This window comes from Mirounga leonina, unplaced genomic scaffold, assembly GCF_011800145.1.
Source record: "Mirounga leonina isolate KUSES-001 unplaced genomic scaffold, KU_Mleo_1.0 Mir_173, whole genome shotgun sequence".
NCBI lineage: Eukaryota > Metazoa > Chordata > Mammalia > Carnivora > Phocidae > Mirounga > Mirounga leonina.
In genome coordinates this window covers 80,055,028-80,126,493 of record NW_023270447.1, presented here as the reverse complement: position 1 = coordinate 80,126,493, position 71,466 = coordinate 80,055,028, and the positions used below count along the sequence as shown (strand labels likewise).

Sequence of the window (71,466 nt, the reverse complement as noted above, 5' to 3'; positions counted from 1 at the left end):
CGCCCCCCCCCCCCCAGAGTTGTACAGTGCACTGGGGGCCTTGTCTGGAGGGAGGCTGGGCAGCAGAAGCCACAGCTAGGGTTATGTATAGGACAGGTCAGGTTCACATGCTGTCTCTCTGAGGGATCTGGGGTTTCCAACCCCTTTCTCCATTCTCTGTGTCCTTAGTCCATGGGCTGAGCTGAAGTCCTATGGGACAGAGAGTGGAAGGATCAGCCCTCTTGACCTCATTTACAAGGGTGGGTAAGGGTGCCAGGCATAGCCCTTCCTATAAGACTCCAAGCGAGTTCCTAGACAGGGGGCTTCGGGTCCTAACAGGAGGAAGAGGGAACTGGATGCTGATCAGCTGAAAGTCTACAAATGTCCTCACAAATATGAACAGCACAATCATTGTCTTATGAACCATCAAGGTAGACATTGTCATGTCTCAAGTCCAGAATCTTCTCCTCCCAGCTGCAACCCTAGTCCGGGCCAGCATTGTCTGTCCCCTGCTTTGTTGCTACAGCTACCTTATCCTCCTCCGGGCTTCCGGCCTTGCTTACTGCAGTCTGTTCTCCACACAGCTGTCAGAATATTCCTTCCACTCTTTATTTCACCGTAAGCTTGAAGTCAGGTTATATCATACCTCTGTTCACGCTGTCTAGCAGCTTCCTAGCTAACTCAGGGTCAAAGCCAAAATTGTCACCATGGCCGACCAGGGCTTGATCTGTCCCCGCACAGGCTCTCTGATCTTCCTTCCTACCATTCTTCCCTGCACGCCCTCTGTTCCAGCCACACCAGCCTCCAGGCCATCCCTCCAACTGTGCAAGCATTCTCTTGCCTCAAGGCCTTTGATCTGGCCTTCCTTCTGCCTAGAACTGCCCCCCCCATAGCTGCAGAACTTCACCCCTCAAGTCCTTCAGTCCTTGCTCAAAGGTCTTCTCAGCAGAGAGGGTGTCCTCGACCATCCTGTGACCTTCCTCTCCCTCACCCTGCTTTCTCTCTCGTCCTAGCATCTCTCACCACCAGATACGTTATATACTGCTCATTTGTTTGTGGTCCGCGTGTCATCTCAGAGTAAACTCTGTGAGGGCCGCTGTGTCACTGTGGGCTCGGCCCAGACCAGAGCAGCACTCGATGAATAGATGTTACATGGAAGAATCCTGACCCCAGGAAGGGCCACTGCTTCCCTCGAACCCTGGAAAGCTGGGACCCTGAAGCCCCCTAGAGTGTGAAAATGACCCTCTTTTCCCTACCCCCGGAATGTTGATCTTGAATTCCCTCATGTCCACACTGGGGTAATTTCCAGAATATAAAACTAAAAGCTGAAGGCCTTGACCTTTTATTTTATTTTTATTTTTTTAAAGATTTTGTTTATTTATTTGACAGAGAGAGACACAGCGAGAGAGGGAACACAAGCAGGGGGAGTGGGAGAGGGAGAAGCAGGCTTCCCGCGGAGCAGGGAGCCCAATGTGGGGCTCGATCCCAGGACCCTGGGATCATGACCTGAGCCGAAAGCAGACGCTTAACGACTGAGCCACCCAGGCACCCCTGTTTTTTAGATTTTATTTATTTATTTGTCAGAGAGAGAGAGAGCACAAGCAGGGGGAGCGGCAGGCAGAGGGAGAAGCAGGCTTCTCGCTGAGCAGGGAGGCCGATGCAGGACTTGATCCCAGGACCCTGGGATCATGACCTGAGCCGAAGGCAAATGCTTAACCCCGACTAAGCCACCCAGGTGCCCCTCCTGCCAGTTTTAAGAAAGAACAAGGTATAAGCCTGGAATTGCTGGTACCAGTGCCATAGCTAGGGAAGAGCCTTCCTATATAAAGTTTTTTTTTTTTCTTTCTCTATAAAGTTTCACAACAAAGAGACAGAGAGAGACTGGTCCTGATTGAGCCCCTGGATCCAGCCAAACCTGAAGTCAGTGGACTTTTCCGATACATGTTGCCCAAGCCAGCTTGAGCTGGATTTTCTGTTACTTACCATCAAGAGATCGTTACCTTTTTATTCACTCTTCCCTCCCAACTCACTGTTTATTCATTCCCTCTGACTCCTCTTCTGCTAGTAGGAGCCGTATCTCTAGGTCAGACATCAGCCCCTGAAATGGGATACAAAAGCACTTCCTGCTCAAAGCCAAAACAACAGGATGAAGAAGGGGAAAGGTCAGTCCATTTTCCCCATGTTTCCAAACATTTGGATGCTTGTCAACACAAAAACAGAACTTCTAGCTTTTGATCTGGTAATTTTGGAGCTCTGTCAATGCCAAAGGGCTTGATTCTCATGCTCTCCTTAGAACTGTAAGACTTAGTAGAATTTGTGCAGAACTTGGAGAAAAGGACCCTAAATACATTTGCTGAAATATTTGAACAACTTCCTCTTAATCTACTTAAGTGACGTCATTTTTTTTAGAGCATTTTGAGCTATTCTTCCTTTTTAATGTTAGAAGAATAGAGGTAGACACATGTGGACTATATCTCTTTAATGTTAAAAGAACAGAGGTAGACACATATCTAGACTTTTTTTTTTTTAAGATTTTATTTATTTATCTGAGACAGAGAGAATGAGAGAGACAGAGAGCACATGAGAGGGAGGAGGGTCAGAGGGAGAAGCAGGCTCCCTGCCGAGCAGGGAGCCCGATGGGGGACTCAATCCCGGGACTCCAGGATCATGACCTGAGCCGAAGGCAGTCGCTTAACCAACTGAGCCACCCAGGCGCCCCATATCTAGACTTTTAAAAAATATTTCACGTTCATCATTTTTTTTCTTATGGAAGTGAGAAATGTCTTAGAAAAATAAGACATTACGATACGTCAATTTAACCATGAGCTGACTCTCCAGAGATGGCCACAATTGACAATTTGCAGGAGATTCTAGCACATACTAAAACATAAAGTTCTTAGACCCCAATGGACTATACCATATATATTGTTTGTGACTTTTTTTTTTTATATATCATGGATAATTCACCCTTTTAAAGGGTTGCATTATATTTCATTGTGCACAGGGCTGTGCATGTTGTCTGAGTTGCCAGCATGTGATAGTTCTGATTTTATAGAAATTCCATAATTTATTTTTCCATTCTCTTTTTGATGTGCATTTGGGTTATCTCTAATGTTTGCTCTAATAAATCGTGCTATATTTGCATCTTTCTGTGTTTGCTTGTTTGTGGAAGTGTGTAGAATTTATCTCTAAATGTCGCATTGCTGGGTCAAAGGGTATAAACACTAAAGTGTTGTTTTGTTTTTTTAAGATTTTATTTATTTATTTGAGAGAGAGGTAGTGAGAGAGCATGAGCAAGGGGTGGGGGAGGGAGAAGTAGGCTCCCCACTGAACAGGGAGCCGTTGGGGCTCCATCCCAGGATCTAGGGATCATGACTGGAGCTGAAGGCAGCCGCTTAACCCACTGAGCCACCCAGGTGCCCCAAGATTAAAGTTTTAATACCTAGGGCCTAACTTGTATCCTCTGCAGAGGTTGTACCAGCTTTTCCCAATAATGCTCGAGGGTGCTTTGGTTGGTAAATTTTTTTCTTTTACTCACTAATAAAAACCATCAGGAGGTGTCTTAATCTGTCTGAGCTACTAGAATAAACTACTATAGACTGGGTGGTGCATAAACAACAGAAATCTATCTCTCACGGTCCTGGAGAATGGGGTCTAAAATTAAGGTGGTGGTAGAGTGGGCGTCTGGTGAGAATCTACTTCCCAGTTCACATACTCCTGTCTTTTTGCCCCCCTCCTGTATTGGGAGGGACAAGTGAGCTCTCTGAGATGTTTGATAAGGGCACTAATTCCATCTTGGGGAGCTCTGCCCTCATGGCCTCCCAAAGATCCCACCTCCAAGTACCATCCCACTGGGCTCTAGATTGCAATCTATTAATTTGGTGAGGACACAAACCTTCAGTCAAAGCAGTTGGATTGTGCGGCTTTCTTCCTCGATGACCTAGTCAGGATTACGGAATGCACTGCAGGGAGCCATTTGCTCTCATTTCACCGCAATTGTATCAGGCGGAAACCAAACTCAAACTGATTTGGCAAAAAGTTGACTTTATGAGGTAAATGGCTTCAGGCCAGGCTGGATCCAGGGCTCAGATGTTGCCATTGGAACCCATTTTCTGTTTCCCACGGGGTTGGTTTACTTCTGTTCTAGGTCATGCCTCCAGCAGCTCCAGGCTCTCTCCTTTTTTTTCCTTTCTTTTCTTTTTAAGATTTTATTTTTTTTTTTAAGATTTTTATTTATTTATTTGAGACAGAGAGAATGAGAGAGAGAGAGCACATGAGAGGGGGGAGGGTCAGAGGGAGAAGCAGGCTCCCCGCCGAGCAAGGAGCCCGATGCGGGACTCGATCCAGGGACTCCAGGATCATGACCTGAGCCGAAGGCAGTTGCTCAACCAACTGAGCCACCCAGGCGCCCTTAAGATTTTATTTTTAAGTAAAGTCTACACCCAGTGTGGGGTTCGAACTCACAAACCCAGGGTCAAGAATCGCACGCTTCCTCCACCGACTGAGCCAGCCAGGCACCCCCAGGCTCTCTCCGTTTAGGGGCAGGGTAGTTGCAGGAGCTCCGGCTCTCCTATCCGCTAAGGTTCAAGTTCTGCACACAAAAGCACAGGGAGTGCTGAATGGTTGCTGGGGAGACAAAACTCCCACGGTCACAGTGCCTCCAGCGCTGTGCCTCCAGCGCTGTCCTGGGGTAAATCCATTCTCCATACTGCAGCCAGAAAGGGGCCCTCCAAAAGGAACAAATCTGAGCCTTGTTTAAAACTCTTCGGTTGTTCTTCTTTGCCTTCAGGGTAAATTCCACCCTCCTTAACAAGGCCTCCAGGACCTGGCCTCTCCCACCCCCCACACTCCTAGCATTCCTTAGTAAAGCCAGGCTGCATTGCCTAGTTGTCCAAATATGCCTTGTTCTCTCTCCTACTTCTTGGCTTTTCCCTAATAGTCGTGGTGATTTCTAAAGAACCCACCAAGTGCCAGGCAATGTGCTGAGCATTACATGTGTATTATATACCCAACGTGAGCCCTCCCGATAACTCTGTGAAGGGAGGCGGGGTGTACGGGATACTACGAACACAGCAGTCCATCTGCTGGAGTTCAGATGTAGGCTCGTGTATTAATCATATTTTCGTTTTCTGTATTTTATGATGCTTTCACACCTTAGGGCCTTGCAAATCCTGGAGAGACTGCCCCTCCCACGGCTAGCTAATTCTTAAGAGATAGTAAACAGCTTGCCTTCCAGCATGCCTTTCCAACACAAACCAGTCAGTTCAAAGCTCACACCCCCAACACCTCCTTTATCCAACCCTCCCGCAGCAAGTCAATAGTCCCCCTGCCCCCACCATGCATGCGCGCGTGCACACACACACACACATACACAGAGGCCAGGTAACCAGACAGCCAGGGGTCACTCCATAGGCTGGAGCCTGCTGACATTATTCATACTAGCCAACCCGAAATTCATTCCTTCCCCCGAAAACCACAATCAAGGCTTATGCTGGTGCTTTTTTTCCGTCTAACTTGTCCTAGGGCTTTTCCCACATGGCCCTGCATAGCATAGGGTGCCCCTGCATCTTGGGAATTTTAAGTAATAAATCCTTCATTTGAAGGCAGTTGTCTCCATGTCTGATATCTTACCATACCTGAGTAAAATCAAATCATGGAAGGGCCGCCTGGCTGGCTCAGTCGGTAGAACATGTGACTCTTGATCTTGGGGTCGTGAGTTCGAGCCCCATGTTGTGGGGGGAGGTTACTTTAGAATAAAATTAAAACAAATTTTTTTGAATCAAATCATGGATACATTTCATAATAGTTTAACCTTTAACTAGCTGTGTGACCTTGAGCTCAATCTCTCTCTCTGTCTTGAGTTCTCTCTCTCTAAAATGGGGAAAATCTACAAAGATGTAGAGAGGGCTGCCTGGGTGGCTCAAGTTGTTAAGCATATGACTCTTCATTTCAGCTCAGGTCTTGGTCTCAGGGTCCTGAGTTCAAGCCTTGTACTGGGCTCCATGCTGGGCGTGTGGAGCCTACTTAAAAAAAAAAAAAAAGGTAGGGGCACCTGGGTGGCTCTGTCGGTTAAGCATCTGCCTTGGGCTCAGGTCATGATCACAGGGTCCTGGGGTCGAGCCCCGCATCGGGCTCTCTGCTCAGTGGGGAGTCTGCTTCTCCTTCTGCCCCTCCCCCTGCTTGGGCGCGCTCTCTCTCACTCTCTCTCTCTCTCTTGCTTGCTCTCTCTCTCAAATAAATAAAATCTTAAAAACAAACGCAGGGAAAAATTGTGAAATACTTTGAAATGGGAACCAAACCAAACCAAACCAAACTATCAGTGGGTGTCTGATGATGAACTCACCCATCACAGTTATTGCTACCTTTCATAGTCTTTGAGTTATTTTGCAACTCTGTTAAGTCAGAGGAAACGGATAGTAATGCAATAATTATTGTATAATTATTGCTAATAGAAATGCAAATATTGTATCTGATGAAATGTAGCTGATTTTGTCCTGAGGATATTGACCAGTTTTGTCAGGTTCCTATCTGTTTGTAAATTTCAACATCCTCCTCCCAACTATCACTGGTAGCACGTCCAACTTTCCAAAGTTCTATTCCCACCCCATAGTATCTGAGTGGTTCCCTCCTTACTTAATGAGTTCAATAAAGTCTTTGATGATGTTCACTTTATCTGTCCTAGAGTGAGGATTTTTCCATTTTGGAAAATGATCCTATAATGTTCCATCAAGACACCCTAGGGATCCACCTGCCAGCTGGGTGGACCTCGCTTACAGAAGAGTGCCTCGTGGCTGGTCTAAGTGCAGACACATCTCTTCGTGGCACCTGGAAATAGATCTGAACTAGCGAGAGAACCTTGACTTTCCTAACTCTCTGTTTCTCTCTTCTCTCTCTCCACTAAGTTTTGTGTTTTGTTTCTTGTTTTGGCTCATGTGCAGCCAATGAATTATTCCCCTTTAGTGGCAGCAGTAATGGGGAATTTGATTTTTATGGTCAGAACATTTAGCAATCTCTCTAAGTGGATTAATGGATTGTAAGAGATCTATTCTCTGCTGAGAGAGGCAGAGAATCCAGCTCGTTAGTCTTTTTGTTTGTCTGTTTGAGCTCAAATCAATTAAGACTTTTATGTCTGCCAGGAAGGAAAAGAGCTCTTTGATATCCGGACCAGTGAGTTTTATGTGTTTTTCAGTTTAGTCTTGACCCTTGGCTACAGTTGGAGGGCTGAAGTTGGAGGCTTCGTATGTTTGTGTATCTGTAATACAGAAAGGCCCTTATCTCTTTTGTAAGTATGTAAAGTTTTCCTATCTTTAGAGGATATTAGTAAATCAGATTATGAAGTCTCCTAAAGTAAAGGAGCTCTTTTCTGAATCTCATAGAGATTTTTAAAAAGTGATTATAGTTCTGAAATATGCATAAAATGAGGAAATTGAATTTCTAACACTTCAATATGTGATAAGTAAAATCTATTATTCTTATAGAAACTCACAAATCTTTTCAGGATTCAAGTCCATGGATGATGTAGGGAGGCTGAAGGGGCTCCATTTTAGAAAGGTTTTGTCTCTGCTGTTTTTCTGCTAGGCCCCATTGACTCACATTTTGCCTCTAAATAAGCCAAAGAAGCTTTGTTCCCTCTGCAAGTGGGAAGTAAGAAAGTTCATCGTTCTCTGAGTTTTGTCCTAGGCCCCAAACACCTGATAACATCTAAAATGAGCCAGATCCCAAATATGTTCCAGGACATAAACTTCGAACAAACCTCGGCTGACGCTGGCCTCAATACCCCCTACCTTCAGTCATTTCTGGAATAACACCTGTTGTTCACCTCTCACTTGCCTTTGATTGGACCCTACCATGGATTCCTGGAGGACACGTACCTAGACCCATTTCTTATATAAACTCCCAGCCCCAAGCAACGACGAGACTCATTTTCCTTTCCTTTCTGAGTCTCCCAGACGCTCTACTATTCTCTACCTGTCACTTACACTAGTCAGTAAACTTCCCACTTTCTCTGGCTTGCCTTTGATTTCTCCCTTCAGGAAGCCAAAGACCCTCTTGGCTGGTCCTGGGACCCTCCCCTGGGTTCTTGGACTCAGCCTGCCTGCATCACATATGCAAGATAAACCTTTGGCAAAAAGGTTAGGGGGCACCTGGGTGGCTCAGTCGTTAAGCGTCTGCCTTCGGCTCAGATCATGATCCCAGGGTCCTGAGATCCAGCCCCGCATCGGGCTCCCTGCTTCGCGGGAAGCCTGCTTCTCCCTCTCCCACTCCCCCTGCTTGTGTTCCCTCTCTCACCGTGTCTCTCTCTGTCAAATAAATAAATAAAATCTTAAAAATAAATAAATAAATAGATAAATAAATAAAATCTTTAAAAAAAAGGTTAGCTTAACAATTTTGCTTTAATAAAAACTATATCTGATTTATCAGTGTGAGTGTAATAGCGTACATTTTTCTACTTGGGTTTGTTTATCCTGAATTTATTCAGGCTTATTGATCAAATAAGCTAACTTATTCATGCATAACATTTACAAAATGAAGAAATGTAAATTTGTATTCAACTAAACTGAATCACTCCGACACACTTTAACAGTGATCATATCTTACAGTCTGTCACCTACTAGATAATTTCCAAGGTCTTCAGATGACGGAAAACCTTGAACTGATAGTTATTGAGTTAATGAATTGAGTTATTTAATGGATAATCATTGATAGCCAAATAATTTCTTTTTTTTTTTAAGATTTTATTTATTTATTTGAGACAGAGCGAATGAGAGACAGAGAACATGAGAGGGAGGAGGGTCAGAGGGAGAAGCAGACTCCCTGCCGAGCAGGGAGCCCGATGCGGGACTCGATCCAGGGACTCCAGGATCATGACCTGAGCCGAAGGCAGTCGCTTAACCAACTGAGCCACCCAGGCGCCCAAAAGCCAAATAATTTCTAAGGTACCATAGTGAAACATTGTTTACTAGGCATAACTTTAAATTTATATACTCTTCTTATATGTTTGTTATATAAAGGCTATCTTGTGTAATTTTTTAAAATATTATTTATTTTATTTGAGGGAAAGAGAAAGAGAGAATGAGATAGGCAGAGGGAGAGGGAGAAGCAGGCTTCCCACAGAGCAGGGAGCCCAATGTGGGGCTCGATCCCAGGACCCTGGGATCACGACCTGAGCCAAAGGCAGACGCTTAATGACTGAGCCACCCAGGCGCCCCTGTTTATGTGAATTTTAACTATCAATCTTTACCGTATTGGAATTTGAAACTGGGAAAAATAAAATACTAGGGGTGCTTGGCTAGCTCAGTTGGAAGAGCATGCAACTCTTGATCCTGGGGTCATGAGTTCAAGCCCCATGTGGGATGTAGAGATTACTTAAATAAAGTTTAAAGAAAATAATTAGAAAAATACTTACTGATTCATTGGAAGATAAAACTGATGCACTCATTGCACATTAACATAACATCTTAGTATTAATATGAAAATGGTGGGGCACCTGGGTGGCTCAGTTGTTAAGCGTCTGCCTTTGGCTCAGGTATGATCCCAGGGTCCTGGGATCAAGCCCCGCATCGGGCTCCTTGCTCAGCGGGGAGCCTGCTTCTCCCTTTCCCACTCCGCCTACTTGTGTTCCCTCTCGCTGTGTCTCTCTCTGTCAAATAAATAAATAAGATCTTAAAAAAAAAAAAAAAAAAGGTTTTGGCCTCATGGACCCCCTGAAAGAGAAATGCTATGCTCAAGTAAAGTTTCAGTATGGTCCAGAATATAAAAGAGGATTTTTTTTTTTTTTTAAACATTTTATTTATTTGCCAGAGAGATAGCCAGAGCAGGAACACAAGCAGGGGGAGTTGGAGAGGGAGAAGCAGGCCTCCCGCCGAGCAGGGAGCCTGTTGTAGGGCTCAATCCTAGGACCCTGGGATCATGACCCCAGCCGAAGGTAGACGCCCAACGACTGAGCCACCCAGGCGCCCCCAAAAGAGGATTTATGTAAACATAAATTTTATTTGCTTTGGTTTCTGATACCTGAGTCTGAAAAGAAGCTATGAAATATGTTAAAATCAAGGGCCCCTGGGTGGCTCAGTTGGTGGAGCGTCCAACGCTTGATTTCTGCTCAGGTCATGATCTCAGGGTGGTGAGGTCCAGCCCCAGGTTGGGCTCCGTGCTCAGCAGGGAGTCTGCTTGAGATTCTCTCTCTCCCTCTGTCCCTCCCTGCTCTGCTTGTGCACATGCGCATGCGTGCGCTCTCTCTCCTCTCAAATAAATAAATGTTAAAATCGTAGCAGAGTTCATTCGATTGTGATGGGCTTGCTTCCTTGGTTTACCGATTCACGTTTTCACCTGCCCTATGCAAGGTTATTCTTTACTTTCTGCACAATTGCCTAGTTTGCAAAGACTCCATGTCTTAATAATTTTCTATGATTTACTTTGATTTTATTATATTGTTGATTATTTAACGGGGAGAAAAAAGAACAAAGATTCCTCATTCATGAAAGAGTTAATGTTCTTTGCCATCCTGTTTCCGTCTATGTTTATTTGCAAATGCTTTATTACCACAATTACATGTACTCAGGATCCTAGCTTAACTCAGTGTCGTTTCTGATAATGTTTCTAAATTTTTGCCTCCCAGACTGGATCCTAAATATAGAAAAAAGTAAAAGAAAAATTTCAAGATATCCACTACACCTAAAACTATCTTTTTTATATTTCCCATTGGATCCCTGGAAAACCACAGAGATTTGTTCTTTCCGTTCCCAAAAAGCATTCTAAAAATAATTAGATTTGCTTGAAGAGTTGCATGGGGAGAGGTGTCAAATCGGGAAAGATGCTCAGCTTTCTGTATATTAAATCTGTATAGGTAAAGTGTTATTTATATAACTATTTTTAGGGGTGCCTGGGTGGCTCAGTCAGTTGAGCATCTGACTCTTGAACTCAGGGTCATGAGTTCAAGCCCCACCTTGGGCTCTACACTGGCCACGGAGCCTACCAAAAAAAAAAGAAAGTGTATAAAGATTTTTAAATTGTATGCCTTATGGGAAGTCCCCGGGACAACATCCTTGCTCTCCATAGTAGGAAATCACTCTTATTTTTTTTTTTTAAGATTTTATTTATTTATTTGACAGAGAGAGACACAGTGAGAGAGGGACCACAAGCAGGGGGGAGGGGGAGAGGGAGAAGCAGGCTTCCCGCTGAGCAGGGAGCCCAATGTGGCGCTCCATCCCAGGACCCTGGGATCATGACCTGAGCTGAAGGCAGACACTTAACCGACTGAGCCACCCAGGCATCGGACATCTATAAGATTTCTAGGCCCTACTCTGGACTTACTGAATCTCTTTAGTTGATGTTCTTGGTATAAAAAAAAAATTATGTCTCAGGATTATTGTATGTTATCTCTCAAGATGTTTTCCTCTATACCAATTACATTAATCAATTTTTGTGAATCAGATGTAACATTAGTGGAATTCTTTGAAAATAGACTTAATCATTACCTTCAGAGTATTTTGCCTAAATTTAATTCTTTTGGGGAGCGGTTTGATTATCTTTGTTTAGCTTGCCAGAAACAACTCAGTTTCCTTGTCCGTTTCATGGTTCTTATTATGAACCCTCATCAGACCTTTCACATTGAGAAATTATCAGCAGTAAGTTAACCAGAGCCATTTTAAGTCATTGCCATCTACAGTGTCTCTGAGGCTTGCCCAAAGACCCTGCTATAAGCCACAGGGTTTGTGTTTCTATCAAAGAACCCAGTCTTAGAGCTTCGTGGAAAAGGACTATACCAAATTCTTCAAACTATTGGCACTCAAACCTGAGTTGACTCAGCTTAGACAACTTTTAGACAGTACCAGTGGAGTGAGTCAGGATTTCCAGGACTCTATAGTTGAGTAGATGGCTTCATGAGACTCTTAACTCAAGAGCCAGCTGAAGAAGAATTAATTTACATAGGACTGAATGAACTGACAAGGGAAATTTTATGGTAGTTATTTGTTTGGAAAATTGTTGATCTTGTAATGTTCTGTTTTCCAGATTCATAAGGAAGCCCTTTGTCTCTCTACTCAAGCCATGTTATCCATAACAACTTAGTTGATTTTGCTTATGTAAACTGAACTAAACCACTTAAAATATCTGATTTTCACTGACCTTACAGAATCCAGAAACTCTTAATGTGTTGTTACTTTTCATAATAGTTATTTGCATAGCTTCAATAAGAACGTGTCCCACTTCTTACCAAGATAAATGGATTGTACATCAAGGCATCAGGTGTCGTGTTTGAGAATGATCCTCATCAAATCAGGTATGACAAGACATTTTAAGGAATGAAATTTGGCTCTACTTATGGAGCTGATACCTACAAAACCAGGTCAGGAAAACTGACCTGGTACCTGGTTTACAGGTGCTAAGGTATGATATTTGGAATATTTGGGGGACCCCAAAAAGAGAAGAACTCACCCAAATTTATCTATGACAGGACAAAGAAATCTGGGTTGGGTTTTTAACCTAGGAATTACAAATAATAGAGCCTTTTTAAATCCCAGTTGGAGATTCCTTATGAAAATTTCCAGACAAAAGTTAATTGTGTAATTATTTAAAACCGTATGGCTTTAAATTTTGCAAATTTAGGGGGTCCATATGACAAATTAATACACTCACTGCACCTATGTAAATAATCAGACCAAATTTCATGAGACCAGCTTTATTTGGCTATCAAGAATAATTTTTCTTTGAGATTATTATGATCATAAGGGGTTGGTGGAGACCATAAGGACAAGTTGGAAGGACCTTGAGATTCAATGGGCATCCTGACTGGCTTCACCTAACCTCTGTCTTTCATTATCACTGAGCTACTTTACAGCTCAAAGCTGTAGAAAATTGACAGTAATGTAATGCAGATGATGCTTATCTATTGAAATGCAAATTGCATCTGGTGGAGTGCAGTTGTCCTGGGGATACTGACCAACCTCGCCAGTTTTGTATTTGTTTATAGATTAATTTTATTGCTCCTTATCTCCCTATAATGGTGGAATACTTTGATTACTAGTTACTAGTCATAATGTCTAACTGGTCCCCTCATTATTTCATAGGTTCCATAAAATCTTTGATACAGGTTCATTTCATATCCTTAGGAGAGTCAAAATTTGAACTTTTTTTTTTAAGTTTTTACTTATTTATTTGACAGAGAGATAGACAGAAGAGCACAAGCAAAGGGAATGGCAGAGGGAGAGGGAGAAGCAGGCTCTGCACTGAGCAGGGAGCCTGATGCGGCACTCGATACCAGGACCCTGGGATCGTGACCTGAGCTGAAGGCAGACGCTTAACCATCTGAGCCACCCAGGTACCCAAAATTTTAACTTTTTTGAAAATTACCCTTTGAGTTAATGTATGTAGGATGCATAGAACAGTGCCTGGCATCCAGTAGAGGCTCAATAAATGTCAGCTTTTTTTAAGTAAAGGATTCAGATTATCCCTACCTCACAGATGAGGAGAATCAGGTGCAGAGAAGGTAAGCAAACTTGCTTCAATGACACAGCTTGACAGAGGTGGAACAGAACTAGAAGTCAAACCTGTCTGCCTTCAAGCCCCTGTTTTTTGTCCCTACCCCCTCCGTCCCCCTGCCCTACCCACAGTCCTCTTTGGCTGTGCTCTGCTGACTCCCACTCATTATTCAGGTTTCAGAGTTGGAGTCTTTCTGGATCCCTCTGGGCTAGCAGCTCTACCTCCAACCTTGTGTCTTCCCCTCTCAAGCCCATGTTGTAAATATGTTGCAACCATCCATTTCTTCGCCCGAAGGATGAGCCCATATGACCAGGGACCGAGACTGTTGCCATCACCATCCAGCCCAGAGCGGGCATGCAGCCAGTGCCCACATGTGAGTGCTAGAAGTGAGCCGTCATGTGGGCATGGCTTTTTCTCCCCCTGACACGGAGAGCTGGGATGCTTTCTGGAAGTGCCTGGAACCCCTCAGCATCTCCGCTCTGCCAACCCAACACTCCCGAGGCTCCTGTCGGTTGGAGGGAGTATCAAACCTCCTAAAGAGGATGCCTGGAGCCACTAGCCTCTCAGGACTTGAGTTTCTGGTTTGTTTGTTTGTTTGTTTTAATGTTGTTGTTGTTTCTCCTTCCAAATCAAATTCCAGAAATCCAGATTTAAAAATAACCAAGAAATGCAACCTTCTCCACCAAGCTTGGCAAAAACAAATCCTCGACAAAGACCAATGTGCAGTCTCACTTCACACTTACTCATTTTCAGACGCCAGCTCAGCTCTGTGTTGGGTGGGGAGGAGGAGGGGAGGCAGGACTCCTTGGGGCTGGAGGGCAAGGGCACAGGAACCAGGCACCAGCTGGGCTGGGCGGCGGGGCGAGCTGGCGGGGCAGGCACACGCCCTTGCCGGAAGACAGCTGCCTGGGCCCACTGTGAAGTCCCGTTTTCCTTGGAGTTCCAGCTTGCTGGTCCCCAGCCCTGGATCGGGCAGAAGATCAAAGCAACCCTGGGAAACGGTCTCCATTAGGGATCCAGAAGTCATTCTCCTTCCCTGGGGAGACATCAGCTTCTGCTCCAGCCTGCCTTTCCCCATCATTACTTAGGGAACTGGCTGGTGGTAATAGGGAGTAGCATTTATACTCCTGCTAACAACAACCTCAAGCTCCCTCCTCTTTTCTACATGGTCTATTTTCTGACCTGTCATCTTTCTCAATGCCTATTTTGTGGGCAAGAAAAATGTGTGATGGAAGAGAGGAAATTCGGGACCAGGGAAGGCCTGGAAAACTGTCAAATTTCATATTTCCTCCTCCTTTGAATCAGCATTTATGTCCCTCAATGGGGTTTTCCTGCATATGCTTGTATAACTCCCTTTTAAAACAATTTTTGCTGTTTTTTCCTTTCCCTGCCCCTGAGTAAGTTATTCCAACAACTACTTTCCACCTCAAAAGAAAGTAGTGGACAGGAAAAAAGAGGTCGTGTGGTCTGTTGGCTACCACTCCAAGTGGAGCCAGGAGACTTTGGTTCTATTCTGAGCCTTTTTGGGAACAGGATGAAGGAGGAGGACGCGAGCCTTGCCCTCCTACAGGACTTCCCGGGACCCGGTGTCAACAGGAGGAAGTTGCTTACTCCGGATCAGAAGGGGGCTGGAACCAGCATTTATGAAACCTGCAAAGTGCCAGGCTCACTTAGTCCTCGCAAGTGGGTGAGAGAGGTTTTGTGACTTCCATATTGTAGCTGAGCAAGCTGAGGCTCAGAGAGATGCCGTGAGTTGCCCCAGGGGAGCACAGCTTGTCAGCAGGGAACGCAGCTTGGCTCTGATTCTTTGGTTTGAGCTGTTTCACTACAGCGTGCAATCCGCTAACCAGGCTTTAGTCATTGATTTACTCAATTTATTGAGCACCTATTATGTGCCACTCCCCATTCTAGTTGGGAGCAAAGATCCATTTTTTTATGGAGCTTCTATTCTTGTTGCGGGTGGGGCGGAGGAAGGAGGTAGACAGGAAATAAACACAATAAATAAGTAAATTATGTAACACGCGATGTCTTCCAGGCTGAAGACAAAAGAAAAAATAGAGCAGGTTAAGGGTATTGGGAAGGCTGGAGACACAGTTGTACATTTACACAGGGTAATCAAGAGAGGCCTCCTGGAGGAGGTGACATTTGTATGAAGACTTAAAAGAGAAATGAGAGTTGGGGGTGGTGTTTGAGGGAAATTATTACCGTTGGAAGGAACAGTCAAGGCAGTGCCAAGACCCTGAGCTGGGAGTGTGCCTAGTGCGTTTGACCGACAGCAAGAAGGTGAGGGTGAGCAGAGGGAGCAAGGAGTCCTTACACAGAAAAGGGCCACTCTGCTGGGTTGTGAATAGACCGCAGAGGGGTGGGGAAGGAGCAGGGAGAGCGGGGAAGGGCTGTTGCAGTCCCAGGAGAGAGACCGGGTCGGGAGCCGTGGAGTGGTGGTTGGATTCTGGATTTATTCCGAAAGCAGAGTCAGCGGGATTTCCTGACAGATTAGATGTGCGGTGTGAGAGGGAGAGGCGTCCGGGCACTTTCCAAGGTTTCTGCTGGCAGGAGGGAGGTTTTGAGTGGGGCAGATGTAGGCAGGGAAGGAAGATCAGGACTTTGGTTTTGGACATAATGAGTTTGAGATGTGTAACTTCTCTCCATATGGGGCCAAATCAATATCATCCAAAAGCAAGACCCAAGAGACCATTTATGAGGGGCCTCCAAACTAACCAGCCAATTTCAGAGTTTCCCCAACATCATCTTCCTCTTTTTTCTCCAGAAGATTTTATTTATTTATCTGAGAGAGAGAGGGAGAACGAGCCGGGGGGAAGGGCAGAGGGGGAGGGACAGAGAATCTCAAGCGGACTCTGGGATAACCCGAGCCTGACTTGGGGCTTGAGCCCTGGACCCCAAGATCATGACCTAAGCTGAAGTCAAGAGTTGGACACTTAACCGACTGAGCCACCTAGGAGCCCCGACATCACCTTCCTCTTAACCATCTGTTTTTACCTCGGGGGTCCATGAACTTGGATGGGAAAAAAATTACATCTTTTTTCCCCCACTAACCTCTTACTAGAATTTTGCATTTCCTTCAATTATGAATCTAGGCAACAAACCCCAGAAGCCTTAGCAAGACCAGCGATTGTTACCAGTAATAATCACAGATATTTTCATTTTACATAATTGGTGCCACAGATTATCCTCCAATGTCTTTTCATCACTTCTTTGAACTTAATGGTAATTATTAGATGCCACTACATTTTATGATTTCATGCATTAGCAAGCACATATATTACTCTACCATAAATTTGAATTTTTTGATAATGGTATTTTGTCATACTTAGTTTCCCTGGTAATCCTATGCATTTTATTGTTTGTATCTAAAATTATTATTTTGAGGGGTCCCTGGGGGGCTCAGTCAGTTAAGCGTCTGCCTTCGGCTCAGGTCATGATCCCAGGTCCTGGGATCGAGCCCCGCATCGGGCTCCCTGCTCTGCGGGAAGCCTGCTTCTCCCTCTCCCACTCCCCCTGCTTGTGTTCCCTCTCTCGCTGTGTCTCTCTCTGTCAAATAAATAAATAAAATATTTTAAAAAATATAAAATCATTATTTTGAGGGGCGCCTAGGTGGCTCAGTCAGTTGAGTGTCAGATCCTTGGTTTTGGCTCTTTTTTTTTTTTTTTAAGATTTTATTTATTTATTTGACAGAGAGAGAGACACAGCGAGAGAGGGAACGCAGGGGGAGTGGGAGAGGGAGAAGCAGGCTTCCCGCGGAGCAGGGAGCCCGATGCGGGGCTTGATCCCAGGACCTGGAATCATGATCTGAGCCGAAGGCAGACGCTTAACGACTGAGCCACCCAGGCGCCCCTGGTTTTGGCTCTTGAGATCAAGCCTCTGTGTGAGATCAAGCTGAGCTCAGAGTCTTCTTGAGATTCTCTCTCTCCCTCTATTCCTCCCTCTGCTCTCTCTCGCTCTAAAATAAATAAAATCTTTTAAAATAATGATAAAATAAAAATAAAAAATAAAATCATTATTCTGAGAAAAGCTTCAGCAGCTTCCCCAGATGGCCAAAGGGGTCCATGGCACAAAAGAGTTAAGACCCCGATCTAAGTTAAAGACTCCTTGACAAGATGGGAGCAAAAATCAGTAAGCCGGGTGCCTGGGTGGCTCAGTTGGTTAAGCGACTGCCTTCGGCTCAGTTCATGATCCTGGAGTCTCAGGATGGAGTCCCGCATCGGGCTCCCTGCTCGGCAGGGAGTCTGCTTCTCCCTCTGACCCTCCCCGCCTCATGCTCTCTCTCTCATTCTCTCTCTCAAATAAATAAAATCTTAAAAAAAAAAAATCAATAAGCCACTAACATTTCTTGAGCTTTGGTGGGAACCGTGCCAGGAACTTTATAGAATTACCTCATGTAATCCTTCCAGTTGCAAGGTGGATATTCTTATTATTCCCCCTTTACAGTTGAGGAAATTGGGGCTCAGAGACATTAACATCACCCAGCCACTCAGTGAAACACTGGGCATTCAAACTCAGGGCTATTTCTAAAGCCTGTGTTTATGTTGCTAAAACAAACTGGATCCTATGCGGAGCCCTACCTGGCCCTCTGAATCAGCACAGGGTCCTAGCGCAATTTGGGGGGGGTGGTATCAGTTAAGAATTGAAGACTGGAGGGGTGCCTGGGGGGTGTGGTCGGTTGTGTCGGACTCTTGATTTTGGCTCGGGTCATGATCTTGGGGTCATGAGATGGAGCCCTGCCTTGGGCTCCATGCTCAGCATGGAGTCTGCTTGAGATTCTCCCTTTCCCTCTTCTCTCTCTCTTTCTCTCTCAAATTAAAAAAAAGAAAGGAAGAAAGAAAGAATTCGGGACACCTGTGTGCCTCAGTTTGTTAAGCGTCTTCCTTCGGCTCAGGTCATGATCCCAGACTCCTGGGGTTGAGTCCTGCCCTGGGCTCCCTGCTCAGCTGGGAGCCTGCTTCTACCTCTGCCTGCCACTCCCCCTGCTTGTGTACTCTCTCTCTCTCTCTCACTCTCACTCTCTCTCTGGCAAATTAATAAATAAAATCTAAAAAAAATTTTTTTGAAGACTGGGGCTAGTCTGCCTGGGCTCAAATCCAGCCTGTGCGGATTGTTTATCTGTGACTTTGGCTAAATTACTCAACCTGTCTGTGCTTTCTTTCCCGTGTCTATAACATAGGCATGAGGGTGATAAGAACACCACCAGCAGAAATGTGTTGTGTGGGAGTAAGGGGGTGACACCTAGAACAGTGCCCAGCATGTAGAAGGTGCTTGCTTTATAAGGATTTATTTTTATTAAGAGCTTTGGCTCTAGAGAGGAACAGATTGGGTTTGAATGTCAGCAGAACTTCTTACAAGCTGTGTGACCTTGGGCAACTCACTTAACCTCTCTGAGCTTCGCTTTCCTCATCTGTGAGTGCGGACCTTATGCCTTGTCTCTGAGGTTGCATTCATCCACTCCAGCAAAGATCTCACATCTGGTACAGCCCCTGCGGTTGGTGCTGTTAGTTGGTGGAGTTTACCCTAGTCCACTGTCATCTTCCAAGACCACAATGGCGAGTTCACCCTCCATTGGTGAGAAGCACCTTTGGTCTTTTAGCATCTTTCTCCAGGGCATGGGTAGCCTCCAGGAATACCATCTGATTCCAGTCTTTGAAACTGTCAAACACCTGATCTATTGCACCCATCAGTTCATTCTCTTCCTCTCCTGCCCCATTCCAGTTCACCACCAGTGAGAATTTGAACAATGGTGCCATCGTTGCATGCGGGAGGCTGCTGGAACTCCACAAACCACCGATGATAGCAACAGGCCAGTGATCCGGCTCTAAAATCCCAATTTAGTTTGCTTCCTAAAACCACTTTCTGTAGCAACTGATACAGGTTGGGCTCTCCGTGAAACAGATGTGGAGTGTGAAATCTGTACGTAAGAAGTTTTAGCGGGGGTGGGATGGGTATGCTCTCAGGAACAAACCGGTGAGCGAGGGAAGCAGAATCGGGCAGAGGGAGAAGCTGAACAGCGACCAAGTTGCTCCCAAGCCTCAGATAGAACCCTGGGGAGCTCTGGAGCTGAGATGGGTTTTCAGAGTTGTCTTGCCTGCAGCGAGGGTGCTAGGCATTGACTCTCCCTCCTGGACCAGTCATTAGATACAAGGTGCCTTTAGGGAGGGGGCCTGATCTTGGGCAAGGCACCACTCTGTGGCTAAGCTGGGGGAGTGGGTGGCTCAGTTCTGAAATATGGGATCCGAGAGAACACCACAGCATCCTCTACGGAGACTGCCTTTTTCATATCCGAGTACAAGGATTCCATGCACATTTTAAATATTAGATAGTCTGAATATCTTTTTTCTTTCTTTTTTTTTTTTTTTAAAGATTTTATTTATTTATTTGACAGAGAAAGACACAGCGAGAGAGGGAACACAAACGGGGAGTGGGAGCGGGAGAAGCAGACTCCCTGCCGAGCAGGGAGCCCGATGCGGGACTCGATCCCGGGACTCCAGGATCATGACCTGAGCCGAAGGCAGTCGCTTAACCAACTGAGCCACCCAGGTGACCTGAATATCTTTTTTCAATATGTCATCTGTCTGTTAAGTCTCAGTGTCATTTGTTGAGCAGAATTCCTTCATTATGATGTAACCAGATTAATAGATTTCTCTCCTTAATGATTTGTCCTCATTCCCAAGATCACAAAAAGATTCCCCGACATTATGGTTTTTTTTTTTTTTCATTAAGTATATTTTTACCTTTCAAATTTAGGTCTTCAGTCCTCCCAGAGCCCACTTTGAATGTGGGTATTATGGGGGGTATCTCTTTCTTTTTCCTCTGTAATGAACCAGCTTTCCCTATGTGTCTTTGTCTCTCTGCTCTCTGGTTTCTGCTCTCATCACTCTCTTAAGATGCCACGTCTGCAGAGAATCATGAACCTCTCAATACTCTTACTTCAGGGCTTTTAAAAAAAATCTCCATTCATCTTGCCCTCTATACAGCACTGGGTGCTTTGGACCATTTCCACTTCTTGCAGCTCTGTGAGCACGACCTTTCTAGACTCATTATTCTTGTTTGCCTTTTCCTCCTTCATCCTTTCCTCCTCTTTCATCCCTAGGGCTTTGTGGGTTGACTTTCTCTTGCAGCTCCTAACAATTGGTGTAATTTAAGGCTCGATCCTTGTCTTTATTTTTATCCTATGTAATTCTATCTTCTTTGAGAAATCCCTTCATTTTCAAGGTTTCAATACTTCCAGGTGTGTGACTTCCTGACGGGCAGGTCCAGCCCTGACCTCTCTCGTGAATGCCAAATTTCAAATGGAATGGGCATTTTTAGTATGTGTAGATTTAAATCAATCTTCACCATGCAAGTAATGTTATATGATTCACCTATATTTTATACATTTCCAGATCCTCCAACAATCTGGCACGGTATCTTCTAAAAAGTAGGTGTTCAACATGTATTTATTCAAAGGATGAGAGGATCTCTTATGTTTAGCCATAATAAAAGTCAGAGTCAAATATTTTTATTCATGGTTCAAAAGATCAGAGTCACATAAATTTCAGAGGGAAGTTCAGCCATGAGTCAGCTTAGCTTCTTCTTTTTTTTAAAGATTTATTTATTTATTTTCCAGAAAGAGAGAGAGAGCATGAGCAGGGGGAGTGGCAGGCAGAGGCAGAGGAAGAAGCAGGCTCCCTGCTGAGCAGGGAACCCGATGTAGGACTCGATCCCAGGACCCTGGGATAATGACCTGAGCTGAAGGCAGACGCTTAACCGACGGAACCACCCAGGCGCCCCAGCTTATCTTCCTCCTTTGGGAAGAGAGTGGTCCTCTCCTGGTTGGTCACCTCCTCCAGTCTTGCAGGGTCGCTCTCTCTGAGATAGAGTAGGGCGTGAGGAGAAGAGTTGGCGGCAGCCAGAGCCATAGTCACTGTGTGGTAGTGGAAAGATCGTAGTTCTGGAGTCAGAGTGACCGGCTTTGAAATGCCACGCCCTCCACTTACAAGGGCCTGCTTTCCTTATCTATCAGAGTGGGTAAGAAGGCTCAGGCCAGATGGCTATTACAGACTAAAACAACACATGGAGAGTGCTTTGCACCCAAAGGATGCTAAAGAGAATTCTGAGGTCCCTTTCCTTCTCTCTCCTTGCATCCCTCTCCTGCATTCAGCTTCCAGATGAAGACAGAAGCATCTGAGCTCTCAGGATAAATGGTCTCTATGTGAGCCTCCTGCAGAGCCAAAGGGGAAAGTCGGACTGCAACTCTCAGTAATCTACACAACCTTCCCCAGGGTAAAGTAGGTTGAGGGAACTTCAACTGTCCCCCATTTACAGATTAAGAATTCGAAGGATCAGGTACCATCCCAAGAGCATCCAAGGAGCACTTTACAGTTTATGACAGCTCAGAATTCAGACTCTCAGGAAGTGAGCTCGCTCTTAACAATGGAGGAGATCATGTCAAAGCGTCCATCCACCCTGATCCTTTCCAGTGACGTACGTGGGCAGCATGTTCAAGCCGGTGCAGGGATGAGATGTAGAGTCACCACAAGCATCCCCAGTTTGTCTCTGGAATCCTTCCAGACCACCTCCTTGTTTTTCCACCCTGCGACTCCTCGTTCATAAGTTTCTTAGTCCTCAACTCTCTTTGTTTTGGCTTCATACTATGAGGTTCCTATCCTCCACCCACCTCTGTGCTGGATGGTCCTCTGGGCTTGACTCATGCTCCTGGCTCTCAACAACCACACTGATCCAAGCCATTGCTTGGTCTTTGTGCTTCGACCTCCCACATTGCTCCCACGGGTAAGAAGCAGCCCATCAGTCAGATCTGCTGGAGGTGCCCCACCCCTCAGCAGGACCACAGGGGTCATCGTCAGTTTCAAGATGGCAGAATCAGGGCATTTCTGCCCCCCTCATTAAAAAGCACCCCAAAACAAAGTGCAGATATGAAAACAAAAGTATTGTTCATTAAACCAGGAGAAAACAGCAGACCCCCATCACACAGGGATCAGGAATGTGGGAAGACAAAGGGCCAAGCACCCCATGTAGACATCAGAGCCTCCTCAGAGAAACACCAGATTAGACTCTGTAAACAGAAGGTGTGTCTTATGCATTTCTTTATCCTCAAGGCTTAGCATAGGACTAATCAAGCATTCAACTAATACTCATTCAACACTTGTTGAATGAATTACATCATTTTATATATATATATATCTCATATAACAGTTATCTGCAGATGAAGGCATATTTTACTGCAAGGGGAACCGTTAGAAATGTTTCCTATGCTGCTAAGTGAAGCTGCCATTATTTCTCTCAGAGAGAGGGCCCTTCCAAACCCATATGCTGAGGAAGAGAACTCTAAGCAATACCCTTGCCTTGATATTTAGTATTTTATTGCTTCAAATATTTTTAAAAACTCACCAAATCAGCTCTTTCATTAGCTCGGTCTTCGTCTTTCATTATTTCAACGTGAACTTGGTTCCTATGGCAGTCAGGACCTGATAATTACACGCAGCCCTTTGCAATTATTAGTAAGGAACCAGGTAACGGCACTGACATTTAATATTTAATTGTTTTTGATCAGCATTAATTAGTCACAGATGCACACCAGATTCCCATTGAATTAAATTCTCTCGGGAACATATTGCAGGCTCAGGGATTCTAACCACATCAAAAAGTGAATGTTCAACTTTAAAAGTTGGGCCCTAGAGACCCAGGCATCCATGGAGAGGAAATTCCAGATGTCTCGCATTCTCCCTCTTTCGTCAGAAGTCAACCTCCTACTTGCAGCCCCATGGAATCTAAAACCTCAGGGTTCTGCAGGGGACCTTGCAGGCTGCAGTCTCTCCCTTACTCCACCAGTTTAGCCCTCTTCCCGGAATCATTCCCATCTGCCTACGCACACGAGTAATTTCTCTGACCCTAAAAACCTGCTATGGACTCCACTGCTTCTCAAGCTACTGCCCCTTCTCTTTGTTCCTCTTTAGAGAAACACTCCTTGAATGCGCCTTCTGGTCTTTCTCAGACCCACTGTCTTCAGTCTTTGGCCCTGACCCCTCCAAGGAAAATGTCCTTGTCAATGTAACCGAAAGAACCACCTTGGTGAGAAATCCAACGTCCGGGTCTTCATCTCCCTTCGACCAAGTCGGTCATATTCTCTTTCTTGAAACAGTTTTTCATCATTTGGCTTCCAGGAAACCAGTTGTGTCAGGTTTCCTCCCACCCACGGTCATTCCTTCTGATTCTCGGGTGCTGATTCACCCTCCGCTCCCCAGCCGAGAGTGCCGTAGGCTCAGCATTTGCTCTTCCTTTTTCCTCTGTCCATACTCATCGCTTAGGTGACCCTAGAGAAGCACCATCTATACATTGAACTCCCCATTTTTATCTCCAGCTCTGACCTCTCCTCTGCTAATTCTTAATCTGTAAATGCGTGTCCACTTGAATGTTGACTTAGCCTGGGTGCCTTAGACATCAGAGCCTGAGGCCAAGCTCACACTTGGGCATGCTCTACTGGAGGAGTGCAATCCCGGTGGGGGGTGGGGGGACAAGGCAGGGAAGGAGGAAAAGCAAACACCAGGGGGTGCATTATCTAGTTAGCCATGTGCTAGGGCTCGGTCACACGGGAACATCTCCAGAGAGAGGCCGTGTGTGTGTGTGTGTGTGTGTGTGTGTGTCAGGAGGGACCACAGCACCTCAGTGCTGCCTCTCAGGAAGGAGAAGGTTTATTTCTGGCCTGCAGAAGGAAAGAGAATTTGTCTGTTGGCTCCTTCTTATCTCTTATCTCTCAATGATCAAAGTCGAGCCCTGCCCTTCAGGGTTGTGGTCCCTAGCCTTTTTGGACTCCTTAGGATGCCAGTGCTTCCCAGCTCTGGTTTAGAACTTAATCTGGGCTCAGACGAGTTTGAGGAGCCAAAGCCTCAGTGTCTGGACATGTGGGCCTTGTGCAGGGAGCTGGTGAGGGTCCTGGTGCAGTAGGCCAGAGGGAGCTCCCACTAGGAGAGACTGAGGCAGCCAATCTTAGCAGGAGGCCATTCGCTGGGGGTGGCTGGGCCCTTCTTGGAGTTCACGGTCAAGAGCGGGTGGGGAGGATGGGGGTTGGGGAAATGTGGGGCAGCATATTTCCCAGGCAGTCCCAAACTTAAGAACCGAATTCTTGCCTCTGTTCCCCCACACAAATTCCTTTCTCCTATTTTCTTCTTCTTCTTCTTCTTCTTTTAACTCTTTTATTTATCTGTCAGGGAGAGAGAGAGATAGTGCGAAAGCACGAGCAGGGAGGAGGGGTAGAGAGAGAGAGGGAGAAGCAGGCTCCCCGCTGAGCAAGGAGTCCGACATGGGACTAGATCCCAGGACCCCGGGATCATGACCTGAGCTGAAGGCAGACGCTTAACCGACTGAGCCACCCAGGTGTCCCTCTTCTGTTTTCTTGTCTCAGCTTCAACTCCTACCTTTCCGTTTGCTCACACCCCAAATCTTAGAACTGTCCTTAAGTCCTCTTTTTTCCTCAAACCCACATCCCAACCAATCAGCAAATCCTATCAGCTCCAAAACATAGCTGGCAGCCAACCTCCTCTCACTGCCTCCTTTCCCATAATTCTCAGATGATTGTAAGGGTCTTTCTGTCGGCTCTTGGCTTCTGCCCTTGCCCCCACATTTTGTTCTCAGCACAAGGGTCAGAGCGATGCTTTTCAAACACAAGTGAGATGGTCACGCCTCCCCTCAGGCCTCTAATGTCTTCCTGTCTCACGCAGAGTAAAATCAGGCTTTGCTATAGCCTGCAAGGTTCTGTACCATCTGTTTCTCCCATCCCTCTGATTTGATCTCCTGTTTGCACACTCTGTTCCTGCCACATGGTGCCTATGTAGGGTCAAGCAGACTCCTACCCCAGGGCCTTTGTACTTGCTCTTCTCTGTGCCTACAAGACTCTCTCCCCAATATCTATGTGGTTTGCTTCCTTGTTCCTTCAGAGCCCTTAACCCTGTGTTCCACTGCTTCTCAGCTGGAGACGGCTCCATGGAGAATGGGGCTGAAGGATGGGAAAAACAGGAAAACAGGAGGGAAGAAATGATCCCTTCAGGAGCTTGTTGGAAAGCCCAAAGCAATTGCAGAGATAGTTTGGCCAACAAGGAGACCTTCTGTGTGGGAGAAAGTCCCATGAAAAGAAAGAATTGAAGGGGGAGTGGAACCTTTTCAAATGGCTTTGAATGCTAACTAAAGGAGAGAGTTGTTTATTCTATGGACAAAGGCCTCCAACTGGGAATCAAAGTCAGTTCACTTAAGTTTCCATTGAAAAATGTCTTCCAACCGGGAACTCTGAGTCAGAGTTTGCTCTGGTGGTCTAAACATATCCATGAAGGAAGCAAGAGAAACCAGCATTGAGAAGGGAGCAACAAAGCTGAGAAAAATATATGTTCCTGGGAAGAATTTTCCAGGCCCTTTCAGGAAGTTGATAGGAGAAGGTAGTCTTCCCCAGAGCCACTGTTCGAGAGCTTACACATCCCATGATGTGGCAACTGGGGCTTGGAAGTGGGATTTCAAAACCAACCCAACAGAAGAACAGGGAAAGCTTGGTGTTCTCTTCCGGCCTACCAGGCTCCACCACTAGGATCTCTTGACCCCAGTGTTGTTAAGGTCAAGGAGGTCAGCGACTGTGGGCGCCACTGCCCTCTGCTGGAGGGACTGCAGTCCTCCCCAAGGCCTGTATTTGGATCCAGGTCAATGGTTAACCTTCTTTGGATCGTGGCTCCCTTTGAGAAGAATATGAAGCAAGCTATGGACCCAAAGAAAAAAGATATGCACTCATACACAAAGATTTGCATAGAGTTTCAAGGATTTGTGGAAAGATCCTCTGAAACCCATCCATCAAACTTCCAGATAAGGGTATAACTTTACTTTTCCTTATTTATGTATTTATTTATTTAGATTTCTTTTAAACTGAAGTCTAGTTGAGGCTCACTGTGACATTAGTTTCAGGTGTACAACATAGTGATTTGACAAGTCTATACATCATGCTGTCTATGCTCCCGGTAAGGGTAGCCGCCGTCTGTTGCCACACAATGCTTTTACAACAAACACAGCAACCCTATGCTTGCTTTTTTTATCCCGGTGATTTACTCGTTGCGCAACTGGAAGTCTGCATCTCCTACTCTCCTTTATCCATTTTGCCCATCCCTCCACCAGTTTGTTTTCTGCGTTTATGGGTCTGTTTCTGCTTTTTTCTTTGTTCGTTCATTCGTTTTGGTTTTTCTCGATTCCACCCATAAATGAAATCATATGGTATTTGTCTTTCTCTGACTTATTTAACTTAGTGTAACACCCTCTAGTTCTATCTACGTTGTTGCAAATGACAAGATCGCATTCTTTTTTATGGCTCAGTTAATATTCCATTGTATATAGACACCACATCTTCTTTATCCATTCATCTATGGATGGACACTTGGGCTGCTTCCATGTCTTGGCTATTGTAACTAATGCTGCAATAAACCTGGGGGGTGTATATATATTTTCCAATTAGTGTTTTCATTATCTTTGGGTAAATACCCAGTAGTGAAATTACTGGATCATATGGTAATTCTCTCTTTAATTTTTTGTTTTTCATACTGTTTTCCCTAGTGGCTACACTAACTTACTCCCATAAAGGTGTAATTTGCAAAGCAGGCAGACCTAAGTGCCAGTTCAGGGCTGAGACACCCACCTATTTGGCTGTGAGACAGAAGAGAAATAAAAATGAGGTTACCCAACCTATTTTCTGCCAAGAATGCCTTTTCCCTTCTTTGGATCCCATATTCAGAAATAGTTTCCCTACCAAACGAATTGCATTGACTAAGAAATCCCAAATTTTTTGTTAACCAAAAAATTTTGTTAACCCAGGCTGAGTTAATACAATCCAGGCAAAAATCAAACATTAAGTTGGCCAGGGGAGCTGACCTGTGGACAAATACATGGCTTTGGTTGACCTTTGAAATATGAACACTCAAGCTATAATGATTACATGTGCACCAACTCTTACTCTCAAGCTCATATATTTAAATCCAAAGTAGTTCAGTGATGGTATTTGTCTGAAACTCACACTCTCTCACAAATCCGTTTGCATGCCCCTTCAATGTAGCTTCCACTGCAGGTAAATGCACCTTCCAGTGCATCTTTCCCAGCATTCCCTTAGACTCAAACTCTCTCGGAGGTCAATTCAAACACATAACTGACCCCTGAGCTACACTCAAGTCGGCTCTGGTTTTACTCCTGAGCTGTGTCCCACCCTGGCCTCTGGCCTCCAAGGCAGGGCCAGGTGAGAACATAGAATATCAACTGAGCAGCACTTAGTACCTGGCGCGGCCACTGCTAGAGATGTAAAAATGAAGAAAAACAACAACAACAACAACCCGTCGTTCCTGCTCCTCATTCATTCTTTCAAGAAGTATTAGTTAAATGCCTTCAATATTCTCAGACACTGTGTGAAGCATTAGGGATATAATGACAGTCAGACACGTGAAGTCCCTGCTTTCGTGGAACTTGAGGTCTGACGGGAGAAACAGGGCAGGGGAGGGGTGGGGAGGAGAGGAGAGGAGTAAATAAACCGAGAACGTGATTGCGATTTTTGATATGCACTAGGAAGGAAAACAAAGAGGGTGGTGGGCTATAGAGAACAGGGGCAGAGCGAGGATCTGTCGTGGGTTTAGAAGTCAGGGTCGGGCGCCTGGGTGGCTCAGTTGGTTAAGCGACTGCCTTCGGCTCAGGTCATGATCCTGGAGTCCCGGGATCGAGTCCCGCATCGGGCTCCCTGCTCGGCGGGGAGCCTGCTTCTCCCTCTGACCCTCCCCCCTCTCATGTGCTCTCTCATTCTCTCTCTCAAATAAATAAAAATAAAATCTTTAAAAAAAAACAAAAAAAAGAAGTCAGGGTCCCGGCAGGAAACACGGGGTACACTCAAAGGGGGACATGGACAGTTGAACACGTTGGACTTAGTAACAGCGGGAGCCATTGCTAGCATCATGTGCACAGTAGAAGGGGAAGAAGCAAGCAGGAGAATCTGGAGAGCTGATGTGGGGCCCCATTTGATGGGAGCTGCTACATGCATGTTCACAACCACCAATCCGTGGTAGTGTAAACTGAGATCCAGCTCAGGATTTCCGCTCTGGCGTGTTCCCTGTTAGCTGGCTTTCCCAGGGTTGCTGGAACAAAGTACCCCAGCCTGGGTGGCTTAAAGCAACAGAGTGTTATTCTCAGTGCTGGAGGCTGCTAGAAGTCCAAAATCAAGGTGTCTGCAGGGTTGGTTTCTTCTTGGAGGCTCAGAGGGAGAATGTGTTCCATGCTTCTCTCCTAGTTTCTGGTGCTCGCCAGGAGTCCTTGGCATCCCTTGGCTTGTCACCACGTATCTCTGGCCTCTGCCTTCATTATCCCCCAGCCACCTTCCCCTGCATCTGCCTGCCTCCGTATTTCTTCTCCTCTTATAAGGACACCGGTCATTTTGGATTTAGGGTTCCCCTTATTCCAGTATGATCTAATCTTAACTAATACCATCTGCCATGACCCTCTTTCCAAATAAGGTCACATGCTGAGGTTCCATTTGAATCCCCTACTCCTGCTGTATAATGGATTCAGAACATATGATTGAGTAGTATAAACACTCGAAGAAGCGAGGATTATCTTAATGAGATGCCATGACACATCGATCAGATTGGCAACAATTTTAGAGTGTAATTAAAAATCAACTGTTGGGGAGGATGTGGAGTAACAAAAATGTATGAACACTGCTGGTGAGGATGTAAACTGGTACAATCACTTTAGGATAAAGTTGTCAGTATCTAGTGAAGCTGAAGGTGAGCATGTCCTATTGCCATTTTTGGTTACATATGCTATAAAAATGCATGCCAACGTGCATCAGGATACGTGTAAAAGAATGAGAAGCCTTGTTGGTAATAATCCCCAAATGGAAACAACTCAAATATCCATGGACAGTAGAATAAGTAAACACATTATGGGTAGAATATAATGGAGTACTGTATAGCAATGAAACCAGGATGAATTATACATACAACGCGAGTGACTCTTAAAGCATAATAATGAACAAAAGAAGCCAAATACCATAAATAGAAACTGTACGATTCCATTTATATAAAGTTCAAAACTAGGCAAATTTTTTTTTTATTCTTATGTTAATCCCCATACATTACATCATTAGTTTTAGATGAAGTGTTCCATGATTCATTGTTTGTGCATAACACCCAGTGCTCCATGCAGAATGTGCCCTCCTCAATACCCACCACCAGGCTAACCCATCCTCCCACCCCCCTCCCCTCTAGAACTCTCAGTTTGTTTTTCAGAGTCCATCGTCTCTCATGGTTCATCTACCCCTCCGATTCCCCAAAACTAGGCAAAATTAAACCATATTATTTAAGGATGTGTGATCAGGTAACAATGCTTAAAGAAAAGCAAGGAAATGAGTAACATGAAGCTCAGGATAGTGGTTATACTTGCAGGGAGGGAAAGGATGTGATTGGGCAAAGGACTCACTCAGGTGTGGGCTTCTGAGACGCTAGTAATGCTCATTTCATAACAATTTATTTGTTATGCTGTACTTAGACTTTTAGCACTTTTCTGTAGGCTTGTTACATTTCACATATACACATGTAAAATATGGGGGGAGGAGCACCTGGGCTTTAGAACCAGACAAAGAAGCTACTTAGTAGCTGTTTGACTCTGGACACACTGCTAAAGGGGTGAAACCAGCTAAGACCCTCTGGGGAAAGGAGATATGAAACAAAAAAATGTATATCTCCTTTTAAGAAAGGAATTCACTTTTAATTGAAGGGAAATTGAAAAAAAAAAAAAACCCTCCTGGAATCTAAAAGACCTTTATTTATGCAGGTGCTGTGCTATAAAATATTCTAATCTGTGTTGTTAATGAAGCTGGATTTACAACCTAGTAAACTAAACAAAGAGCTTATGTTTAGCTGAGTAACCGGTTGAGGGGGACATCTAGACTACTTAAGTGACAGTTTTCACTCTTTCATTTTTCTTCTATTCAGTGTAAAAAGATGCTAGCTCTCTTGCTGTGAAATTGCTTTATTACAAGATTCTGTCTTTACCCATTTGAAGTGCAAACTTCATCTTTGTGAAACTTGTTCCATACAGTTGGAAGAAGTCCCAGCCGTGATAACAGTGACTTACACAAAGAGTTCCAATTAGGAACCAAGCACTACCTTAGGCAGTTTGGAGTTATACATTTTGACATGACATTGTTAACCTTTGAAGACTTCCTTACTTTGTGTTTGTGACACAAGAACACATTCGTCTTGGGGCGCCTGGGTGGCTCAGTCGTTAAGCGTCTGCCTTCGGCTCAGGTCATGGTCCCAGGGTCCTGGAATCGAGCCCCGCATCAGGCTCCCTGCTCGGTGGGAGGCCTGCTTCTCCCTCTCCCACTCCCCCTGCTTGTGTTCCCTCTTTCGCCGTGTCTCTCTCTGTCAAATAAATAAATAAAATCTATAAAAAAAAAAAAAAGAACACATTCATCTTGTATTTTTACTGCTCCAGCCCTGGAGTCTTGGTCATGTTTCTAAGGAGTCCTGGTATTTAGAAGCCAAGAGCCAGGCTTGCTTATTGCTACTGATGTGTAGTTGCTTTTATTTGTTTGTTTGTTTGTTTATTTATTTATTTATTTATAGGTTCCACACCCAGTGTGGAGCCCAACATGGGGCTTGAACTCAGAACCCTGAGATCAAGACCTGGACTGAGATCAAGAGTTGGACACTTAACCAACTGAGCCCCTAGGTGCCCGGTGTCATTGTTTTAGACCCTCTCCTCAGATAGGATCAGGAAATACATACGCATATATTTATATTTATCTCTATTAAATACCATGAGTTCATACCAATACTTTCTAGCAGTGGGGATACAGCAGTGAACAAAACCTTGTGTTGGGAAAGGAACCACAGAAAGAGAGAAAAATAGATACAAGGCTAGGAAATGGCAAAGCTGGGATCTAAACCCAGACAGCCTGGCTCCAGAATTCATGCTATACCATCTGCCTCTGATTGCTTTTGTAAGTTGCTCTCTGCCTTCTGCAAAAGTTTACAACTCTCTTGAATCCAATAAAAATGCCTCTGTCAGTTTCTAAATCTACACAATGCAGAGCCTTGTGCATCTTCCATACAACTTCTCAGAGACTCGGTTTCCAAATTTGTGAAAGTGAAGATACTAATTTCAACCTGCTGTGAGGATAAATGGAATTATATGAGATGCCTGGTGCTATTTGTGACACATCATAGGTATTTAGTGAAGTTAGTTTTGTTTTTTTTTTCTCACACAAATGCTCTACCTCTAGAACAGTGGTTTTAGTTTTAGTTTTTTTTTAAGTCGGCTCCACACCCAGCTCGGGGCTTGAACTCATGACCCTGAGATCAAGAGTCCCAGGCTTTACTGACTGAGCCAGCCAGGTGCCCTGAGAGAATTTTTTTCTCTAATTCATTCAATCAATCATTCATTTATACATTCATTCATTCTTACATCCATTCAAAAAGCATTTATTGAGAATCCAATATATACCAGGCTCTCTGCTAGTCACTGGGGACACAAAAATGGCACAGTCCTCGTTCTCAAAGAGCTCCCAGTCACATCCAAGAGATACACAAAGAATTACAATACAATCTGATATGTAGCTCAGATGAGAACTAGAAGAAGGGTGGTCATGGAAGGAAGCCTTCCTGAAGGAAGGGGCTCTGTCATGGCAAGGACCGGTATAGCAGTTCTACTGTTAAAGTTGCCAAGAATAAATGAATAAATTAATGGGTGAATGAATTCAATTCAGTTCAACAAGCACTTCATAGAAGATCTTACTGTCCAAGGCATTGCACTCTGAACAGGGAGTGTGCAGATGAAGAAGGGGCAGCTCAGGCCCATAATGAGCTTCTAGTTTTACTGGCAGATACAAACATCTATAAAGAGATGTTCTAGGGGCACCTGGGTGGCTCAGTCGTTAAGCGCCTGCATTCGGCTCAGGTCATGATCCCAGGGTCCTGGGATCGAGCCCCGCATCGGCTCCCTGCTCTGCGGGAAGCCTGCTTCTCCCTCTCCCACTCGCCCTGCTTCTGTTCCCTCTCTCGCCGTGTCTCTCTCTGTCAAATAAATAAATAAAAAATCTTAAAAAAAAGAGAGATGTTCTAATAGAATGTAGAGAATTCTATGGGGTACCCAAGCTACTTGGACAATAAGAAGATAGAGGGGGCTCTGCCCTCTATTAGTGGATGAAGGGGGGCTCTAAGGTATATTAGTGTAGGCTTCCTAGAATGAACTCCTTGAGTCTTGGATATATATTCCACAAGTGGATGGAAGTCATTGACAGCTTCTTTTTTTTTTTTTTTTTAAGATTTTATTTATTCATTTGACAGAGAGAGAGAGAGAGAACACAAGTAGGCAGAGTGGCAGGCAGAGGGGGAGGGAGAAGCAGGCTCTCCGCCGAGCCAGAGGTGGGGCCCGATCCCAAGACCCCAGGATCATGACCCGAGCCAAAGGCAGCCGCCTAACCGACTGAGCCACCCAGGCGCCCCTCATTGACAGCTTCTAATCAGGATTAATATGGTCAAATTTGTATCTGTTGGTAGAATGGGGGATGCAAATGGGGAAGGAAGGCTAAAATCAACGCCACCACTAAGGAGGCTGAATTATGAACAGGAGGCTTGAGGCAGACGTTTGATCTGGAGATAGAAGTTGAAAGTGGTTGCAATTACTCAGGGAGAGTATGTAGAGGGAAAAGGGGATTGGTGGACTCCTTGGAACCCACAATCTTTAAGTAGCTGGCAGAGAAAAAGCAACCCTGGAAGGATGAGAGTCGGGAGCAGAACTAGGAAAGGCTGTGTCCCGGGAGTCGGATGAATAAAGAGGAGGAGGAGACAAGGAGGACCAGGAAGGAGGACCTAGTTGTGTCCCGCGCTGTGTAGAGGTTCCAAAGCATCCCTTTGATCTGGCCTAGGTGACCTTTGCCAGAGCAGTTTCCGTGGTAGTGGTGCAGGCGGGAGTGAATGAGGGAGCAGAAACAGTGAAGTGAGTACGTGAATGAATGAATCAAGAGCTGTGCCCTCACTTGCCCTGGGAATTTCCAGGGCCAACGTCGGGAGCCGGTGCGGAGGCAGGGCCTTCCCGACAGGGTTCTGGGTGCCGCCTGGGAAGCCTGTCAGCCTCGCAGCACTCAGGTAGGCGTGGCTCCAAGGTCAGGGTCACCTCGGGCCTTCAGGCAACCCGTCACCCCGACGACCAACTGGAAAAGAAAAAAAACAAAAAACGGAAAGGGCGGAAGCATTCAGATCATCTCGCGATATCTGGCAGGCCGGGGCCGGCCTTCCGGGCCTGGAACCCGCGACCGGCTCTCGCGAGACTTGCCTGGAGTCGGAGCGGGGGGCCCGACCTTAAGAAAAGCGGGAGCTGCGGGTGGGGAACATGTCGGATTCAGAGCTCGGCAGGAAGTGGGACCGGTGCATGGCGGATGCGGTCGTGAAGATAGGTAAGGGGCTTCTCGCCCCTGGCAGGCCCCGGCGGGAGCCGAGCGGCCGGCCCCAGACCCCGCTGGCCAGGCGGGCGGAAGGGAGGCTCCGGGGGAGGTCAGGCCGACCGCCCTGATCCAGCCCCTCGGGCCAGGGCGAGCTGCCCGAACCGGGCGGGAGGTCACTTGGGCGGCGGCGGCGGGGGCGGGGGCACGGGCCGGCGGAGCCTGGGCCCCTGCGCGAGGTGGGAGGGGAGGAGTCGCAGTTCCGGGGGCGGGGGGGGGGGCTGGCAGGTGGCAGGAGAGGTGCGGAGCTCCTCGAGTAGAAAGCGGTCTGCAGGGCACAACCTCGTGCCAGAGGCTGGTCATTCTCTTCCCCGGTGCCACATTGCCCGCAGGGGGCGTGGAGCCCGGTCAGGGGTCACAGTGCTCGCCAGCTGAAACGAGTGCCTTCTAAAGAAGGTCATGTAGACACTGCCAGGCTCTAACGAGCGTCTCTGTCATCCCCGAGTCGTAACCCGATTTACTGGCATCAGAGTAGTCTGCCGCCTGAAATTGGAGACCTAGTGATCTGGAATGAGAATTGCCCTGAGAAGTAAGAGACTGGAGACTTTCTGGTCCTTGGTGTAACTCCGCGGAGCCTTTTAGCACGTGCTCAGTGACGACACAGATTATGAAGTCCCTGCCCGGAGGGGAGGGGAAAGATGGAAGCTCATTTATTGAGCGTATACTAAGTGCCAGGCACTGTGCTAGGTGTGCAACTCAATACATTATCTCATACAGGTCGTGAAATTGAGAGTCAGGTGAACGGATTTGTCCAGGGTCGAGTAAGTGACAAAGTTGCTCATAAATGGCAAAGTTGGAAATATAACTCAGGTTTTCTGGCTTCGAGTCCCATGCTTTTTCTTTAATACTAATTCTTTTTTTTTTAAGATTTTTTTTTTTTTTAATTTATTTAACAGAGATAGAGAGCATAAGTAGGCAGAGCGGCAGACAGAGGGAGAGGGAGAAGCAGGCTTCCCACCGAGCAGGGAGCCCGATGCCGGGCTCGATCCCAAGACCCCGGGACCACGACCTGAGCCGAAGGCAGCTGCTTAACCAACTGAGCCACCCAGGCGCCCCTTTGATACTAATTCTTACCAAATTTGATATTTTTGTATGGAAAATGAGTATTTAAGAGGATTTAGGATTGTGCCCATTGAATGACGGGTGTTGGAAAAGAATGAAGATTGTAAGCACCATGAGAGCAGAGTTCTGGTGACACTGCTGTATCCCCAAGCCCTGTCTCGGTTTTCTTGTGCTTAATAAAAATTGTTGAGAAGGAGTTAATAGGAGTACTTACTTGATCACAGCTGTCCCTTCACCCTTGAATTCATTTACCAGCTGTGTGATTTGGGGCAAGTTGTTGAACCCCTTCCTCCGTTTCCTCATTTGTAAATTGACAATAGTAATTATTATCTCACAGAGTTGTTAGGATTACGAGTTAGTTTAAGTAAAGGCTTGGGTATGAATCACTTATTAAGAATGGGTTATTCTGTAAATGAGCCAAGGAATACAGTTTTTCTTATTGTAAACAGCTCACATTTAGGAGAGAAGATTGAACATGTCGGTATTAGTAAGTACTAAGCAACACGATGGCAGTAGTTAAGAGTGGGAGGCAGACGGCTGAGTTTGAAGTCATCACTCTTGCTCTTCACCCCTGTCCTCACTAGCTTTGTAGCTTTGGGTAGCCTCTCTTCCGTCACTGTGAAATGGGGATAGAAAGACAGATTTACCTAAAAGGATTAGGAAGATTGAAGGATAGTAAAATACATAGGAAACTGAGCACAGTGCTTGGCACTTACATAGTCAGCAAATGGTGGTCATAATAATTGTTGATATTAATACTGTGCCACTGAGGATCACCTGAGGGAGTAGCGTGGCTGTCATTTGTGAGTGGGACATTGGTAGGGGAGGGGTATACACAGGGGAAATAATTAAATGAGGCACAGCGATACATGATTACAGATAAAAGTTGAAGTGAGTGATTCAGGCTCCTTCTCTTGTAGAGCTGTTATAAATCCAGTCAGTGTGGTGATGGGCTGAGGTCATCCAGTGAGAGTTTGCAAGGAAAATGGGCCTTCATCTGACCTTTGGGGAATGACTTGGACTTGGATAGTCAGGGAGGGTGGGAAGACTGGAACAGAGGCCCAGCTGAACTTTTGTAGGGCAGGAGATTGAAGCATGGAGAGGTTAAGAAGCTAGACATGGAGGAGCAGGGGTTAGAACCCAGGCATTCTAGGGCGCCTGGGTGGCTCAGTTGGTTGAGCGACTGCCTTCGGCTCAGGTCATGATCCTGGAGTCCCGGGATCGAGTCCCGCATCGGGCTCCCTGCTCGGCAGGGAGCCTGCTTCTGCCTCTGACCCTCCCCCCTCTCATGTGCTCTCTCTCTCTCATTCTCTCTGTCTCAAATAAATAAATAAATAAATCTTTAAAAAAAAAAAAAAAAAGAACCCAGGCATTCTAAATCCATTGCCCTTACTCCCTGAAGAAGGCTGGTTTGGGTGGGGTCAGAATTGTAAAATGTCTTAGAGAAATTCCACTTTATCTTAATGGCTCTTGAGTTGCCTTTGGCTTTTTCAGATTCATGGTGCGTATTCAACATGGCTGTCCTAAACACCTATCACTTTCTGCTTCTCGGGCTCATTAGGTCTGAGCTGGTGGGGAATCATGGGATTTTTTTTTTTTTTTAATATTTTATTTATTTGACAGAGAGAGACACAGCGAGAGAGGGAACACAAGCAGGGGGAGTGGGAGAGGGAGAAGCAGGCTTCCTGCCGAGCAGGGAGCCCGATGTGGGGCTTGATCCCAGGACATGACCCGAGCCCAAGGCAGACGCTTAACGACTGAGCCACCCAGACGCCCCTCATGGCATGGTTTTAAGCAACAGATATTTATTGAATTGTGGGCCAGTCCGTGGGCAGATAGAGAAGCAGAAGGCATTTCACTTCCCTCAACAGGGAATTGATGTGATATAAATGGAATTTTGGTATGGTTGTTCTGGCAGTGTTTTATACAGAACAGGTCAGGAGTCGAGAAGGCCAGTGGTGCTGTGAATGTGAAGTGATGAAAGCCTGCTCTGTTAGACCAGAGACGAATGGGTGTATTTGAGAAACATCCAACTTTGGGCCCCATTTATCAAATGGAGATAGTAATTCCCACCTCCTAGGCTAGAACAGTGCCAAGTTCATAATAGGAACTCAATAAATGCTATTTTCTTCATCTTTCTCTCCATCTGGTTAACTTTGCATCATTCCGTTTCTTACAAAGATGACTCCAAGGTTAGAATGTGGTTAAGGGGTGATTCAGTGAAGGGAACTTGGACATAAAACTGGAGGGGGGTATGTGCACCTCATTTACACGAAGTAGGGAAAGACTAGAAACTGATCATGGGGGATGGCAGGAGGAAGACCAATGAGAACAGTGATCATGATTTTGGTTGCTCTTCTGCTTACATGATTGAATGGTTTGAGAGTGATAATGAAGTTGAGTAGGGAGTTTTAATTTTGTGGGACAAGCTGAGTTCAGATTTGGAGGGCGTTGTCCCTTTAGTAATGGACTTAGAGAAGGGCATAAGAGCACTGAAGCACAGAAGAGTTACTCGGGGAGCCTGTAGTCTTAGAGGTCTTTGAGACGGTGAAGGGGAGCACACTCTGTAGTGAGCGTATTGGCAGTGAGGTTATGGGACTCTTCAAACCTCCTGGGCTGCTTGCTGCCTGGTCTTTGAGAATGGAGGTGGAGACTCAGAGTGGCCGCCCGCCAGAAGATAGAGGTTTTGTAGGAGATGTAGGCGGGGAAGAGGGGCCAATGCAGGCTTTCAGCTCTGTATTGGTAATTTCATGCTCTGGCTTGACAGAGACTGAAGGGAAGCCAAGGTGGATGGACAGCTCCCTTTGTGAGCGCTTCTCTGGTTGGCTGCCTTAAACCTGAAGGTTCTTTTTTTTTTTTTTTTTTAAGATTTTATTTATTTATTTGACAGAGACAGAGAGAGAGGGAACACTAGCAGGGGGAGTGGGAGAGGGAGAAGCAGGCTTCCCGCCAAGCAGGGAGCCCGACGCGGGGCTCGATTCCAGGACCCTGGGATCATGACCTGAGCCGAAGGCAGGCGCTTAACCAACTGAGCCACCCAGGCGCCCCAAACCTGAAGGGTTTTTGTTCTTTTCACAATGGTTTGCTGAAAAATGACTATTTTCATTGCTCATGTTTAACCTAGATGTAGTACAGCCGAGTTAAAGAGCATATAAGCTTGTACTCAGACAGTAGTTCTTTAAAAAAACTGCTGTTCACGGATCTCTTGCTTGCTCTGAAGCTTGAGCAATGTCTAAACAGAAAATTCTGTGGTTTTATCCTGTAGAAAGAACTACATTTATTCATAAGTACCTTTTCCCTGCCCTTCACTGTCATAAGAAAAGCATTTGTATTTCCCTCATTAATTTTGGTTTTAAAATATCTATTTATTTTGTGTGTAATAGGAGCATGGTAGGATAGGTGGTTTCTAATACGGTTTGACCTAATATATCGAGCCCATGAATCAAACAAAACAAAACAAAACAAAACACATGCCTCCCTGTAATAGACACAATAGGCCATTGTTCTTACACATCTGTTTCTCTCTTTCAGCTCCTGTGCCTTTCCTTTCCTTTCCCCCGTCACACTTTTACCCTTCTCTTTGGCCTGTGTTCTTATTCCTGCTACTCATATGCATTGCCTAGTTCCTCCATAAAGTTTGAGCTTAATGTATCTTTTTTTAAAATAAACTTGTTAGCATTGAATAAGTTCCTAGGTGTTCTGTTTATTCTCCATCACATCACTAATGTTTTTTTTTTAAGATTTTATTTATTGACAGAGAGAGATAAGCGAGAGAGGGAACACAAGCAGGGGGAGTGGAAGAGGGAGAAGCAGGCTTCCCGTGGAGCAGGGAGCCTGATGCGGGGCTCGATCCCAGGACCCTGGGATCATGACCTGAGCCGAAGGTAGGCACTTAACGACTGAGCCACCCAGGCGCCCCACATCACTAATTTTTAATAGCACATGGCACCCTCTGAAATTTGTGATTTCTTTCTTTTTTTTAGATTATTTATTTATTTATTCATTCATAAGAGTCTGAGAGAGAGAGAGGCAGAGGCAGAGGGAGAAACAGGCTCCCTGCTGAGCAGGGAGCCCGATGCGGGACTCGATCCCAGCACCCCAGGATCATGACCTGAGCCGAAGGCAGACGCTTAACCATCTGAGCCACCCAGGCGCCCTGCAGTTTCTTTACTTGATTGTCTGCCCTCACTAGAATGTGAACTCATGAGACCCAGAGACCTTTTTTGTTCACTGTTGATCCCCTAACCCCTGGCATAGAGGCGGCATACCATAATTGCTGTTAAATGAATGACATGTATTGCTGAGAATTTTGCAGACTACATTCTCTGCCCGTATTTGCTCTTCAGTGTGTATTTATTAACCGAATGAACTAGCATTTAAATTAAAAAGTCAAGTCAGGTAGATTTCATGTGAATTTCTGCCAGTTCACATGTTTGATCATGTGTCCCTGTAATCTTGGGGCTTGTACCAACTTTTTATTTCATCTGGGGATGTAAGTTATTGTCAGTAGATCTTCATAATAAAGTAGCATTAGGAATGTTTGGGAGTAATCGGCTAAGAAACATGAACCAGAGAGCACTTTTGTATTTAAACAAGTAGAGGGTGATGTTGGTTAAGTGGTAGTGCCAAAGCCTTATTGCAGGAAATTAAAAAGGAGTGAAGAATGTTACATTTTACGAATGGCATGTTCCGTTAGTTTTTATGTGAATGCGTCATTAATGGTTTTTTGCTAATTTTATGGGTGTATTTTTAAGTTTTATCAGATTTATTGAATGCCCTGGTTTTCTTTCTGCACTCAGTTCACGGACTGTGCCGTTCATTTTCCTTGTACATATGGAGTAATTTGTCTTGTGTGTACCCACAGGAATAAATTACACCCTCTTGTTAATGAGAATAGAAGGCAAGGTATCTTGCCAAAATAGAGGGCTTAAAAGCTCTGGGACAGAGCTGGTGCCCTCAGCTTGTGCTTGTCACTCTGGACTGGATGGGCGGTTATATCTGTTTTCTGTTTCCCTGGAAAATAAGATTCCAGGAGATGAGAAAAACCCACTATGAGACTTCGGGAGGTGCTTCCCTGTGATTTGAGAATTTCTAAGCCCTGCAAGTGTGGGTCATGGAAGCACTGCCATTGTCCTCAGAGCCTTGTTATAACTCCCTCTTGAACGCTGGATGTCCATGCTGGCCGGCTGTGACCTCATGACCAAGTCAATGTCTGTGTGACATTGGCCAGGGCCTCAGGGTTGCAGATTTGCCCGAGGAGGCTTGGAGGAAAATCTGATCCCAGTACTTCCTGGATTCATACAGAGGTCCTGGGATCCCTAAGTGACTTGCAAAGTTGTACAATGGACTGTGTCCCTTTCCCCTGCATTTCGCTCCCACTGGGAGGCCAGAGTCCAGAATATCTGGTCTTACTAACTTGTGAATTGGCCAGAAGATCCAAAAGAGGGGAAGGAGATGTCATGGTTGGGGCAGGGTTTGCCCAAGGCTGTGGAAAAGGCTGTCCTGAAAAAGGCTGTCTCTGCAAGCCAGGTATATTCAGCACAGCAGGGTTTTTCATTTTCTTGGTAACAAGGAAAAGTGCAAGGTGTGAGCATTGGGAAGCCGCCCTAGAGTGTGATGCATTCAGTGGACTCTGGGACGTTCACGGTCCTTTCCTTTTCTTTTCCCTGGCTCAGTTGGTAGAGTGTGCGACTCTTCATCTCGGGGTCCTGAGTTTGAGCCCCACGTGGGGCGTAGAGTTTACTTGAATGAATGAATGAATGAATGAAAAAGAAAGGAAGAAAGAAAGAAGCACCTCTCTGTGCCTCAGTTTCCTCATTTATAGAATGGTAGTATATTCCTCAGGGGGTTGTTACAAGTAAGGATAAAATGAGATAGTCTCTATAGAGCAATTAGGATATTACCTATACTTGATAAATATTAGCTGCAGGCATGTGAATGAAAGATAGCAGTCATAAGTTAAAATAATTACCACATTTGCTTTTATCTTGCTGCTGTGGGTAGTATGGAAGCCGGATAATCAGTATTCCAGTTTATATATGTAATAGTAATCATTAATGTATGCTCCCCCCCCCCCAAATTTAATGCCAGGCATTGTGGAAAGTCTGGGGGGTGCAGTGTACAGATAATCGGCACCAGCCTTACCCTGGAGGGGCTTACCTTCTGGAGGAATGTGCAAAGAAGGTGGTGACATTGGAGTTCCACCTTGGAGAATATGTAGGCATTTAGTAGGTGGACCAGGTAGAGGACTGCATTCTAGGCCTTGGAAACTGTCCAGGTGGGGTCCCAGAGGACAGAGAGGCTTTGGCTTCTGCAGGGAATGCTGATAGTGGCTGCCATTTATCGAGCACTTAGTGTGTGTTCCCAGATACTGGCATTTTCCATTTTATATACATTATCACATTTAAGCCTTATAGCCTTATGGGGTATTTCCCCCTTTTTTCCCCAGTTTTTTTTTGTGATAAAATACACATAACAGAATTTACCATCTGAACTTGTAAAACTGAAACTCTGTACCCATTTAACACTAACTTCCCATTCCTGGCCCCCTGCCCTCCCCCAGCCACTGGCAACCTCTGATCTACTTTCTGTCTCTCTGATTTTGACTTCTCTAAGTACCTCCTGGAAGTAGAATCCTACAGTCCTTGTCTTTTTGAAACGGACTTATTTCACTTTGGGTAATGCCCTCAAGGTTCATAAGTGTGTAGCATATATCAGAATTTCCTCCTTTTTAAATCTGAGTAAGATTCCATTGTGTGTGTATGTGTGTTTGTAACACATTTTGCTTATTCATTCACCTGTGGGTGGATGGACACTACTGTGAATAATGCTGCTATGAACATGGGTAGACACCGGTCTTTTGGAGACCTTGCCTCCAGTTCTTTTGGATACATACCCAGAAGTGGCATTGTTGGATCATATTGTAAATCTACTTTTAACGTTTTGAGGCTCTGCCACACTGTTTTCCGCAGCAGCTGGACCATTTTACATTCCCACCTGGAGTGCACCAGAGTCCTCACCAACAATTGTTACTTCCTTCATGCCTTTTTTTGATAGTAGCCATCCTAATGGGTATAAGCTAGTATCTCATTGTAGTTTCGATTTGCATTTCCCTAATGATTAGTGATGTTGAACATCTTTTCATGTGCTCACTGGCGATTTGTATATCTTCTTTGGAGAAATGTCTGTTCAAGTCCTTTGTCCATTTTTGACTTGGTTTATTGTTGTGTTTTAGGAGTTCTCTCTATATTCTGGATATTAACCCCTTATCAGATACATGTTTCATTTATTTATTTGAGAGAGAGAGAGAGAGCAAGGGGAGAGGCAGAGGGAGAGGGAGAGAGAGAATTCCAAGTAGACCTAGGGAGCCCAATGCTGGATTTGATCCTATGATGCTGAGATCATGACCTGAGCTGAAACCAAGAGTCGGACACCTAACCAACTGAGCCACCCAGGCCCCCTATCGTGGGATTTTGGTAAGGATTGCACTGAATTTGTAGATTGTTTTGGGTAGTATTGACATGTATTAACAAATAGAATACTATTTATTAGTTTTTAATGCTATTTATATTAATGATTTATATTAATACTGTTAGTATTAATACCATTTATTCTGTTACCGTAGAATACTATGATATGGATATACCACATTTTGTTTATCCATTTACTAGTTGATGGACATTTAGGTTGTTTGTAGTGTTTTTTTTTTTTTTTAAGATTTTATTTATTTTGGGGCACCTGGGTGGCTCAGTTGTTAAGCGTCTGCCTTCGGCTAAGGTCATGATCCCAGGGTCCTGGGATCGAGCCCCGCATCGGGCTCCCTGCTCTGCGGGAAGCCTGCTTCTCCCTCTGCCCCTTCCCCTGCTTGTGTTCGCTCTCTCGCTGTGTCTCTCTCTGTCAGATAAATAAATAAAATCTTAAAAAAATATATTTATTTTTGTGAGAGAGAGCATGAGCGGGGGGGGGGGGGGTAGGGCAGATCCCAGGACCCTAGGATCATGACCTGAGCCGAAGGCAGATGCGTAGCCAACTGAGTCACCCAGGCACCCAGTTGTTTGTACTTTTTGGCTATTACGAATAATGCTGCTGTGATCAAATATACAAGTTTTTATGTGGAGGCCTGTTTTCATTTCTCTTGGGTATGTATGTATCTAGGGGTGGAATTGCTGGGTTGTGTGGCAACTCTTTGGGTAGCATTGAGAAAAACCATGGGATGTGAAGGTGAAGAGTGACATGGTTGGATTTCTGACTTCAGAAAGATCACTGAATTAGCACGAGGAGAATGAATTAGAAAGGACCAAGATGGAGGCAGGGAGATTGATAGTGTGTGACTGCAAATTCATGCTGAAGATGAGGTGATCTGATTAGAGGAAACCAAAACTAAGATGGGGACAGAGGAGTGGAATGGAGAGATACGTCGTGGCGCTGTGCAGCGGTCCTACTTACGGAACTTGAAATGCTCACAAGCGGGAGGAGTGGGGATGATGCCACATCGATATGAGTGGAGAATGGTGTTGCCCTTGACAAACAGGAGAGGCAGGAGGGGAGCCCAAGGAACGTTTTGCAGTTTATTAATTTCTGGTACGTCTTGGGATAGGTCACTGGATATATGCAGCTCATTCAACCGAGATGAAATTGCTTTGCCACGCGTTCATTTTCATGAAAAGAAAGGGTTTGCCTTGTTTCTTCCTTGTTAAGAAAGTAGGACAGTAAATGACTTAGCAGGTGACCTGCCTTAGAATTAACCAGCAGATTTTGTGTATTCATCCAATAATCAATCAAGGGTAGTTAAATTAATTGTGAAGGCCATTTTCGTGTCAAAAAAAATACTATACGAGAAGAGGCCATTGAATAAGGTCATGGAAAAAGAAAGCAAATTATTGTTTGTCTTTAAATTTCAGTTCATCTGATAAATGTGGGTTACCACAGAGTATTGGTGGCTCACCAAAATTGCCTTTTGGTAGCCTGAGTTTGCAAACTGATCTGTCTCCATTTCATAGAGTGATATCACTTAGGCTAAACTAAAATACTTCAAAGGTTTTTGGCTGTTTATAGGTTTCTGGTTTCAAATTAGTACGTTAATTGTTGAATTAGTAGCCATATTTTGTTTGTTATATGTATTTCTGAACAGTTTCTGAGACCAAAAATACTCTTTCCATTTGCGGCAGCAATATGAATAATGGAACATTGTGATCTTGCTAGAGGAGAATTTTGTGTTAGTATTACAGAATAATGTAATTAGGCACGATACGGAACTTGCAAACATATTTAAATTTTTGTTCTGGCTGTGGTTTCATGCTTTCCTGAAATGTGGCCTGAAACAGTTTATTAGCAAATATGCTGAATTGCTTTCTCTGGCAAGTGCATTTCAGTATTGAATCCAAGTGAAAATACAAATATTTACTTATAAAAGTCTTTTTGGTGTGGTAATATTTTTACTGTGGCCATTGACCCACTAGTAAAATGTGAGGGCATTGCTAGATTGGATCTTGTTTACTTAAAGACCAAGAGAGGGAAAGAGAGAGGAAGCTAACTTTAAGTGAATGCCTGGTATCTGCCACCACCGTACTTGGTACACTAACATATTATCCCCTTTTACCCTCCTAGCAACTTAGTGAGGAAGTTTATATTCTCTCTCTTTTTCTAGCAAGAAAAATAATGCTCAGAGATATTTATAGAAATTGAGAAGCTGCTTTTTATTTTTATTTTTATTTTTTAAGATTTTATTAATCTGACAAGAGAGAGACAGAGAGGGAACACAAGTAGGGGGAGTGGGAGAAGCAGGCTTCCCGCCGAGCAGGAAGCCCGATGCGGGGCTCTATCCCAGGACCCTGAGATCATGACCTGAGCCGAAGGCAGACGCTTAACCAACTGAGCCACCCAGGCATCCCGAGAAGCTGCTTTTTAAATCTGTATTCAAGTGTAAACAATCCAAAGTCACCAGAGCAGTTTTTAAAATGAAAAATAAAGTTGGAAAAGTAACATTACCTGACATCAAGACTTACTGTAAAGCTACAGTAAATGAGACAGTGGTATTGGAGAAGGGAGACACATCTAGATTGGTGTCCAGAAATAGTCAATAGTTAGTCAAAGATGCCAAGGCAGTTTAACGGGGAATGGAAAATCTTTCCAACAAATTGTGCTAGAATAGCTGGGTATCCACATAGAGAAAAAAAAGTGAGCTTCATTATCGTGCATAAAAATTAACTCAAAAGAATTACAGACCTAAATGTAAAAGCTAAAACTGTAAAACTCCAGAAGAAAACATAGGAGAAAAATCTCTGTGACCTTGAGTTCAGAAAAGATTTCTTAGGTCACAACAAAAGTCACAAAGAAAAAAATTGATACACGGGGTTTGATCAAAATCTAAAACTTCTGCTCTTTGAAAGACACCATTAAAAGCACAAAAAGGCAAGCCACAGAATGGGAGAAAATATTTGCAGTACATATATCTGACAAAGGACTTGTTCCATAATAAATAAGGAACTCTTGGGGCACCTGGGTGGCTCAGTCGGTTGAGCATCTGCCTTGCGCTCAGGTCGTGATCCCAGGATCCTGGGATCAAGCCCTGCGTCAGGCTCCCTGCTCAGCGGGGAGTCTCATTCTTCCTCTGCTTCTGCCCTTCCCCCCACCCCTCAACCCCCTTGTGCTCTCTCATGCATGTTCTCTCTTTCTCTCTCAAATAAATAAAATCTTATAAAAAAATAAAGAACTCTTAAATTTAATGATAAGAAGACAAACCACCCATTTGAGAAAATGGGTAAGGGCACCTGGGTGGCTCAGTGGGTTAAGCATTTGCCTTCAGCTCAGGTCATGATCCCAATATCCTGGGATGGAACCCGAGTCTGGCTCCCTGCTCAGCGGGGAGTCTGCTTCTCCCTCTCCTTCTACCCCTTCTCCCTGCTCATGTTCTCTCTCTCAGATAAATAAAATCTTAAAAAAAAAAAAAATGGGTAAAATGTTTGATAAGATTCTTCACAAAAGAAATTATACTAATGGCAAAGAAGCACATGAAAGGATGTTCAGTATCATTGGTCATTAGGGAAATGCAAAATTCAGTCATCATGCGAATACCCCTCCACACCCATTAAATAGTTAAAAAGACTGACCACACTAAAGTCTACTAGGATGTGGAGCAGCTGGAGTCCTGGGGAGCTGTTGGTGGGGTTGTAGAATAGTACAACCATTTGTAAAACTGTTCGGTAGTTTTTTATAAATATACCATCTAGTCATTCTCGTAGGTATTTACCCCCCAAGAGAAACGAAAACATTTGTTCACATCAAGTCTTATATATGAATATTCATAGCAGCTTTGCTCATAATGCCCCCAAACTGGGAAGAACCCCGAAGTCCATCAACAGGTGAATGGATAAACAAAATACAGACTGTCCATAAAGTGGGCTATTCATTAATAAAAGGAGCAAATACTAATACATACAACAATATCTATACATTTCACAATCATTATGTTGAGTAACGAGCTAGACATATAAGAGTGTATACTGTATTTCATTAAAAAAAGTTTTTTTTTTTTTAAAGTAGGCTCAGCGCCCAATGTGGGGCTTGAACTCACAACCCTGAAATTAAGAGTCGCGTGCTCTACCAACGGAGTCAGCCAGGCACCCCTACTGTATTCCATTTATATGATGCCATTTGTATGTAAAATTCTAGAAAATGCAAACCAATCTGTAATGACAAAGTAGAGAAGTGGTTGCCTGGGGCAAAGGGTGGAGGGAAGCGTGGACTGCAAAGGGACATAAGGAAAGTTCTAGAGCTGACAGCCGTGTTCTGTCTCACGATTGGAGTGGTGGTGTCACAGGTATATACGCTTGTCAACACTGCAAGTGGCTGCAGTTTATTCTACAGAAATTATACCCCCAAGAGTTATTTAAAACCGGAAAGATGAAAAATACCCCGTGCTGGTGAGGATAAAGGCAACCAGAAGCCTCAGACTGCCTATGGGAGTATTAATCGGTGAACCACTTTGGAAAACTGGCAGTATCTACTAAAGCTAACCATAGGTATATACCCTGTGACACAACGATTTCATGCCTAGGTATCTACCCAGCAGACGCGCACCCATGTGTTCACCAGGTGACTCTCACTGAAATGTTCATAGAACACTGTTCAGAATAGCCCCGACTGGAAACTACCCAAATGCCCATTAGCAGAGAATGGATAAGTAAATTGTGGTACACTGATGTGACGGAGTACTCTTTGGCAGTGATAATGAACGACCTACAACTGTTCACAGTGTTAGACTAACATACTCACTGTGTGATTCCATTTATAGAAGTTTAGAAACAGGCAAAACTATACTTACAGAAGTCAGAATATGATTGCCCTCGGATGGAGAGCTTTGAATAAGGGAGCCCAAGACAGGCTTCTGAGGATGTTGGTAATCTTCCGTGCCTTACTCTGGGTGCTGGTATCTTGGGTGTTTTTAGTCTGAAAATACATCCTGTGGTACACCTGATTGTGCAGCTTCCTACCTATATGTTGTATTTCAGTAAAAAGCTTTTGAAAGACATGTGCTGTCGGGGCGCCTGGGTGGCTCAGTTGGTTAAGTGTCCGCCTCTTGATTTCGGCTTAGGTCATGGTCTCACGGTCATGGGATCAATCCCTTGTAGGGCTCCGCATGCAGTGGGTAATCTGCTTGGGATTCTCCCTCTCTCTCTCTTTCCCTCTGCTCCTGCTCATGTTCTCTCTCGCGTGCACACACTCTCTCTCTCTCAAATAATAAGTAAATCTTAGAAAAAAAGATGTACTGTTACAGAATGGTGTCCTTGATAATTATAAAGTGAGAAAAGCAAGTTGTAAAACATCATGCATGGGGGCGCCTGGGTGGCTCAGTTGGTTAAGCGACTGCCTTCGGCTCAGGTCATGATCCTGGAGTCCCTGGATCGAGTTCCGCATCGGGCTCCCTGCTCAGCAGGGGGTCTGCTTCTCCCTCTGACCCTCTTCCCTCTCGTGCTCTCTGTCTCTTATTCTCTCTCTCTCAAATAAAAATAAAATCTTAAAAAAAAAAAATCATGCATGATGTGTGATCCCATTTATATAAATGGAATGATAAACTTAATCCAAATTATCTCTTGGGAGTGATGGTGATGCTAGGTGGAGAGGATCATTAACTTTGCTGGTTTTATAATGTAAGCACATAAACACATAAGAACAGTTTCTGTTTAAAAAAAAAAACATTATTTAGGGGTGCTTGGCTACTCAGTTGGTGGATCATGAGACTCTTGATCTCGGGGTTGTAAGTTTGAGCCCCATGTTGGCTGTAGAGGTTACTTAAAAAGAAAATCTTAAAAAAAATTTTTTTAAGTTCTTTATGGAGTCCATTTGGTTCTTGTAGTTGAGGATTATGAATAATCTTCAAATGAGTATATTAGGTCTAGTTTTGTTATTTAGCAGGTTAGCACTTTAAGGTGAAAATCTTTGAAGCTTTTTGCCAACTTTGAAATTATATTTGTGTCTGTTCATGGAGTTTCTCATTGGGTGACCTGTTAATGGGTTTGCTTTTGGTGGATGTGATGGCCCATTGTTGCCTTGGAAGACCCCAGTCGAATAACCCCCATGAATTCATAAACTTAAGAGTGAGGAAGCTGAGGGCCTTTAGCTGGAGAAGCAGCGTGGGCTAGTGAAGAGCCAAATGGGCTTGGGACAGTTACTGGCTCTCTCTGAGCCTCAATTTCCTAGTCTGTAGGAAATTGGTTGCCTTTTTTTTTTTTTTTTTTTTAAAGTAAGCTCCATGCCCAGTGTGGGGCTCCAGACTCAGGAGCCTGAGGTCAGGAGTCATATGCTCTACCTACTGACCCAGCCAGATGCCCCTCTTCATCTGCACACTTGGGGTGCTAGTCCCTACATGGTTTTGATGAGGCTTAGGATAAGATAATAATCTAAGTGGATGTGAAAGCACTTTATAAATTGTAAACCCCTAGACGGGTGGTTCTCCACTGGGAGGGGTTTACCACTACCTCCTACCCCTGGGGACATTTGGCCATGTCTGGCGACTTGGGTGGTTGCCATATAGGGGATGGGGGAGTGGGAGCGCTGCTGACATCTGGTAAGTAGGGGACGGGGATGCTGTCAAACACCCTACAATGCGCAGAACAGCACCAAAGAATTGTACACCCTAAATGTCAGTAGTCGAGGTTGAGAAACCTTGCCCCAGGCTTATGTAACTTCCCTAAACTTCTTACTCTCTATGGCTCCCCTGCCACAGCCTTTCAGACTAATACACAACACGGTTCATATATTCATATACCTGTATGCACATACTTTTTCAGCAACTGAAATCGAGGGGGGAAATGAATTAAAAAAAGGAATAAACAGAATAATTAGAATGATTTTAAGGAAAGCATAGCCCATTATTTCTAGGGCCTTTAAAAAAAAAACACACACCACATGTATGCATATGAGAAGGATATGGGATATGAGAATATGAGTCAATATTAACAAATGATGACAGGGAGCCAAGTAGCAAAATGGTGTGAGGCACAGCTGGGAGAGCGGGCAGATCGTGGTGCTTTTTTTAAAGAACTATACAGACTTTCTAGGGGCGCCTTGGTGGCTCAGTCGTTAAGCGTCTGCCTTCGGCTCAGGTCATGATCCCAGGGTCCTGGGATTGAGCCCTGCATCGGGCTCCCTGCTCTGCGGGAAGTCTGCTTCTCCCTCTTCTACTCCCCCCTGCTTGTGTTCCCTCTCTCGCTGTCTCTCTCTCTCTCTCTCTCTGTCAAATAAATAAATAAAATCATTAAAAAATAAAAAATAAAAAAAAATAAAAAACTATACAGACTTTCCAAAGTCGTTTCAGTTGGATATCTTCAGGTAGAATTTAGAACTATTTGATTAATAGTTAACAGTGTATATGGGGAGGAATTGAAATCCAGTGTGTTTATGTCAAGTTTCTTTATCCAACCTAAAGCTGCATTAGAATGCTTAGGATAATTTATAATTACTGTAACACTCTGACATAATTGTTGACAGATTTCTAGACTTACTTCGACAAATGTTTATGAGTCAGAACAAATGTTTCTGATTGTCAGAACCTGCACATGTAAACCACTCGAAATTTCTGTCTGATAGATTTTAAATGATTAACTAAAGCGAATGATTTAAGCAACATAATTCACCTTTTATTAGGAAGCAGTCCTAAGAAGGCTGCTACTTTCTTGGCATCATCTCAAATGATTAAATTGAAATCCATTAGTTGGAGATTTTTTTTTTTTAACCATTTTGGTACAGGCCTATATGTGACAAACCCTGAACTCGTGAGCTCATAAATATCCCATTCTGACTAGAAGCAAAAATAGAGTATTTTATTTATTCCTGCTCTAGTCATACATTGTCTTAACATTAGAATATGTGCTACCAGTCTTACGAATTCCCAGAAAAGATTGGCTGTGACCATCAAAAACGCACACTTATTTTTTTCTTGTTTCCACTACAACTTGAAATTCATTTTATTTCAGCTCATAGCTTCTGTTTTAGAAGACTTTTTTTTCTTTACTCAGTTTATGAAAATTGAATTCTTGGTTTCTTCTTTTTTTTTATTTGACGAGAGAGAGAGAGAGAGAGAGGCAGCTAGAGAGGGAACACGAGCAGGGGGAGTGGGAGAGGGAGAAGTAGGCTTCCCGCCGAGCAGGGAGCCCAATGTGGGGCTCGATCCCAGGACCCTGGGATCATGACCTGAGCCGAAGGCAGATGCTTAATAACTGAGCCACCCAGGCGCCCTGAATTCTTGGTTTCTTTATGTATACAAGTCCAGTGATTTGGAGAGTTTTATTTATGGGGCTTTGTAGAATAATGATGCCTTTTAAGAAAGATTGTGGACTACTACCAGAATATAGTCAGCTGGGTGCTGTTGGCTGTCTTGGGCCCCTTATTAGAGCCAGATTTGAGTAGCAGAGAAAAAGTTGCTTGCTCACAGAAGGCCCTGAAATTCAGGTGAATCCTTCCAACACCTTTGCAAATGCTGATTTGGGATATCCCCCATTTGCTCCAATAATACCTTAAATGTAGAACCATTGGTATATTTTGCAAATATTTGAGCCCCTTTTCCATCTCTGTTTACCTTTGTCCATGACTGTGTCTTAAGGATCCCTTATGTATTAAGAGTCATGACTGAGTGTGGTCACTCCCACTGCTCAGAAGTTCCTCAGCCCTGACCAGAGTCCTGCTGTAACCTGTCCTGTTCACCTCCAGTACCGTCCTTTTCAGTTCTGCCTAGCAGGGGGGACGGGGGAGGCAAAGGCCACAGTATGTAAGATACCATTTTCCAGTCAGATGGGCAGAGGAGAGTCTGTGGTCGGACCTGGCTCCCACTTTGGCTGCTGTGATGGCTTTCTCCTCGCGGCACCCCCATCTCTGATGGGGGCCTCTTCACATCTGTCCCCATTGCTGCAGAGCAGGCCTGTTGTCTAGTGCTCATTGGATATGTTGTTTCCCCCGCTTAATTCTCTTTATTGCTTCCCTCCCGCTTACAGTAGAGGCCGAGGGGCCTTAGTGTGGCATGAAAGACTTGCTCCGTCGACCTCACACCGGATGATTTGGCAACAAGGAGCTCCCTTACCCCTTCTCTGCGCCCCAGAATGGCTTGGGTGTCCTCCTCAGTGCTTTTTGTGCGTTGTACCTGCTTCTGTCGTTGTGCCCTGCACCTCGAGTTTCTAATTACACTTGGCTCCAGCACTGGACCGTGAGCTTACCAATCGCAGGGCCTGGCGTGGCAGCCAGCACACAGTAGGCGCTCAGTTTGTATGATTAAGGAGATGCTCACACATAGTGTTGGCCAGGACGAATTTGGAAAGCTATTTCATTTACTTTAGGGAGTCAAAATTATGATAATAGCTTCGTGTATCTGTGAGGGGGCCGTCAAGGACCAGGCCTCTGGAGTCAGGCTGCCTGGGTTCAGATCCCAGATGTGCGACCTGGGGCAAGTTACTTACCCTTTCTGTGTCTCCGTTTCTTGGCCTGTAAGATGGGGCTAATAAAAGAAGTTTATCGTGAGGATTTTTTTTTAAAGATTTTATTTATTTATTTGAGAGAGAGAGCAGGAGAGAGAGTGAACATGGGGAGGGGCAGAGGGAGAGGGAGAAGCAGGCTCCCCGCTGAGCCGGGAGCCCGACATGGGGCTCGATCCCAGGACCCTAGAATCACGATCTGAGCCAAAGGCAGATGCTTAACCAACTGAGCCACCCAGGTGCCCCTATCATGAGGATTAAATGAGATAATGGGCTCCTGAGGCTTAAGTGCTTAGTGAATGCTTTTAATGTTTGTATAGTGTTCCCGAAAACATTGTAGATGTTCCTTTTTTTTTTTTAAAGGATTTTATTTATTTGTTTTAGACAGCTTGAGTGGGGTGGGGAGCAGAGGGAGAGGGACAAGCAGAGTCCATACTGAGGGCAGAGCCCAACATTGGGCTCAATCCCACGACCCCGAGATCATGACCTGAGCCGAAATCAGAGTTTGACGCTCAACTAATGGAGCCACCCAGGCGCCCCTAGATGTTGCAGTTTTATAAACCCAGTTATATTTTAGATAAAGGGCATTTGGTATTTAAAAGGTTATTTGATGAATGTTATAAATGGTACCCCTGTTTTTCTAGTTATCCAGATAGCAGTTCTCGGCATTTTCTTACAGCCTGCCCCACTGCAGCCCCCAAACCCCAGACCCACATACACACACCTAATCAGTTGTTAAGCCTGTAAATTCTGCCAGCAAAATGTCTCTTCCTTTCCAAGTGATCCTACACACCTTAGTTAGATGAGTCTTACTAAAGCACAGCTTCAGTCATGTTACATATTTTAAAAAACTCTTTAGGCAGCCTCTTGCCCGCTAGATTAAGTGCCGTGATGTTTTGGGGCCCTCAGAATGGCCCTGATCCTTTTCTAGCCTTACCTGCTGCTCTCCAGGACAGGCCTCAGGCTTCAGGCAAGCTGCCCCCGCCCCCCCGCCGCCCCAGTTTCCCTGCGCAGCCTTGGGTGGAGCATGTGCCCCTCTGTACGAACTCGGCTGTTAAATGTCTACTCCTTAAGACAACTCAAATGACACCTCTTTCTTGAGTATTTAAAAAAATCTTCCCAGCTAAGTGTGTTCCTCCCACCCTCTTCCTCTGGACCAGCAGAACATGGTCCCTCCCAGTTTTCTGGATACCGGACTCACTCTCCTTCCCTGATCACAAGCTCCCCAGGGAAGAGACTCTGTCTTACTTATTTCTGACCCGTGTCCTTCAGCACTCAGTAAGTATTTGAACCTTTGCTTTGTTCTTGAACAATCTTACCACCTTCTCCCCGCTCCCTTCTCTAACCCGCCAGGATGGTTTGGCTGGTTGGGAAGGAAGGGAATGACAGTTAACTGTGTGTGGTGAGCCGTTGTTCCAGGCTTTTTACACATACTCTGCTGTGTCATCCTCACCATTCCCCAGTCGGGGACAGGTACTGTTAGTATTCCTGATTTCCGTATGAGGAAACGGATGCTGGGAGAAGTTCTGTCATTTGCCCAAGGACTGAGACACACAACTAATAAGTGACCTAACCTGTATTCTCCTTCGTGTTTAACCTGTCTTACCCCAAGTTCACACAACCTTATCACTGAAGTAGACCTCCATGTAACAATTCCCACCTTCAAAAAAGAAACACCTGTGCCTTCTACTTAATACATGCTCATAAATGTAGCTCAAGTAGATGTGTAAGGAAAATAAATTATTGGTTTTTGTTTCTCCATTGAATTTTTCATTTGAATCAGGAGTAGATGACAACATAATCTCTGTAATGGTCCATGTCGGGTATCCTGAATCCCCGATTCTTACATTTCCTTTCCCAAAGGTAAGAATCCAGTTACTGTATTGATGGGGATGGGCGAGAGGGATGGGGGTTTTGGGAGGGAAGGGACTCACTGGAAGATACCCTTTTGAGCAGTTTGGATGAATTTGGATTCATCTGATCTCCAGCCGGTGCACAGAGGGCAGTACTTCCCTGCTTGAGTTGTCGACTCTCTTTCTCACTGATTCTGAGTAATTGCAGGTTTTTGTTACCACTCCTAAAAAGTCAAACATCTGTGGTTTCTGTTGTTTTCTTGAGGGACTGAAGAGTCACATAGTCAGAAACTACCTGTCACAATGCAGAAAACACTTGGCTGTTAATGTAACGTTAGACCAGCTGCCCTGCTGTTCTGCTCAACCTTCCATGAAGTTTACCCCTGTGTATAGGAAAGAGCCATGACTTTGTGGAGTCAGACAGCCTGGCTTTGAATTCTCCTTTTTTAGTTGTGTGTACTTGGGTAAGTCAGTTCCAGTAAACTGTTTCCTCTTCTGGGAGACAGGATCATACTACATCTTACAAGGTGGTTCTGTGGATCAAATGAAATAATACATAGAAACAGTATCAGTGCCTGACACTCTGTAAGTGTTAGTACCTCCAAAGCACCCTCCCCCCAAATAAGTGTAATGCATTGCGTCTTTTACTGTGTTTATTGAAACTTAGTAATTCTGCATTTTTTTCAGTCTCCCTTAAATTAGTCTTCAGAGCATTTTCTCATTTTCCTGCATGCTATGCCCACATGTGAATTTATTAGCTAATTATATGTTAGTAAAATGTGTACCAAACCTGTTTCTTCCTTTGTGCATTCTTGGAAAGTTGTATGGCTGACAGAATTCCGAAGTTGGATCATGTGCCACACGCACTCATTTAAAAGGACCCTTTTAGTGAGTTTGGCTTTACTTGAAGCAGAGCACCCCAGTAATGACTTCCACATTTACCTTCCCTATCTTTACTGCTTTCTGCTGACTGGCTTGCTTGTTCTGATCAGGATCCCGGGAATTGATGTCCACCCGAGAAATTCCTGCCGATGTTCCAGCCTCCGTCTAGTCTGGATAGCTACAGAAGGTGGAGGTCTTGTACAAAAGCCACCTTCTTAGTCTGCTTCCTATCTACCCTGCAGCGATGTTGACTTTTGAGAGGCTGGTTAACACAGACTGAATTTACCATCTCTGGGTCTTTGGTCCGGCCCACTTTCTTGGTTAATTCACACGACTTGGCATTTACACGTGGACACCTGGGACAGTGTGTCTTTGCCTCAGAGCATTAAGTAACACAGTTTGGAGCTGACTTAAAACTTTTTTTTTTTCCCTCATAAATTGGGCCCTGAGCATCTTTCATAAATCAGGAATGTTTCTTGGAAATGTAATTCTCACTAAACTCAGTCCCAAGGGTACTTCTCTATAAAAGCACATTCTTGTTTGGTCTGTCATAACAAATGCATTTGATGATTGTAATAACATTGATCGAAACATGATTGAACAGGAAAGCGTGCCCATCATAAATAGATCAGTTTGATACTAATCCATGTTCAAAGTATAACTGGAGGTTTATGAAACACCAGATAGCTCTCGGAAAATTTTTATCATATTTTAAGCAAAATGTTCTAGTTAGCCATGAGTCTGAAGGAATCCCCTATCTTTTTTTAAAAAAAAAGTCTGTCAAAACCTGAGGTGTTCCTATAAAAAATTGCCGATAACCCACGCAGAGTTGGGGTGGGGGAAGGTTGTGACTTTCAGCCGTGGCTCACCCACAGTGTGATCGTAGGCAAGCCAGTGGGTTGTATTTTAATAGAGGATTAACTCTTACATGACACTTTTGATCTGTGTTGAGTTTTATTAGAGAAGTAACAGAACTTACTACCACTTGTTGAGTTCTGTCCCGGATGCTGCCAGATACCTTGTATTTCCCGGAAACAGCAACCCTGTGAGATTGTTTTTACTCTGTAGCCCAGTAGGTTGGGGCTAGGTGATGTTAGTATAGGACGTGAGGTTAGGGAGCTAGCTGCTGAACAGTGGTTGACGTAGGCCCATCTCGTGATGGCACTAGTCCTCTTGCCGTGCCACTCAGCAGGAGACCAAAGCCCTCCTTGCTTTGTGTTTTCTTTCAGACATTTACGAATACAGTTGCTTGTCACGTGGCTTCTAGGGATCTGAAAAACTTGCTTGGAATTACTGAAGCTTCTCATACTAAACTGCCAGTTGCAATGATACTTAAGTTTTTGCTCCTACATTATGATATAAGTTATAGAAATTAGAATGGAGTTGCTTTGCAGGTTTACTTAATTTTTAGATACAGGTCAGATTTTAGCATTGATAACTATACATTAGGCTTATGAATTTAGGAGCTTCGTTTAACATGTGAAATGTAAGTTTGCTTCTCATGATGAGCACTGAGGAATGTAGAAAATTGTCGAATCACTATATTATGCACCTGAAACTAATATAACCCTGTCAACTATAGTGGAATTAAAATTAAAAACAATAAAAATGAGAAATCAAAAATAAATAAAAATAAAATGTTAAATGTAAACTGGAAGGAGAGCTTAATTATTGTATAATAAGTTATTGATAAATAAAATGGGCCCATGGTCTCCCCACCCCCCCGGGTCTTTCCTAGACATGTTTTCTAAGTGACTTAATGAGGATTTTTTTTTTTTTTCTTCTGCCCCTCCAAACAATGAGTCCCTCCTCCTGGCCTAAAAAGTCTGTTGGCAAGTGCAACTTTTTACCAGGTCGGTTCTGCGGGAGCATGGGTTGCTCCAGCTTGTTCTGTAGGGGCTCACATCCAAAGTACACTTCTACCCCAAGACTGCAATCCAATTGTGTAGCCTGCTTGTTACTTCTTGCTGATTATGCTTGCTTCTTAGTGATTTGCAGTGAAGTGAAGCTTTATGCTAGGTGGCATGGTGAGAGCAAAGATTTTTCTAAATAAAGTTGGAACCAGAAGTCCACATGTCACAGTAATGGCTGTCAACATATATCTGTGTCCTCCCCTTCTTACACAGAACGTGGCTTCAGGCATACACGGGTGTACTGCTCTGGGTTGTTATCCTTTTAAATCTGCTAAAAATCCGCTTGGGGATAAGATACAGCAATGTTTTATATGTATTTTACATGTTGTTAGTGGGAGTGAGTTCTTTCTTGTTTTGTTATTAAAATAGTATCAGATGAACTGCTAAGGAATTGGTCCTTCCTAAAAATTTGTTTCTCTACTAGCAAGCTTTATGATGTCCATTTGGGTACTAAACATGCACTGAAGTGCAGGGCTAGATTGATTTGGAGTAATTTCTTTTTGAAAGAATTTGTGCCAATTCTTTTCTGGTTTTGGAGCATGGGCTCCTTGCCTAATGTCAATTCCATAAGGCTCCTCTGTGTGTGTGTGTGTGTGTGTGTGTGTTTGCCTTGCCCCCCTCCTTCCCCTCATAACTGGACTTTGCCACGAGGAAGATGTGTACCTATTATAATCAGGCATTTCTTTCCTTCGGAGGGTGATTTGTCATTCCAGACAGCACGGAGCAAAAGAACAGACTTGAGTGGGGGGAAGGCGAAGTTATATAAACTTTATTCATAGTTAAATATTTGCTTCCAGGGAAGGTGAAAAATGCTTTGTACTTTTTCCTTTGGCTTTTTTCCTCTAAGAGAGCTTGTCATGCAACAACAGAAAAAAGTGGCCAAAGGCAGAAAAAACTCTTCTCTTTTCCATGTTGGTTTGTTTTTATTGTAAGACGAACCTTTCATGTTTTATTGTTATGAAGTTTAAACGTGGCCTAGAGGTGCCAGTCTTTAGTGGAAACAGCTGCAGAGTGGGTGTCCCCGGATCAGGTGGGACTTCTTTGAAGCTCCATGTTGCCTTTTAAAAGAAACCCAGCATGTGAGAACTTGAGCCTGTAAAACTCATCAGCGGCCCCACCGTTGCTAATCTTGCAAGTAACCGAGATAGCTAAGTTTAAATCAGACATTGGCATTGAAAAAATCAGTTTCTGTATTATTTTTTCTGAAGAGACCGGTCTTGTTATTTTGTGTCTTAAAAATACGGAGACCGGGTGGGGGGGCGGGGGGAGTCACTCTTAAGAATGGAAGAGGTAGCAGCCCAATTGGAGACCATCTTTTGCTTCGTCCGAACTGGGATTTTGGTCTCAGACTTGCAGATAGGTGCCTTTGCTGGGAGCAGAACTAGGTGTTGGGCATATCCCTGAGCTTAAGTGTCTAGGGTAAAGATTTCCTGTGCCGTATTGATTGATATTGAGACGTTTCTCATCTCTGTGGTGAGTGATGCTGGTAGCAGTGGGTTACCATCATTCTTGGTCTACTATTTGGAAAAGTTGAGCATCTGAGAGCTTTCTTTCCTTGGGGAAAAATAGGAGAGACAGGCATGGAGTCAGAGGGACAAGAAAAATGCTGAAATATTTTCCTTTTGGGCTTTTGATTTGTTTGCCAAAAAATTGCCTTCCAGATGGAGAAGACCAAAAGCTCTGATTGTAAGCCATTATGTTTTTACTGGCCTACCTCCCCATCCCATTGCCTGGTTTGAAATCTGTAAGCCAGTCCAAATCCTTTACCTCATTTTCTAGTACCAATTTACTGTCTTACTCATCTTCCAGCTGCAAGGGGGTGAGGCAAGTTGCTTTGAAATTGAACCCAGTGCCATTTTATAAACCGGGCAACAGCAGATTCTCACCAAGGAGTATCAGTCACGATAGCTCGCATTTCTCTGAAGCTCTTGAATCTCACCTACCAGGTGGACTTGTGTCTGTGACATGTGCGGTAGGATCAGTCTGGGAATGAATCTGAACAAGCCCTTTTGGCCTTGTGCAGACTTGTTCCTGGCCTGGTTGCCGAGCGTTCTGGGCTGTTGCGTGGGAAGCACAATTTGGTTTTTGGCTGTATCTTCACTGGCAGTAGAAATCTTGACACTCCAGCTTTCCCTCGGGAGGTAGTGATTGTGTCGGGGTTGAAACTGTAGGGGACTCCAGTGTCAAGACATAGTGGGTCGAGTGGCTTTGGAGTCTGGCAGACCTGGGCCCCGTTCACTGCTCTACCACTAACTAAACAGAGTACCCTTGAGCAAATTATTTTCTGCATCTGAAAAATGGGGGATAATACCGGATCAGGTTGTCATTTGGTTTGAAAGAGAATTTGGGGGCGGGGAGGGGGAGAAAATGGTGGGTACTCATGGGAAATACCAAAATGTTAGTTCCTTTTCCTTCAGATGATGTTAGCTTTGAACAGGTTTAACTAGTGTGGTCTGTAAGCTGCCTAGCTTTCCACCATATTATAAATTGTATGGACATTAGGGTGACATGAGTGATTTTCAGATACTGCATTTTAGGGGCGCCTGGGTGGCTCAGTCCTTAAGCGTCTGCCTTCGGCTCAGGTCATGATCCCGGGGTCCTGGGATCGAGTCCCACATCGGGCTCCCTGTTCCGTGGGAAGCCGGCTTCTCCCTCTCCCACTCCCCCTGCTTGTGTTCCCTCTCTCGCTGTCTCTCTCTGTCAAATAAATAAATAAAATATAAAAAAAAAAAGATACTGCATTTTAAAGTTGAGCACTAAACCTAATGCAGGGTCTGTTGTACAGGGGGCAAAGTCATGGTTTGTAATGAAAATTCATATTTGTATAGGATGCAGTCATATGAGAGGAACCTACACCATGGCCGCATGTATGTGGCACGAGAGAATGATAAGAAATCATTCTGAGTAAGTGGCATAAATACTTTCTTCACGCCACCATCAGCTGGGTGGTTGCATGGGTGGATGAAAACTGATGTGAATTAGCTTGCTTAGTTGTGCCGAAGTTCTGTGTTTAGAGCAGAGACGTCAGGCCTGTGACCAGGGAAGTACTTTGAGTGTTTACACTGCAGTGGCCTAAAATCATGGTTAGACAGAGAAGAATCTCTTAGAATTCCAACAGCCAAAATTGGAAAACTATTAAGGCAAAGTGAGAATCGGGACTTTTTTGTGGTGCTTAATTGTAAAGAGGTTGGTTGGGGGCTCAGTTGGACTCTGGAGTAGACACTTTGTAAAGAGCCTCAGAATACTCTGGAAGGTCTGAAAACAATTGTCAAGTCTGAAAAACAAATATAAAATCAGAGCTTGGCACTCTTCCTTGGTGTGTATAACTTTTTTGATAATGGAAAAATGAGTTTACTTCAATATTTGGGACATGTATTATTATAGTATGGGGGGTGATTCCCCCCCTAAAATGGTACCACAGACCAAAAAAAAAAATTCTTTTAATGGTTCTACATTCATTTTAACACATTTTTTTAAATGTGTTTGATTTATTTATTCATGAGAAGAGACACAGGGGGAGAGAGGCAGAGGGAGAAGCAGGCTCCCCGAGTAGCAGGGAGCCTAGTGCGGGACTCCACCCCAGGACCCTGGGATCATGACTTGAGCTGAAGGCAGAGGCTTAACGACTGAGCCACCCAGGCACTCCTCATTTTAACACATCTTATGAGAAAGATAAAACTAGCACTCAAAGCTATGATTACACCAATATTATTTAAGTTCAGGCCAAATTCATTTAACTAAATACGTGCATTGATTTTCTTAACTTTTCTTTTTTTTTAAACAAGTAATTGTGAAGGTAGTGTAGATTTAGCAAAAATTGTGATGGCAGCACTAGAATGACCAAGGTTTGAGAAATACTGGTAAAAATGAGGATCTGGTCTTCTGGTCTTTTTCCCCCACAAGCTTAGATTCCTGTGAGGTTTGATTGAAAATTAGGTATTTAATTTTTTTTTTTTCCAGACCATTAAAATAAGCTTGCATTTGTTCTTTTATTTTGAAAGATAGTGGTTGAAAATGCCCCATGAGTGAAAACAAGAGAAGGGGACTAATCTCCACATTCGGGGCTTTTGAGGAGACACTTTCCCTCTGTCTGAGGTCTCTGACTTGTGTCTGACATGTGACAGCCTTTGGGAATGTTCTGGATCACTCCTTTCCCTATTCCTCAAAAAGTAGCCATCACTCAAAATGCTAAAATGACAAGGGGAGCTTCCAGTTGACATTGTCTACAGTCTGATGTTCTGGCTCAGGCAACCCTATGGAAGAGGACTAGGAGCGCCCAAGGTGCCAGACGTTGTTTGCAAGTGGGGCCCAGAGCGTCTGCTCAAGAACTGTCTCTTGGCTCATTCCCCTACCCCGCCAGACTTGTCTAGACAGAATTGGGAATAAAGTTTCTCTCCCCTGTTGTAGGCAGAAGGACCAGAGGCATCTGTAAAGCCTCTGACGATTAAGGTTAGAAATGGGAAAGTCACCTCGGTACCAAATTATTTAAGAAAAAATTTGTTTTATAGATGTTTACATTTATGAAATGTGCATTTTGTTTTTGTTAAGTAACTGTTATAAGATTTAACATGTTTTTCCTCCCTCTTTGTAGGTACTGGTTTTGGATTAGGACTTGTTTTCTCACTTACCTTCTTTAAAAGTAAGTGTGACTTTTACTATTACCTTTTGAACATAATGTCCTTGTGCGCGTTTTCTCTGTCTCTCTCACACACACACACGCACACACAGCAGGCACACTTCTGGAGGGCACAGCTACGTGGTTGCCACCCCGTCCGTTTATGGGTGTAGGTAGGCCACTGTCAAAGGTGCTAGACAGAGAATATGGACTCAGAAGAGGTCCGAGTGGGTTGGGCGCCTCCAGAGTTCCCCGTGGGCGTTGAGTCAGGGTGCCTGATATCTTCAATATGATATCATCTGAAAAGCCTGTACTTTATGCCAGTGAGTCACTTGGCCAAATCTGCATGCTCAAATATTTCTAATTAATTATAATTTTTTCTAAAGGAACTTGAAAATGAGTCTTGCTGGTCACAAAAACAAGTGGACCAAAAATACACATGCCTTTTGGCCAGAAATTCTCCTAAGCAAAGGGCAGACAATATCCCTTTCATTCTGTGGAAGAAATTCTGAAATTTGGTTATTGACTAGAAGCCAGGGCGCCTGAGTGGCTCAGTTGGTTAAGCGACTGCCTTCGGCTCAGGTCATGATCCTGGAGTCCCGGGATCGAGTCCCGCATCGGGCTCCCTGCTCGGCGGGGAGCCTGCTTCTCCCTCTGACCCTCCCCCCTCTCATGTGCTCTCTCTCTCTCATTCTCTCTGTCTCAAATAAATAAATAAAATCTTAAAAAAAAAAAAAGAAGCCAAAGGGGTCACTTTGACCGCTTTCTGTGAAGAATGGGTGGGGAATACATTACCAGGGAATCGTAATACACAGTGCTGATGCAAAATCATCACTTCATGGTATTGGCATAAATAAGCTTTATGACTTCAATCAAAATTCACTGACTCCATTTAAAATTCAAAGGTGGTATTTCTGTTAAGGTTAAGAAATTAGTTAAAAGGAGCAAATGATTAGAACGTATATATACAATTAAAAGGTTCGACTGTGTCCACTGTTTTCATATTGCACCACTTGTTAAGACCTTGAACCCTCGGGGCATAGGTACTTAATAAATATTTGCTGAATTGATAAATTCAGTAATAGACTCCCTTTCCTGGTTTTTAACCGTTGATTAAACATTGATAGAAACGTGTGGCATGTTGCAGTCATCAGTAAGATGCATGTTGAATATTTATTGAACCCTAAGCAAATAAACGGATTGAAGCCGGAGAAAAAGCTTTATCTTCTCTTAATGGTTCCTTATTGGGATTTTCCTTTTTCTGCTCACCAGGAAGAATGTGGCCATTAGCCTTTGGTTCTGGCATGGGATTGGGAATGGCCTACTCCAACTGTCAGCATGATTTCCAGGCTCCATATCTTCTACACGGAAAATACGTCAAAGTATGTATAGAGCTGATTCTTCTCTTTCTTTTAAAAACAGTTTCCGCAGAGTCCCTGAGGAGTTCTTTAGAGCACATACAATTAATAAACGGTCTGGGTCACTGTGGCACCACTGAGCCCCTGATTTGCTCTTCGGCCTTTAGTGATGTCGACACCGCTTTGGTGCCTAACGTCTGTCCTTTCCCCTGTGGCTTGAGATACACCTGTGCATTCACGTATATAAGCTTAGGTGAGCGGGTAGAATGGATGAACCTGCCTGGAAAAGTTTATCATCGCGGTACAGTAGATTTGTCTGAAATTACCTGTAAGTAGCACTTATGCTCAAGATCTCAGAGTGCCCTGCAAACATCTCACACGTGCTCCAGCTAAACGTAAAGACAGCTGGGACTCAGCATTCTTTCACTTTTTGTTGAAGAGGGGAGGTTCTCCACTCTAAGTCCCATGTGATTCTGCTGAAGTCCTTGTCTACAGGTGGATTTTTAATAATGGGGACAGGATGAAAACCTGTGGCCTGCACCTCAGGAGGGAGAAGGTGGCACGTCTCCTGAGGTTCTTCCCATTGCCTTACTTTAGATGATTGGTTACTGTGGGGTTTGGGGGGAAAGGATCATGGGAGGCTGGGTGCTCAGGGACGGGGGTGGTATTTAGTTTTGTATCCCCAGGGCCTGGAACAAAGTAGACACTCAGATAAATAGGAAATGACTGAGTGAAGTAAACTGCATCTCCTATTAGATGTGTTTGTGGCCTCGGGCTTACTAAGGCACAGTCTTTGTAGCAACACCAGCTTCAGTGCAGAGTGTCCTGTTGCCTGGATGTGTAGATTCCTCTCCCTTCTGGGTTGCCCGTGAGCTAGAGTCGCTATGATCTGGGCAGCAGCAGGGGACGAGGGGGACGAGCCCGGAAGCCAGGAGACCAGGGTGTGGGTCCTGGACCACCCACCGCTTGCTTCCTCTGCGATCTTGAGTTTTCACTTCTGTCTATAAACTGAGGGTAATAATTTCTACCTACATGGTTGCTGTGAGAATTCGGTGTGAAAATGATTTTAAGCTGTGAGGTGCTGTATCAATAGGAATGTTGGGGGTAATAGTCGAGGCCGGCCCCGAAAGGGTGATTGACTTACCCCTTGTTCCTCCGAAATAACAAGTAGAGCGGAAGAGGGGGTACCGTCGAGTGTCCCGGTTCTGGTCAAAAGCTGGAGCCACCAGGGTCACCAAAGCTCAAAGGACAGTCCCCACCACAGCTCAGTAGCCTCTGTCTTAGAACCCGCTCAGACCACCCACTGCCTGCCGGGCCCCCAGCCCGCGCGTGCTCAGCCAGAGAACTGGGAGCAGTGTGAGCTGTCTGGCCAGGGAGCCTGGCCGCCCTCCGCCGCCCTCCAGGTTAGTGTCCTGTCCCTGCGCCAGAGCCCGGGGGAGATCCTCACAGGGACGAGAAGAAGCGCGGCTGCGTGGTACCAAAGCTGGCGACAGGCAGTTTCCACCGCTCCCTGACCCTTTGCCTTCTTGGCACCACAGCTGGATTTGGGGGAGAACAGAAAGGAGCCGGAGGGGAGCTTCAGGTCTTTTAATTGTTCAGAATGTTTTCGTGTTCCAGACCCAGTTGTCATGGATAGTGGCTCAGGGGGGATTATATGCGTATTATACACTTCATGGCTGGGAGCTACTGTGGAAAATATTGTTCCTTTTTAACAGCCTTGCGTGTCCTGCTCCAAAATGGCCTTGTAACTGTATCTGGGCTTGAGTCTGTGCCTCTGGGTGGTCACCCTCCATTCTCTGCAGAGGCGGGCCCAGCGCAGGGCTATTTCAAGGTAGTCACCTCACGGTCGGGGCCTGTTGAGGGCCCCTCCTGGATGCCTCGCCTTTCTGTTCTTTCTCGAGACCTCCCTCCCAGTAGGTTAGTGGGAGAGGTTTTCCTTGCCTTCCTTCAGCAGATGAGGAACTGCAGTCTTACTGTGGTTAAGAAAGTTGCCCGAGGTCCCATCGGTAGTCAGCTGTTCGATTCCAGAGCCGCGCTGCGTCCGCCCACCTCTGGTGCAGCCCTCTGATGAGTGTGAGGAACAGCTGTGCGGGTACTGACTCTGGTCCCCCTGCCCCCGTCCTCCCACCAAGATTAGGGAGCCACTCTTGAGGCCCCGGGACGGGTGTTAGTTCTCTTGGGAGACCGTTTTGTAAAGCAAACCGGGTGTCAAGGCTTGGGGCCCATTGGTCCCTTGGGTCGGAGATGGTTGTCCAAATGCTGTCTGCACACTTCTAATCAGAGTGTCCTTACTTTCTAGGAGCAGGAGCAGTGACTTGCACCTGAGAACATCCCAGTGGGAGGAAAAGAGAAATCATGTTTATTCCTCAGGAATACTGAAGTGCCCTGGAGTAAGCTGACATTCTTCTGTAACAATGTTATCAGTAACGCTTTAAACTCCAGCACACTGTTTATGTATTTGAAACGAAGTCTGTTTCTTGTTTTGTATTTTCTCTCTGGAAATTGCAAGGAGGTGGTCTTAAAAGAAATAAATTAAAAAGAGGCAGCCCAGTGCATCGCCTGCGTTTCTTTGCCTGTGGTCTTCGAGCCTCGGGCCGACGGTATTTGCGCTGCCAGCCGCTGTAACCTCCTGGTCCCCGCCACGCAGAGCCTTCCCGAAACCACAGCCGTTGTGCGTCCCGCCCCCCTCGTCCCCTGAAGGGTAGTGTTCGGAACTGCGTCCACCTCACTCGGTGCTTGGAGCGTCTGCTGACGATGACAGACGTCTTGAGGAGCCTCGCCTTTGCCTTAGCAGCTCCTTAGGATCCGGTGTCCTTCTCACCAGTAGGCCCGGCGGGGCACGTTTCAGCCGCACCTGCTGCACGAGGGCAGGGCTTCTGTGGGGAAGCGTGTGCGTGCGGGCGGCGTCCACGGCTCCCTCCCTCCATGGCACGGTGTCTTGCAGCTTTGGGGGGCGGGGGGGGTGTGCCTCGCCCTGGGGGGCGGGGCGAGCTCGTGGTGTACCCACCCGGCTCGAAGGCCACGTTTGGAGGTGATTTTATCTTCACACAGCAGCTGAAGGTTGAGGACAGAGGGGCTGCTTCTCATGCCCCTCAGTGAGTTTATTCCTTTGGTTTCACTTGAACCAGGGAGGCTGGACGCAGAAGTAGTATTGCGGCAATTTCTTCTAAAAATGTATAGAAACCCGGAGGGAGCTCCGTCTTTCCTATTGTGTTTCTCTCTCTACAATAAAATGAAGATGCACAGCGCTTGATCCCACTGGTCCCTTTATCCTGTATATGTTTGGTGTTTTTGGTTTTTTTTTAAGATTTTTTAGTTTATTTATTTGACAGAGAGAGACACAGCGAGAGAGGGAACACAAGCAAGGGGAGAAGCAGGCCTCCCACGGAGCAGGGAGCCCGATGTGGGGCTCGATCCTAGGACCCCAGGATCATGACCTGAGCCGAAGGCAGACGCTTAACGACTGAGCCACCCAGGTGCCCCTATCCTGTATATGTTGATTGAGCATCTTGTGTGAGCCAGGCACTGTTCCAGGCCGCAGAGATAGATGGAAAGGGAAGACATAAGATGCTTCGAGTGTGCTGGAAGTCTGGGCCTGCAGATTCTTGACCCTAAAGCGGAGGGGTGTAGGAGAAGTGCAGTGAGAACCAAGGAGAAGGAACAGCTGAGTGTCCTTCAGATGGCCTGGCGGAGGAGGGATATTGTGGGCCGGTACTTGAAGTGGACGTGGACATTCGAGCCAGAAGAGGAAGAGCAGGAGGGTGGCTTATGTGAAGGCGCGGAGTTACGCAGTGCATATGGTTGTTGGGGAATGACACGGAGGTCCACAGGGGCCCGGAGAGGTGTGGAGGGTGAGGCCAGGCACCGGGGTAGAACTGGTGTCTGACGCCCGTTCTGGAACACTGGTTAGATGGTTCTTGCAAGTATCGCAATGAGTAGATTCAGGGTAGAAATACCCTCTCTTTTTTCCCTCCATCATCCTTCACCCCACCCCCCTTTCCAGAAAGGGGTGCTAAGCTCTGGACCAGAACAGGAAGCAGTGGCTCTCTGCCCTGCAAACTGTCCAGACTCCTCTGTTCTCTGGGCCTTTTTGTTGATTTGAATCACTTAAAGCCCAAAGGGGGCCTGAGCCCAGGACTAGAAGTCATGGCCATGGCTAACCATAGCCGTTCTGCTGTTTTTCACTCTGCTCCTTTCATTCCATGATCAAAATAACCCATGTCACTAAAAGAAAAAATGCCTTTGCAACCTGTTTCATTCCTTACTCTTGTCTTCATATTTCCCTCTAATTTTTCTGTCTTTATTCAGGCAGAGAGAAGAGTAACAGGTCCCTTTTCAAAAAAGAAGAAAACACAAATCACAGCATGCCCACTGGTTCTCTGGATATTCAGAAGCATATGGAGTGGAAATGGACACTGGAAGCAGGCTTTCCTGTCTTGCTTAAGTTATTGGCTTGGGCATGATATTTGGAGGGTCCCTTTGCCCAGCGTCTTTGAAACACAACTTCTGTGTTTGAGAAACTGGCCAGCTCTGTGAGGGAATGATTCCGGGCAAAGGTCGGCCAAAGGAAGCACTGGCTGTTTGCTTTAATTCCAGAGCACTTCGTATTCCTGCCTTGGAGCTCTTAGCAGAGACTGGCCCAAAGCACAGTGCTCAATTTTGTCCCCACTCCCTGCCCCCATCTCAAATCAACCTTCAGAAAGTTCCAGCTCGTTGGCAAAGGCACACATTCTGTTCTACTTTAAGTTTCGTTAGAAATTCAAGTCCTCTGGGGCTCTTTTCCCTTGTGGGGCTATGAAACTTTGACTTTGCTTCTTGTCTGCCCTTCTGGAACCAAATACAAGGAAATTCATGGGTTTGGGGAGAGAGTGATGGGAACCCAACTGGGCACAGGATACTGGGATAAGGCTGTGGCGCCCCGAAAGTGGCCTGCTCTGCCAACATATATAAATTCATACAGTCTGAGCTTGACACTGTATAATTTGGCCCAGAACAATATGTATTTTGAACTCATTTAGGTGAATGACTTTGGCATTCCAAGTACCCACTGGGGGAGCCTTTATCAGGCTGCATTTGCCTTATGCAGCAGTAGGCCTTTGTTCTGAGACATGGCCTCAGAACACACTCTTGTTGAGCTGTCCCCTTAAGCGAGTGTCATCCTCTCATCCATTTCAAAAGATCCCAGGACGAAGTCTTGAAATTGTGCTTGTAGGAAATGCCAAGACTGGGAACAGAGGAGAGATCTATGTAGATTTGCTTTTAGTTTTCCCAAGCCTCACTGTTTACATTTTTTTTTCTTTTCTTTTCTTTTTTTTTTTTTATGTAACCAAGCCATAATTACATTTTACTTGTCGTGGTTCAATCTGATTGTATTGTTGAAGGACTATTTTTGAACCTGTCCAAATAAACTCTGCAAAGTATTTCCACAAGGATGTACTCCGTGGGGCTGGAGCAGCCTTCCTCCCGAGTGGTCTGGAGACACAAACAAGTTTCCTGTTGCATGCTTTCTAATTACATAAACGCGAAGGGGTGGAAGAGAGAAAGTGGAAATTCTAAGTACCAAAAGGAATGTTAAGTTTAGAATAACAAGCTCATCTGGAAGCCATCACCACTTTTTTCTCCTAAGCATGCTGCAAGCACCCCTTCGCCTCGGACACCAAAGGATGAGGTCGGTTGGGGTGAACACTGACCTGGGCAGGAGCAGGGCGGGGGTTCCCATGTTCACTGAGCAGCGTCTGTGTGGAGCCAGGGTGAGAGTCAGTGATCGCCGTTAAAGCCGGAAAGATGTGGAGTCCGAGGAGCTGGGTCCAAGCTCCCATTCCATCACTTACTCGCCGAGTGACTCCCTTTGCTGTAAAGGGAGCAAAAAGAATTCCTACCTTATAGGCTTGGAGAGAGAAATACATGTGCTAACACGAGCATTAAAAAGAGGTTGTTGCTCTTTGAATCAGAATGGAGTACGGGGTATTACTCAGGGTGGGTAGGGGACTGTTCCCGAACAGAAAGGGCATAATCCTTGGGCTCAAGGAGTCCGGTTCTTAGAGTCGTAAACGAGCAAGATCTAAGAGAGAATGGATGTCTCAAATGAGTTTCTCGTAATAAAGTAGTTAGAAAACACTGCATCTTCGTAAGTATTAAATGTCATGTTTTCACTCTGTTCCATTGAGATACACATGAGTACAGCCACTGTGGCGTCTCTTCTTCCGACATGACCCGAGCTAAAATTCAGTTACTGGCTCAGCACGCGGTACGCTAGCGGGGGCAGGCAGACAGGGGACACTAAGGAAGTGGAATGGGAACCTGAGACCTCCTCACGGAGCTTCGGGCATGGTAGGAAACAGCACCTCGAGTGAACATTTGTATTCAGGGTAATTGGCTTCCATTGTGCGATCCTCACTTTGGAGCTCGGAGCCAGCCAGGAGATGTAAGTGGGGGAAGGCGATGTCAAGAATTCTTGGAGGAATTTGGGAGTGGGCAGAAGAGGAGTCTTTAATAGGGAAGAAACTGGGACTAGAAAAAGGAGCTCATTATCAACTGTCAGCCAAGTCATCTTTCCCTCTTCCTGGTCCAGCCGGTCTGAGCCAGGCAGAACTTAATTTGATCACTTCGAGTGAATAGTATTTATGGGGCACGTGCTTGGTGCCGGTTACTGTTCTCAGGCTTTACATACATCACGATGCTTCATTTTTATAACTCTCTATGAGAGAAGTACTTTTACCTCATTTTATAGATGAAGAAGCAGATTTGGAAAGGATAAATTAACGTGCCCAAGGACTAACAGCTAAGAAGTGATACAGGCAGGGTTTTTACCTGATTCCAGAACCCAAGCTCTTAACTACGCAGTTGAAAACAGTTGAAACTGGGAAGGGTCATTCAAAGGGGCTTGATCCAGTTTAAGTCCGATTTGAGACACTTGAACTAGTTGAAATCGATCAGTTTCATTGAGTTTAAACTGGTAAGAACAAGTTGATTCAATTTCAAATCAGCTGTATTTATTTAAAAAACAATCCCTATGCTTATTAATCAGAAACACAATGGTCAATCAGAGCTTCAGGTCAGTGTTACTGATGAGTTTTGCTAAATCCTTGCAAATGTGATAAAGCATCATGACATTTTATTGACCTATGCATCTTAAAAACTACATTTTCCAATTAGTTTTTTTTTTAAAGACATAATTTACAAATGGTAAAATGCACCCATTACCTGGTTCAAAAATGAAAACCTTTTTATAATGTATAGCTTTATATTTTACTTTTAAGAGGCTAAATATTGTTGTAACTTGATTTGATAGAATTTTACATTTACAGAAAAGTGAAAATAAGGGGCTCCTTCGTACCCTTTACCCATGCTCACCAATTATTCACACTTTCCCTCGTCTGCTTTACCCTCTGTATCTGGGTGTGTGTATAGTATTTTTTGAGCCGTATGAGAGTAAGGTGGAGACATCATGTCCGTTGACACACAAATACTTCAGTGTATGTTTTCTAAGAATAAGGAAATTCTTAGATAACCACAGTACAATTGTGTAAATCAGAGAATTGATGGGCGCCTGGCTGGCTCAGTCAGTAGCGCATGGGATTTGATCTCGGAGTCGTGAGTTTGGGCCCCATATTGGTTGTAGAGATGATTTAAAAATAAAATCTTTAAAAACAATAAGGGGCACCAGTGTGGCTCAGTCGGTTAAGCATCCGACTCTTGATTTCAGCTCAGGTTATGATCTCAGAGTTGTGAAATAGAGCTCTATTTGGGGCTCCTGCTGAGCATGGAGTCTGCTTAAGATTTTCTCTCTGTCCAAAAAAAAAAAAACTCTCTCCCTCTCTCCCTCTGCTCCTCCACTTGAGCAGGCGCTCTCACTCTCTCAAATAAATGAATACAATCTTTAATAAAAACAATAAATCAATCAGGGAATTAACATTGATACAATAGTATCATCTAATCCATAGTACATGTTGAAATTTTGTAAATTGTTGGAACAATAACACTGTCCCACTCTTTGCCCAATCCAAGATCATGCAGGGTATTTATTTAGTTGTCAAGTCTCTTTAATCCAGAACCGTGCATCAGCCTTTCTTCTTGCTTTTGACATCTTTGAAGAGTACAAGCCAGCTATTTTGTGGAGTGTTTCTCAGTTTGGGTTTGTCTGGTGTGTTTACTCCATGATTAGATTCAGGTTTTGCAGTTTGGGCAGAGGTGTATCTTTTTCAGTGACCAGGATGTCCATGTGTCTTAATAGTGGTGTGAACTTTGGTTACTTGGTGTTAGTGCTGCCTGCCTGGTTTCTCCAGTGCATGTTGATTATTTTTCTTTCTAATTAATAAATTGTGGGGCGATACTTTTGAGACCGTAAATATCCTGTTCCATATCAAGCCATTGTGAGTTTTAGCATCCAGTGGCAATTTTCAGAATTCATTATTCCTTACGACCTGGAGTCACTATGAGGAAGAATTTTCCCTTCCTCCCAATTTATTTGTTAATTTATTTCTATCATTATGGACTCATGGATTCTCATTTTATTAAATTGATTATAATCTGTGATTGTCAATATTTATCACTCAGATTGTCCAGATATGCCTGTTAGGAGCTCTTCCGAACCGGCGCCTGGTTACCTTTAGACTCACCCACTCCATTCTTTGAGGACAAGATAGTCCAGACCCTTCCAGTATTTTCTTTACCCCAGCCTTGGAATCCCTACTTCCTTTTAGAGAAGAATGGTAGTCTGAAACCGAGATCCGCAGGTGCACGCATTGCTGTCCATGTGTCATTGTTCAGCAGAGCTAGGGAATAGGTAGGGGTGTGTGTGTGTGTGTGTGCGCGCGCGTCTGTAACCTTGAGTTACTGATAACCAAAGTCCAAAACCT

General features: G+C 44.8%; 1 protein-coding gene across 1 annotated transcript; it reads left to right on the top strand.

Annotated features, from left to right (window-relative positions):
• Positions 1-33,770: 33,770 nt before the first annotated feature.
• Positions 33,771-64,941, top strand: MICOS10 (mitochondrial contact site and cristae organizing system subunit 10). Its single transcript, XM_035019619.1, has 4 exons — positions 33,771-33,919; positions 61,227-61,274; positions 62,523-62,632; positions 64,908-64,941. Exons 1-4 carry the CDS (start codon positions 33,856-33,858, stop codon positions 64,920-64,922), a joined length of 237 nt encoding a protein of 78 aa, XP_034875510.1. The 5' UTR covers positions 33,771-33,855; the 3' UTR covers positions 64,923-64,941.
• The last annotated feature ends 6,525 nt before the right edge of the window (positions 64,942-71,466 follow it).

Excerpts from the sequence above, each read along its gene's own strand:
- MICOS10 (XM_035019619.1), top strand. The coding sequence starts at position 33,856 with ATGTCGGATTCAGAGCTCGGCAGGAAGTGGGACCGGTGCATGGCGGAT. Across the intron at positions 33,920-61,226 it reads GGATGCGGTCGTGAAGATAG|GTACTGGTTTTGGATTAGGA; the intron begins GTAAGGGGCTTC and ends CCCTCTTTGTAG. Across the intron at positions 61,275-62,522 it reads CTCACTTACCTTCTTTAAAA|GAAGAATGTGGCCATTAGCC; the intron begins GTAAGTGTGACT and ends TCTGCTCACCAG.